The sequence below is a fragment of the Mustela lutreola genome, chromosome 13, assembly GCF_030435805.1.
Source record: "Mustela lutreola isolate mMusLut2 chromosome 13, mMusLut2.pri, whole genome shotgun sequence".
NCBI lineage: Eukaryota > Metazoa > Chordata > Mammalia > Carnivora > Mustelidae > Mustela > Mustela lutreola.
In genome coordinates, this window is record NC_081302.1 from 18,732,141 (window position 1) to 18,804,229 (window position 72,089).

The 72,089-nt window shown below is 36.7% G+C and overlaps 1 long non-coding RNA gene across 1 annotated transcript; it reads right to left on the reverse strand.

The window, feature by feature from the left end:
- Positions 1 to 31,205: 31,205 nt before the first annotated feature.
- On the reverse strand, positions 31,206 to 45,006 carry LOC131814157 (uncharacterized). The gene is made up of 3 exons (XR_009347165.1): positions 44,806 to 45,006; positions 41,940 to 41,977; positions 31,206 to 31,335 (listed from the first exon to the last, which is right to left on the reverse strand). It is a non-coding gene; the product is annotated as an uncharacterized LOC131814157 (long non-coding RNA).
- Positions 45,007 to 72,089: the final 27,083 nt, after the last annotated feature.

Below are 72,089 nucleotides of genomic sequence, written 5' to 3' on the forward strand. Positions count from 1 at the left end.
CTGAATTCATATTACAAATATGCCACTATTATCCATTATAATGGTTTGATGATCATTTGAGGGGAATGATCTAACTAGTGTTGGGCTATTTCAAATCGTGTTGCCATAAACATTTTTGAACATGTGTTTTGATGAACATATGTACGCATTTCTCTTGAGTACTTTCTTAGGAGTGGAACTGCTGTATCAATGGACATGTATATTTTAGTTTCATTAGACCCTGTCTGTTCTCAAATATAATGGAACCAATCTGGACTCCCACCCGTAGGCTGTAAAAGCTCCTGTTTCTTTTTTTATGATCTATTACTTAATTTCCAAACATAAGGTGGTTTCATAGTGATTTGACTGTTACTGATTTCTACTTTTCTCAACCTTTTTATTTAGTAATTTTTTATTAACTTTTAATTCCATTATAGTTAACATACAGTGTTATATTGGCTTCAGGTGTACAATATAGTGATTCAACACTGCTATACATCACCCAGTTCTCATCACTTCATGTGCCCTCCTTAAGCCTCATCCCATATTTTACCTCTCCTCTCACCCATGTCGCCTCTGATAACCATCAATCTGTTCTATTTAAGAATCTGTTTCTTGGGGTGCCTGGGTGGCTCAGTGGGTTAAAGCCTCTGCTTTCGGCTCGGGTCATGATCCCAGGGTCCTGGGATCGAGCCCCACATCGGGCTCTCTGCTCGGCAGGGAGCCTGCTTCCTCCTCTCTCTCTGCCTGCCTCTCTGCCTACTTGTGATCTCTGTCTGTCAAATAAATAAATAAAAATCTTAAAAAAAAAAATAATAAAAAAAAAAAGAATCTGTTTCTTGGGGTGCCTGGGTGGCTCAGTGGGTTAAAGCCTCTGCTTTTGGCTCAGGTCAGGATCCCGGGGTTCTGGGATCGAGCCCCACATCCGGCTCTCTGCTCAGCAGGGAGCCTGCTTCCTCCCCGCTCTCTGCCTGCCGCTGTGCCTACTTGTGATCTCTGTCATATAAATAAATAAAATCTTAAAAAAAAAGAATCCCTTTCTTCGTTTTCTTGTTTTTCTCTCTCTTTTTCCTTTGCTTGTTTTGTTTCTTAAATACCACATAGAGTAAATCATATGGTATTTGTCTTTCTCTAACTGACTTATTTCACTTAGCATTATACTCTCTATCTGCATCCACGTCATTGCAATTGGCAAGATTTCATTCTTTTTGATTGCTGATTAATATTTCTCAGTAATATATTTCTCTCTCTCTCTATATATATATATGAATGTGTATATATATATATATATATATATATATATATGCACACCACTTTCTTTATCCATTCATCTATCAATGGACACTTGGGCTGTTTCCATAAGCTGGCTATTATAAATAATGCGGCAATAAACACAGGGTTGCATGAGTCCTTTTGAACTACTGTTTCTGCATTTTGGGGGTAGTTCTATTTTTAACTCCTTGAGGAACCTCCATACTATTTTTCCTATTGACTACACCAGTAGGAAAGAATATATAATTGGGGGGGAAAAAAAAACCAAAACCAGTCTCTTTAATAAATGGGGTTGGCAAAACTGGACAGCTACGTGCAAAAGAATGAAACTGGACCGCTTTTTAATACCACAGACACACACACACACACACACACACACACACACACACACAGTTCAAAATGGATCAAAGACCTAAATAAGAGGCCTGAAATCATAAAGATTTTTGAAGAGAGCACAGGCAGTGATCTCTCTGACACTGGCCCTAGCAATGTTTGTCTACATATGTCTCCTGAGGCAAGGGAAACAAAAGCAAAAATAAACCTTTGGGACTATATCAAAAGAAAATGCTTCTGCACAATGAAAGAAACAATCAATGAAACAAAAGACAACCTACAGAATGGGAGAAGATAGTTATAAATTATGTATTTGATGAAAGATTAATATCCAAAATATATAACTAATGCAACTCACACCAAAAAAGGAACCCCAAAAAATCCAATGAAAAAATGGGCAGAAGACATGAATAGACATTTCTCCAAACAAGACATACAGATGGTCAACAGACACAAAAGACGGTCAACGTCACTCAGTCAGAGAAATGCAAACCAAAACTACAATGAGATATTATCTCACGACTTATTAGAATGGCTAAAATCAACAGCACTTGTTGTTTCTTTGAAAAAGAATGCATATTCTACAGTTGTTGCTTTGCTGCATATTAGGTAAATTAGGTCAAGTGTGTTAAAGGTATTGTTAAAAAATTTTATAGGGGCATCTGGGTGGCTCAGTGCGTTAAAGCGTCTGCCTTTGGCTCAGGTTGTGATCCCAGGGTCCTGGGATCGAGCCCCACACTGGGCTCTCTACTCGGTGGGGAGTCTGCTTCCTCCTCTCTTGCTGCCTGCCTCTCTGCCTACTTGTGATCTCTGTCAGTCAAAAAAATAAATAAAATCTTTAAAAAAATTCTTTTATAACCTTAAATGAGCTTCTTGTTCTTTTTTTTTTCCATTGTTAAGTATTTAAAATTTCTCACTATAACATTTTAATTCTCTTTATATTATAACTAAAAAATAAGCTCTTATTTTAAATATGGTAGGGAATTGAACTATTTAAACCACCCTGTAATAAGTGCATAAGGAAAAAATAATTCCTTTGGGAAAGTCAACTCTTCATTTTTATTTATGTTTTCCAAATCTGAAATAACTATTATGAATTTTTAAAAAGTGAAACATAGCTATTTTAAAGCAGGTATAAATTACAAGGATTCCTGGTTCCCTATTCAAGAAAACCGAATCATATTTGAAGTAATATCACATACTTTGAAAACACAATTAGGGACTTTGATATTAATGAATGCATATTTATCTGAATTAATGTTCTGTACCTATAATCCTTTATGAGCTGGTTGTCAAAAAAGCTATCTCAACAGAGGGACCTGTCTTCCTATGGTTCTGAGAGGTAGTCCTTAATACTCAACATGCCCTTAAATGTTGCAATAATATGAACTCATGTTTTAACCAGAAGGTTAAACACAGTCTTAACCTTAACCCAGTCTTAAGGGTTCTTCAACTTCTAATTCTCTTTATTCATTTTCCTTTGGTAGTTGTCTAAAGCCAGAACCCTGAAGGTTATTTTGCTCAGAAATGTTTAAGCCAGACTGTCGAAAACCTTTCCTACAGCTTTTGAAAAACCATTTCTCAAATGTATAGGAATTTTTATTTGTCAAAAATCTGCATGAGTCCAAAATTAAACACAACAACAGCAATTCATGTTGAGAAGAATTTATAAAGAAGGAAACCATGGCAACAGAATCATTTATTTTTATCTGCACCAACCCTTATCTCTACCTTCACCCCAAAACTAAGCACACTTAAGCCATTGCTTTTTCCATGCTTCCTTATTCCCACTGTACTTCTGCAATAGTCAAAAATAGCAACAGGAATTGTCATATTTATATTACTAAGTACTGTGCAAGCCATGCTTCTTTTCTATTTACTTGCTCACATTATCCTGCAAATGGCCTTTGAGGAACTTCTGTGGTTGCCAAGGGGAAGCTCAGGCAATGCATCCCTTAGGGTCAATGCCATGTTAACTGGGACAGGCTCTCCAGTGGGAAGTTTGATTCTGATTTAATTCCTCAAGGATTCCACATCTGATCAGAAGTGAGCTGACCATACAGAGCAGGAACAAATGTAACTGCAGCATATTTCAACCTAAGTTAAGCTTCACTTGGCTCCTCTCTGTGCACAGGATCCAGAAAGCTCTGTTTCTGCTGTGCTACTAGATCACTGCCTGATCCTACATCATCATGCCAGAAGAACTCACACAACGAGTGTGCTTTTTGGAAGCAAAGGATTATAAACTTCCGGCAAAGACAGTTTGGTTAAAATGTTCTAAAAGTACTCAACTGTAATTTTTACGTGGATGATAACACTAAAAACCAAAAGTACATTTTCCTATGAATATTTTCAAATAGAATTCACTTTCAAGACCAGTATTTACTTGAAAATCTAATAGCCTCTTCTGATAAATATCAACCAATAGGATAGGGTATTTGAAATGTGTTTTCCCTGATTCCTTTGTCTATTTTGATTTCTGTTAGCTCAGTTAGGGTGAAGAACTTAGGATGTGGAAAATAAAGGTCCATTCCTCACTAGTTTAGATCAGCTCTTCATCCCAAAAGAGCCCTAAGTGAAACGAAGACTTCAGTTTTGAAGATCAAGAGTAACAGAAAAAGGCACAAGAATATATTAAAAGGCACGAAGGGCATTAGCCCAGTAAGTCAATTGAATCGCATGGAAAATTGGTCTTATATTTTCTGAAATAAATGGGAAATCTGACAATTAAAAGGGCTCTCTGGCTTGCTTATCTGTTAGCCACACTCAGAGTTAAGTAAGAGACTGCAGGAAGGCTCCGTCTTAGACCGGTTACATCAAGAGAAGAGCAGAGGCATTAGTTCCCTATTGCCCCATTCTAACTTCTTCCTTATATATATAAGGAAGTTTCTGTGGCCTGTTTCCCAGAATTCCCCCCATTAGGTTGGTCTGTAGGCCAATTTGACTAACCTTGTTTCACTGAAGGTTTTCTGGGATAGGAGCCAATAGACTACCTGGTATATTTGCAGCACAAAGCTTTGGCAAATTTTCACATAGATGCTTACAAGAATGAATATTTAACAATGGCAGTAAGTGTCTGGGTTTCTCTGAAGAAAAGGAAAACAAGAAAAACACTGTGTAGATTATTTCTCTGAAACCAGACAAAGCCAAATGTATATTGGTTTTCAGCTTCAGTACAGAGAAACAAAATTTCTCTCTCTCTGGAAGAATGATGGGGAGAAAAGGAGGAATATCGTGCAGTTTCTTTATTTCCACAGCTGCAGTTACTTTATTTTCTGCGATTGCTTCTTTGTTTCCAACATTTCCCATTTTTGGTAGCGGCTCTGAGGATTTACTCAGCAAATATTTATTTTGTACTCTGGAGTCTGAGTTGTGGCCCATGATAAATGGTTAAATGTAGAAATCAGGCTACAGAAGCACAAAACCACAAGGGGATCCAGGTGTAAATAAGGTCTTGACTAGCCGTCTCTCACCATCCGTGGGAGACACACGAAAAGGAAGGTGCTTATTCGGCAAGAAGAAAAGTAGTAAGAGCACAAAAGCAAAGAAGAAGGACAGAGATTTTCTTTTCCTACATTTTGTGGAATACTGCTAAATGACCATCCTTGAAATAAAACAACTTGGGACACTGTGTTTCAATGAACAGATAAGAAGAAAGAAACTGTCTATCCTTTCTGAGTCTACCGTCAGCTTTGCGATAGTCAAGTTTTAGCAACTGGAATATCTTTGCTTTGAAAGACCTGCTAAGAAGTAGCTAAATCGAACAATTTTTATTCTTTGGATACGACACTGGAAGTTTATTAAACATATAAGTAGGTAAGCAAGTGGCAGGGGAGATTTTGAAATACGCGAATGAATGGCTTATGGGCACCTGGGTTGTGCCTGTTCTTGGGAGAAAGTATTTAAATTCTTTTACACATTGGCAAAACACTGTTAGAAAAAGAGTGCTGATGTTCACACAAGGAAAATTGAACACTTGTACTCCAATATTTTGTTTGCAGCCAACCTCTTTTTAAGGGGCTGTATCCCAGAGTCTGAAGAATGATAGGACAGCAATAATAAACACATGAGGCAAAGAAGGCAAATGGAAAAGCACAGGAGAAAACAACTGGATTAAGCCAGAGCAGGGGTGGGAATGCAAAATGTGTGACTCTTATGAGATGCTGCCCCCTTAGGAGAGGGCCACTGATTTGTCGCCAAGCTTTTGGGCCACCATTCTAAATGGGAAACAAGACATCACATGATTCATATTGTCCATGAGCTAAATCCAGTCCGGTCACTCAGAAAAGACATACTTATTCCTGGTACTCAGATTTGAGAGAAATTCTCCCTCCCTGGGGTCCTCATAAAAAAGCCAGTGAGTCATCTGGTGAAGTTCCTGGAGAGTGTCCTTACAGGGAGCAGGGGCATTTCATGGAGGGGGTGCCTCCTCTCAGGCCCCTGGGGTCTGGCATCCACTCACTACTCAGTAAATGAAGTCACTTAACCTCTCAGTGACTGAGATGCTTCAGCTGGAAAGCAAGGGCATTAGTGACTTCTTGGGCTCCATCCAGCAGCATAAAACTCTGCTTCTTGGATTCTAGTCATTATAGCAGGTCCTTAAAAAGTTCTGCTTGCTACATTTTTCTTCCTGGAATAGCTTTGATTTAAGACTACACCTATGTGTTTGTGTGTCTGTATTCAAACTTTTTATTCATTGGTCTACCGTAGTAGGCAAGGTCTAGGAAGGAAAGAGAATCCACACCAGTCATTTGAAGAGAGGATACTTAATGCAAAGAATTATTAACTGGTTATGAGGTGAGTAGCCAGCCATTAAGAGGCGACAAAAGAGAATTCAAAGACAAACCTCGGGCTGAGAAATTGTACCTACAGAAGGAACACACTTGGAGTGGGGCATTATCTGCAATGCTGAGATTTAGATTTCATTGGAGAGAGTGTAGCTGGACCCGCTGGCTGACAGAGAAGGTCATTATACTGTCTAGGCCAACTCCTGTCACAGCCAGTAGGCAGGGGATGGCATGTAGGAAATTCAAGCAGACTAGCATTCAGAAAACCTTCCACTGGTGTCCAGCACAAGCGGTGGAGGATGTGTGCTCTGTCCCCCATCTCCCTCCCCATCACCTTTGGTGTCTGAGCTCTAGGAGCAAGAAGAGAGGAAGCAACTAAATCAAAAGAAAAGTCTCTTCCTCTGGTACTCTCCCTGGACACCCTCAAATGACAAAGCTTAACATGGAGCCAGCAGGTAAAGGAGAAATCTGCACTGATTCCAACTCCAGTATCACAAAGCAGGGCAATAAAGGGTGAATTTAAAGAATGGAGGCAAGAAATTGATCATTGGCATACCGACCTTTGCCTAAGTCATTAAATCCTTAAATGTATGAAGTGTCTATACACATGTTCATTGTGCATTTTATGCTACAGTGCATAAAGTGATATTACAGTGCTCCAAGTACTGGGATAAAAAATGGTGGCAGTGGAATCTAGGGCATTAGTAATTTCTCCAGCAGTCCCATGGATAGCTGACAAAGGAAGTTTGTCAAGTAAGAATGCTGATTGCTATAATAACTTTCTAATATTCATGGCATACAAGTTTGTGATTTAGAGCATCACGATGTCAGTAAGCCAATAATCATCTGAAAAGGAAGGGCATATCTTGTGTAAATGCTAATTCGTTTATTCAATCAGTCAACAGAAATTTGACAAATATTTATTATATGTTAGATGCTCAGGATACAGAGCAAGATAAGAATTTAAAAAGCTCCAAAGGATTTATAGCAGTAAGTGCTGTGAAGAAGATGCCTAAGTGCTATGAGAGTAAGTTGCAGGGAGACTATACCCACTCAGGAAGATGGCACAGAATTCTCGGAAGAGTGACTGAGGGCGAGTAAGAGGAGCGGTGACTTCTCTAGGGTAAGGTTTGGATGGGGAAGGGAGGAAGCAGGGCCAGGCATATCATGTGCAAAGACCCTACAATGGGAAAGAACATAGATTCAAGGAACTGAAAGATCTGCATGTCTGAAGCCTAGGGATCGTGGGAAGCGATCACTGAGGGAGATGCATTTTCTAGCTAACTGTCTCTGACTTCATCTTCACTGTTGGCCCGTCTGGGTCTCCAGCCTATCAGTACATACTACAGGTTTGGACTTACTAGCCTCCATAATTATGTGAGCCAACTCCTTATAATTAGTGTCTTTTTTTTTTTTTTTTTTTTTTAAGATTTTATTTCTGTAAGAGAGAAAGAGCATGATAGAGGAATGGGCAGAGCGAGAAGCAGACTCCTCACTGAGCAGGGAGCCTGATGTGGGGTTCGATCCCAGGACCCTGGGATCATGACCTGAGCTGAAGGCAGATACTTAACCGACTAAGCCACCCAGGCACCCCAATAAATATCTTTCTATATATATCACAGATCCTATTGGTTTTATTTCTTTGGAGAACTCTGACCAAGGTAGGTAGGAAAACACCACATGAACACTTCTCTTAAGGATTTAATCACTGTGTCAATGGTTCTCAAATGGGGACAATTTAGGGGACATTTAGCAATGTCTGGAGCTATTTTTGGTTGCCAACACTTGGGGAAGGTGATACTGGCATCTAGGGAGTAGAGATCAGGTTAAGCCTTCTAAAATGAATAAACAGTTCCCCCGGAAGAACAAAAATTATCCAAAGAATTATAATCAATCCAACTGTAGCAAATGTTGAAAGATCCTACTCTATCTGAATGGATAGCCACAGAAATATTTTAAGCAGGACTAGGGTGGGGGGCTGGAGTGGGGTGGTTAGGAGGGAAGACCAGTGAGGCCGATCTTTTGCATTTCAAAATGTTGGTCTGGAGAAAGTCCATAGTAGATACACATTGTATCTACTATGTAAGATCAAAGGGGTCTTAAGAAATGCTGCTGTTATTGGTAGCCTTAAACAAACCTTAAGTAAAATTCATCTGTTCATAATCTTTCATAGTATTATTATTATTTTAAAATCATAGCTCTAAAAATTCTGGACCCCATTCCTCAGGAAAAAGGAGAAAGTGAGTGACAGCATTATTCAAATGGCTTAACATAGGGGGAAACAAAACATGGATAATGCTCTTCCTTTACTTGCCTTATTCAAGTAACATGTGTGACAGATTTCTGCAAAATTAACTAGTTGACTTATTTTCCATCAACTCAACTTTCAGACCCCAAAACATTTTCAGGTAAGTATGCAATAGCTACCCACATTTCCACATGGCTAAGTGTTACTGAAGACTAGCTGCACAGGAAATCATAAATAGTCCAGTGGAAAGATAATGAAGATTTAATTCTGAGATTTCTAATTTGCAGCCATAGGACACTTAGCTGAGAGCCCAGGGGAAGAGATCCTGATCACTGGAGGAACTTCTTGGTACTGCAGCGATAGATGTGAAAACTAGGAAAATGTAGATTCAGAAAGCATGCTATGTCACAATACATTGAGATAACGTACCAATGGACAGTTTGTAGCCCCTCCAATTTACTCTACCTTTAACTCAGAAAGGGTGATATTTTAACATTTGGACACCTTTTTGTCTAATCCCTTCTGTCTAGAGATCGTGAAAAGTCTAGATTGCAGATACACTTCTATAAACAGCTTTGTGCTAAGACTTTTAGGAGAGATTTTGATTTCAACTTCCATAAATCCTTAAAATATTATTTATTATTATTATTTTTTTACTTTAATTAGGTCCTACGACTCAGTGTGGGGCTTGAACTCATGACACTGAGGCTAAGAGTCACATTGCTCTTACCAACTGAGCCAGCCAGGTGCCCTCAACTCTCTTTTAAATGAATTATGAATATTGAAAATCTTTGTTGTAAAGGTTTTAACTAGATTTTCTTGAGTATTTGGTAAACTCCTTTTTTTTTTTTTTTTGGCAAACTTACTTTTCCTTCTAAATTCTGATTAAACTAGGTATATTGGTTCACCCAGACCTAACTTCATTAAAGTACTATTTCTCACTGTATTTTCAAATTATCAAACACCTCCTTTGATCCTTAGACAAAGAGAAACTGTCAGGACAAGCAAAAAGATGGATTATGGATGAAAGCTAAAAGCCAGTGAAAATAGCTAAAAATAAGACTGTGCCCCAAATAAATAGGAAAAAACTTCAATTTTAATATGAAAAGAAAAAATAAGAATCTCCATGTTACCTAGGAAATAAAATAACCATAAAAGTATTTCCTAAGTGCTAAATCCTAGAATATTATAATGCAAGAGATTCTATTTGTTTTCCTCTAGATGAAAAAAAAATACACATCACTTTTTGTTGTGTCGAGCCCTTTTGATGTTTTTATTAGTTTACGCCTTCAAGCTTTCCTACCCTATTATTTGCTTAAAACAAAAGCAACCAAACAAACAAGATAGAGGATTAGAAAGGAAGACTTCTGAAAACTGAAATCATTTGTTTGTTACCAATCAGGAGTGTGTATTAAATAATTATTATTTTTAAAGATTTTATTTATTTATTTGTCTGAGAGAGAAAGATCACAAGTAGGCAGAGAGGCAGTAGAGAGAGAGGGGGAAGCAGGCTCCCCACTGAGCAGAGAGCCCAATGTGGGGCTCGATCCCAGGACCCTGAGATCATGAACAGAGCTGAAGGCAGAAGCTTAACCCATTGAGCCACCCAGGTGCCGCTATGAATAGATTCTTAACAGTAGATATCACAAAGGCTAAGGTATATTTAGGATTCAGAACTGTCTATATTAAGTAATTGAATATTCAATCTAGATGGCTCCTACATACATTTTTAAAGCTGAACTGCCAGCATGTTTGGAACAAGAGGGTATTATGCTGAGGGAAATAAGTCAGAGAAAAACAAATACCATATGATTTCACTCACATGTGGAATTTAAGAAACAAAACAGATGAACATGGGGGAAGGGCAGGAAAAATAAAATAAGATAAAAACAGAGAGGGAGACAGACCACGAGAGACTCTTAACTATGGGAAGGAAACTGAGGATTACTAGAGAGGAGGGGGACAGGGGATGAGCATCAAGGAGGGCATGTGACGTGATGAGCCCTGGGTGTTCTGTGCAACCGATGAATCACTAAATTCTACCCCTGAAATGAGTAATACACGATATAGTAACTCAATAGGCAACTGATGAATCATTGAAACTACATCTGAAACTAGATGTACTGTATGCGGGCTAATTGAATTTAAATCAATCAATAAATAAGGAAAAAATGAAAACTACAACAGCCTGCCTTCCTCATCTGTACCTGAACTGGCTCCGATACTAAATACTCTCAATGTAGACACACACTCACCTTTCACTCACACTCCACACTCCTGATCACAGGAATTGCATTTCTTTGAGGATGGAAGCCATCTAGAGAGGGGCTAAAAGGAAGTGTTGATGAACAAGCAGCTGCAGGGGTGCGGTCCACGGTATTTAACGACCGTCCTGCAAAATATCAGAATCACAATTTATAAAAGCACTGACCTCCCTACCTCTTGCCACATCACATTTTCCATCAAAGAAAACAAAGATTCTGAAAGAGGAAACATGTGGCCAGCTGTTCGCATCACAGTCCCTGAAAATCAATCTACTCCACTGGAGGACACGTTAAATGTTAGAGCTTTTGCCTTCAAGCTTTGTGTTTTCTTTCTCTTTCTTTCTTTCTTTCTTTCTTTCTTTTTTTTTTTTTTTTTTTTTGATACCTGTCTTTTCTTTGCCAGATTGTTGGCTGATAAAACTATTTTCAAACATTTGCATGGCTTCTGTTTCTGTATTGCAGAGGGGGGAAGACCTTTTGTGATAGGTAGTAAAAATCAAGCAAAACAGAGTGTCAGGGTTGCGATTTACCAAAGGTCAAAGGTCACAACAAGTGACTGGCTCCAGAGGCTTTGAGGTCAAAGGGCAAATGGAATCCCATAACAGCCACTCTGGCTTTTTACATCACAAAGAGACCGATGCTTTCCTAACTTCTGTGAAGGAATCTACACCAGTGTTCACAGTTTTCCTTGAAAAATTATTCCAAAATGATTCTGCCTGTGATTATTTTCCCCCTTGAAACCAAGTGGCATGAAATAGGCTTTTATATAAATTGAATGTCTCCTTAGCTTTTTATTTGTATTCTATATTGGCAACCTAGAGGAGGAGGAACTAACAGAGATTAATACGTGTTTTTTAAAAGGAAAATAAGCACATTTTTTGAAAGTTCAAAACCCAAACCGAAAGGGTACATTTATCTTCTTGTTATTTTCTTTTTCAATCCCATGTGTACTTACTGAATGTACCTAAAAATTTGTTTTCCTTGAAAGAACAACTAAAGGCAATCATGATCTCTTGTGCTTTCTACTGGGGATATATCTTCAAAGCTAAGTTCTTAATACAGGTTCAGAATAAGGTTTTATAACAGGAACCATTCTGGAATTATCATAATGTGGTTTTTTATTTTTATTTTTTTCTAATTTGAAACAAATATAAAAAATCAGTGATGCCAGGGCCACTGTTTAGGTCAGAATGTCTGGCAGATCTCAGGATGTATTAGTAGCTGCTGTTATATCTAAACCATGTGAACTGGAGGAAAAATGCAGAACTTTACTTTTCAACTCCATTGGTTTCTAACCTCTCATGAGCACTTAATTCCTCATAGAGAAGGAAATAGTCACGCTGTAGAATCCTGTGGCCCATGAAGGGTAATTGGATAACATCTTTTGAAAGATTTACAAGGCTGCCAAGGATTTTGCCAGCTTTAAACCTGATTGATTCAGTGTGAAAAGATCTGAACAATTCTGACCTAAAAGTTTAAAGACAGACCTTTCCTGTGAAAGTATAATTTAGAGCCTGTAATAAAATTGTATTGGAAAACACCACATTGAAGAACACAGCCATAAATTGCAAAACTTAGCATTATGTTAAAGGACATTTTTTTTTTTTCTTCAAGTTCTCTGAAAGAACCCTAATTGTTCACCAGATACTTTAATAATGAGGTGTTTTTTGTTTTTGCTTTTTTTTTTTTTTTTTTTCCCCTGGGAGAAGTCCCTAAAGAAAGACAAAACTAGCCAACTACTTTGCCTCCCTAACCAAGAAGTCAAACTTCTTGGTTATCCATACAAGTGGAGTTTATACAACTTTTTTCTTATTAGGTAAAATAAAGAAAAGCAAAATTCTGTTTAACAAAGAGTAGACTAAACAGACTTGCTCCATATTTTAATTTTTCAAAGTGCTATTTCTCATCATATATTAATTTCCATTTGATAAAATATATACACTCATAATTAGTGCAATATTTTGTGGGTAGGCTCAAATGCCTGTGATGACTCAGACAGATTAATGATTAAATATCTTCCAGCTAATTACTCCAGGTCATTAATTATTTATCTAAGTCCATAATTCTATCATCTATTTTAGCCTCTCTTTTCTATTGCTCATCTTGGAAGAAGCAGGTTTGGGGAAATTAAAGCATAAAAATTTTAAGTAAGCAACATTAAGTAGAATATATACATCTTTTTTCCTTTTCTTTAGAATCAGGGAAAAATTGAGACGATGGTATTTAGACAATAGCCTATTTATCTTTAAACAAGACCTCCTTTGTGACATGTTCACTAAATTTGTGTTTCCTCCTCAAATTTCAGTTTGAAGGATTAGGGAAAAATGCCATGTGCCCACTTACCTGTGATGTGGGAGATATACCATTTGCTTTTTGATTCTTTGAATCCTATGAACCAGTCTTAGATGTGTAAAATGGGAATCTCAATTTACGGGTATTTTTGTCACTATATACATATTTACAAGTGACCAGAAATGACTGCTTTTTATATAAATTTGCGAGAACACTAACTTGTCAACAAATTGAAAGTCTACTTTCCCACATCCTTTCAAAAGACAAAATAAAAGCAGAACTGTAGCACTAAGAAAGAAGTTTCAGTTAAGAAATGTATAAAGGAGGCACCCACTTCCAGGTAAACCAGTTTATACTGAGAAAGGCATTCCGGAAGCGAGGAGGGGACCACGTGCTGGGCTCTCATATTTCTTTCCTGAAGAATTAGGTAGTAAGTTAGTGCAGGCTTTTACCTCTTTCCATTCTAACTATAGTTAAGTGTCTACGAGCTGATTCAAATGGCCACCTGAAAATCCTCCCTGTCTTGTGAATTAGAACAGTTCCACCCTTACTGAAGCCATCAAGAATTGAATAATTCCACTGTCTCAACTTCCAGCTGACTGTTAGCTATTTCTGCAGGACAACATTACCAGGTTGGTCTACAACAGTACTCTAAACTGGCATGGTCCCCAGAAACTCTTCCTCAGAACATTACAGCCAATTAAGCTGAAAATTATTAACTACTGGGAAAATACCCCAGGATGAATGAAGAGGCATATTAGGAACTGGCAAAAAAACAGTTTCTGATATGTTCACATCCCATCAAATATTTTTATACAAATCATCCATTCTACAATAAAGGCTTAGAATAGATAGCCTTTTCCAGGGGCCTGATTTTGAGTTCTGGTGCCACCTAGTGGAACGGAGGAGGAAAAGACGATGCAATAGAGGCTTGACTGAGTCACAGTAGATCAAGACTATCACCTGATTCATTTCCTTCAAATCACTTAGAATATAAAAAATACCTTTCACTTTCCTGATGAGGTACTTTTGAGGGCTCCCTATCAGTTAAAGGATTATCAAACCCCTACTTTCCCTCCAGCCTCTTCCTGGATATCCCTAGAGGCAATGAATTCAACCTGATCTGAGATGGCTTGCTGTATTTTCAACCACCTCTGGTAGAAAGTGTTTTCTCACTTTGGACCCACAGTTTCAGCTCAAGAGCAGTGTGAGTGGGACCTGGAGGTGCAGGTTCAGTGCACAAACCCAGAGAAAGTTGAGTTCACATTTCAGCTCTGCAACCTTCTAGCTGTGACACAGGACACATGACAAGCTCCCTAGGTCTCAGTTTTTTTTCACCTATAAAGTTGGGAATAATGCCCATTATCATATCTGTGTTGTGAGTCAGCTGGTAGGTGTGAAAGTGCTTAAAATAGCATGTCATACAGTACACACTCTATAAGTGTTTGATTTATTATATTTATAGGTTGGGCAAGTCATCAAGATATGAGCCATGGCTACAGTAATGGGAAGAGATGAGAAGAGTATATTGAACAATAAATCTCAATGTGTATACCTGGAATATTTCACCTATAAGATGCTCCACTAGTTCCATGGGGACATAAATTCGAGAGATGCTGCATGATAGATAGCTATCTGGTGTATACGGCTATATAGATATATATTGATGGGTATAGAGATACGTATAAAGATATGTGGTAATTACCATAATCAAGGCTGTCAATTCCTGACATATTAACAACTCGCCTTACTTTGTCTAACTTGGCATTTCCTAAACCTATTTGACCCAAGAATCCTTTTTAATGTGACATCTTAACATCTTAATGCACATTTAGGGTTTGAAACTGAATTAGGGTAAATCGGAGGGGAAGACAAAGCATGAGAGACTGTGGGTTCTGAGAAACAGAGAGGAGGGCGTGGGGGTTGGGTGAGCCCAGTGGTGGGTATTAAGGAGGGCAAGTATTGCATGGAGCACTGGGTGCGGTGCATAAACAATGAATCTTGGAACACTGAAAAAATAAAATAAAAATAATAAAAGTGGGATCTTCAACTCAAAACCTTTAAAGACTAAGCAAATACTGTAACGCAGGGAAGTAGTTCAGGTGAAGTGCAGTATGGAACGGTGTGAGTTATGCAAAACCAGAGGACACACATGTCGCCGAAATACATTTCAATTCGGCTTGTGAAAAACACTGTGTAGACCAAAGAAAACATATCTGCAAGCTGAATCTGGGCCATGCTCAGCAAATCTGAGTCCTGTGGAGTGAGAAAAGAGGGCTAACTGTGTTACTTGGAGAAGAATGAATTTTTAGAGATAATAAGGAGAACTTAACAAAAAAAGATTGGGAAGGAGAGGTAAAAGATATAAAACCAGGAAAGGGTACTGTCCTGGAAACAAAAAGAGGCAAAAAAAAAAAGAAGGGTCTCTGGACCAGAGAAAGGGTGTCTTCATTTCCACTGCTGCTATTATAAAATACTATAGTCTTTGTGCTTAATACAAAATTATTATTTTACAATTCTTTTGATGAATTTTGAAGAAGTTTGATGAGTCTCACTGGCTACAGCCAAGGTATTGGCAGGCTCTGGGGGAGAATTAGCTGCCTATCCTTTCTAGCTTCTAGAAGCTGCCTACAGTCCTTGGCTTGGGCCCCCTCCTCCAGCAAAGGCATGTCATGTAGTCCTTCTCACATCACATCAGTCTGATCTCCTCTCCTGCTTCCTTCTTCCACTTAAAAACAAACAAACAAACAAACAAACAAAAAAACAAACTTGTGATTACAGGGGATTCACCTGGACATCTCAGGATACTTTATTTTAAGGTCAGCCAATTAGCAACACTAATTCCATCTGCAACAGTAATTCCCCTCTGTCCTGTACCATCCCAAATTCAAAGGTTCCAGAAATTAGAAACGGGCATCTTGGGGGAGCCATTATTTTCTCGATGGCAGACTGTAAATAGGAAGACTGCAGAGAGGCACTGTGTCTCTGAGAGCAAGGACTAGAGCTTCTTTATGCCCCCAAACTATCCATCCTCTTACTTGATAATAATGGGAGAGAAAGTTCAGAAAGGGGAAGGAAATTGAAACCTATTTGGCAAGAAATTATGCTCATAATTCACAGTGTGTGGTTCTATGGTGTCTGTACAAGTTAGAATACAGATGCTCCTTCAGGAAGAAGGATTAGAAAAAGAAGCCTATTCAAAGAGTAGGGGACCTTTGCCAAGCAGACAAAGTCCCCAAAAGCTATCCATCCCCCAGCAGGGGGAAGATGGTGTCGCAAGCTGATGCCCTGAGAGACTGTGCAGAGGGCTCCTACATCAGCCATCAGCTGCGTTCCTTTGCCTGGGGCACAGCCTCCTAAGGGTGGTGTGGCCGCAGGCAAGAGAGAGCCTGTATTCTGTGCTCTCTGGGAAACGTTCCTCAGCCACTGTCATGCTCAGAGACTTACTTCTTTCATGGCCTTTCTCAAACTTTATAGGATTTTCTCAGAGCATTTTGAACAGAACTCCAGAATAGCCCATAGCACATGTTATCTTGGCTTCTTACATAAATACCCTTCTTCTTGACAGTGAATTCCCTAAATACAAAGGACACTTAAGGCACTTTTTTCCAACTCCAGCCGAGTGTCTGTTTATATTGTTACATTTGCTACTGGTGGGGGTACATGAGAGGATTTTACATGGCATAAAGATAAATTTTAAAACACTGCTAGTTAAGGATTCGAGAATATATTTGTGTGTGTATATATGTAGATTCTTGGTATTCAAAGTATGCTTCTTAGCCTCACCTGAGAGCTCATGAGAAAGGTGGGAATGGGCCGCACCCAGACTTACTGCCCTGGAATCTTCATTTTGGTTTTATCCCTGAGTGACTTGCACACATATCAAAGTTTGAGAAATACTGATGAAGAATCAAACCCATGATCTGACAGGTAACACTGTGTAGAATGGGGCACATTTGAAAAAAGCAAGGCCCTTTATGCTGCATTTAAAGAAAAATAACACACAGGTGTCGCCTAAATATGGTGAACACTGAAAGAACTAAAAAAAAAAAAAAAAAAAAAAGGAGAAAAAGAGAGAGTGAGGGAGACTGAAATATAGAAAAGAGTGAACATGAAATATGACTAAAAAATGTGTGCTGAATTAGTTGCGTATTTAATTTTTTGTGCCTTTGGCATTATGTTGTTACACTTACGTAATAGGTTGCTACTTTTTTCCTCTCCACCTGTACCCTGAATCTTCTTTCCTTTTTCCTTCCTAAGTCAGTAACCTCAAAGCTTTGCCTTATTCATTAGATAAATACATATATGTATGGGTGTGTATATATATATATATTTTTTTGTCTTCTATACATACACGTATATGAATTATACATACACACACATATACACATATATAATAAGTATTAGTAAAATATCTTGTTTTATTCATTTCTTTACTCAGTGAGCAGATATTTACTGAGCATTTGTCTGTGCCAAAGTCTAGGTTTTGGTAAACAAGAAAAAAAATATACACACACAAACACACATTATATATAATAGCTAACTATTAGTATAATATCTCTACTAGAGATATTATAGTAACCTCAAAGATATTATATTATCCCACCATACCTATGATATCTGAAATTCCTGTAGGTATCTAAAATAATTCCCCTATTACTGACAACTAACAAACCCAAGAACAAAGAACAAACCCAACTATCCTCAGGTTTGACTTAATCATGCAAAGCACTGGGCACACACGTTACAATACTTTAGTTGTAAAGCTACGTAATCCTATAACAAAGTACTAGCTGCACATAAAGCAAAACCAACTGAGTAATGCAAACCCCACCCACATTCCACAAGTCCTAGGAGTGGAAGATGCCACATCTCCATTCTTTGGTAGGTCCCACCATTAGCAGACAGGGGTCCTTTCAGGCAGTTAGAGGCCAGGGGTCATATACAAGGGGTCAAAAAGTCTTTTGCTCTGACTGACTAAATGCTAGCTGCTGCTCTGGGGCTGTTACCTGGGGGCAATGCAGTCTTACTCTTGGAATCCTGGGCATTAATTGTTCAACCATATTATGCTTAATCTAACCACCATGAAACCAGGAATCTCAGAGGTTAAATGCTGAGCCCACAGAGGTTATTATTCTTTTTGGACTTTCAAAACAGTTATACTTCAGGAAGATGCTTCTCAAGATTCTATTGTCTACTGAGTAAATCTTTTTTGATGTAACACTAGGGATATTGTTAGTCTCTGTTTTGCTGCTTTAACACTTCCAAATACCTAAATGAAGTGATGTATGAATGGTGTAGAGTGTGGTTTTAAGATCAAGAGACATGGGGCATTTGTACCTAGAGAGTATCTTTCAACCTTTAAGAAAATCTTATTATTTAAAGATGTAAGGCAATTGGCAGTCAATACTTTATTCACTAGAGAATTGATTCCATAATCCAATGAAGATCTAGTATGAATTACCACTGAGGCAGTTTTATTATCGAAGACATTCAAGTGCTCACTTCTGTGCGTTATTTTGATGTAAAGTCTACAGTTTAATGTTTCTGATTCTTAAGTGCTTTATTTCTATCTTCTCATTTAATCCTCACAATTTCCATTTTACAGGAGAGAAAACTGAGGTACAGTTGATTTGCCTCCAACCAGTGTGAGGATAAAGTTCAAATTCTTAATCCTTTCATTCCTTCCTTGTCTTTAATTTAAACATTTTTTTAGTTCACGGTGTCTGTGAAGCATGAGTCTATAATATTAGGGGGAAAAAACTGGCTAGCTTATAGAAAAAATAAATTGAAACAGAAAGCAATTAATTTCTCTTAACATGAATGAAAGATGACCTAAATACTGTGGAGACGTGACTTCAAGTATGGAACTTTGTAGGAAAAAAAATCCTCTTTTTTGAATAATCAATTTAGCACTAATCTTCCTGTTCTTAATCTTTATGTTTACACTTTTTTACATTTGTTCTTAGAACTTGCTATTTTCTACCCAACCATGGGTATGTCATTATACATTTGTACATTCTCTCTCTTTTGCAGTGTGTATACTCACATGCACACATGCCATTATTTATTCATAAAATTGCTTTGTATCTCTTTACCTGTCTGTAAATCTCTCAGTTCTCCAGGGTTTGGAAGGGAGGTATGATCAGTAGAATGAACCCGCACCTACAACCAAAGAGATCTTTAGTTCAAACCCTTGTTCATGACTAACTGGCTGTTTGTGCCTGACTATCTTCTAAATGTAACATCAGAACCGTAGCAGAACCCAATAGACCAAGTTACTAGGAGGATTAAAGGCAACAAACAACAAACAAACAAAAAACAACAAACAAAGCTCCTCCCCTATGGAGGAGCTTTAGGACTTGAGTCTCCAAGCTTGTTTCTTGATGTGCTGGTAAAACACAGAGCCTAGTATAGGCTGTGCTGGTTAGATTTCAGCTCTCCCTGTCTCAATCCATGAGCTAGGACTCAAACCCCATGCAGGCTAGTCTGCATGTTCTGTACAGCCACAAAGTGGCCTCTTGCAAAGACAGCTTTCCCTTCAATGTGTGGTGGCTTTGTGATTGAGAAGTAGAGAAAGAAACAGGAAAGGGACCCCTGAGTAGCTCCGTTGGTTAAAGGTCTGCCTTCAGCTCAGGTCATGATCCCTGGGTCCTAGAATCGAGCCCTGCATTGGGAGCTGGGGAGAGAGGGTTCCTGTTCGGTGGGAGTCTGTTTCTTCCTCTGCCCCTTCTCCTACCCCCATCCTGTGCTTTTGTGTACATGCTCTCTCTCTCTCTCTCTCTCAAATAAATAAATAAAACCTTAAAAAAAAAGATTTAGTAAAATTAAGTTACTGAAAATCACTGAAGTAATATAGACTGGAAATGACAGCATCACTGTATATTACTACATTCAATAGAAAAATTTTCAAATCAATACTTTTTCTCTATGTTTATGGTTATTATGGATGCAATAATTTTTACAAGGCCATGGGACTTACACATGGATTATTTAGATTTCTTTCTTTTGCAGCTTTCAGAAAATTAACCTTTTTTTTTGCCATTATACTACTGTTTGAAGAAATATGAAAAGAGACTTTCAAATGTTTCAAATAACTACTCTGCAGACCTAATTTTTCTATATTTAGCATGTATGGGTACATTTATAATTAAAAGAACTTTTGTTTTAAAATCCTTTTTAATATTTTTAAAATAGCTTATTTTATAATACTTTTTGGGGATGATTTTAGCCATTGGGTAAAGCCAGCAATTAAAAGAAGGATCTGACACTTCAAAAAATAAAATACTTTTGGCATGTGAAAAGTCACACCTCAAACTTTAGCTGTTAAGATTAGCAGGGATAGTTATAGCTCAAAGGGTCATTACATACTTATAAAGGAAGTGTCACTAAATATAGTCAGCATTAAGAGGTGTTGAAGGGAAGAGTTGAAAATAAAAGCTCAAGATAACTTTTTGATTTAAAATTCTATTTTTTTGTGTGTGTTAATGTCATTTTGAGGAAACTTCACACTTTATTGCAACATAATAAAGAAATGAGCAAAGGTATTTAGCCCAAAGTAGTGGCCAGTCATTAAAGAGCCCATGAGACAGTTTGAGTGTTTCATCTTGTTCACCTTGTTGAGCTATTCAAGAGACTTGACCAACACCAGTCTGGTTGCAATACGTTCTTTTCTCACAGTTTCAACTGAACTACATAAAAATTGTTTCGTCCTGATAAGTAATCCAGATTTTCTTCACTATAACAGGGTTAATATTCTTATAAATATTATACCAGGACATTTTCATTTCTTCCTGAAAACATGTCCCCTTCAGGCCAACAATATAGGGAAGAGACAGGTGGGAAGCTGGTAGAGGAGGACCCCAGGCTCACCCTGTCACACGGATACAACACGACAGTGTAGATACCCCAGAAAGTGGCGCAAAGACGGGCAGAACAAACTCCAAAGCTAAATGTAGAGAAAAGGCCACATGGAAGAGAGGAGGAAGGGCAGAGACCCTCAGGACTATCTGAAGGAGGGGGGAGGATCCTGCACTTGAAAACAGACTATGACACCTAGAAGCCCACCTGGGAAAGGCAAATCCCCATGATACTTGGCTTTGAAAACTAGAGGGCTTTGAAAATAGCAGGACTTAAAACCTGGAATTTTAAAAATCAGTGGTCTCAGCTCTGGGAGAGATGAGAGGACAAGAGAAAACTGAGCGCTGCCCCCCCCCCCCTTTAAAGAGACAGCACAACAAAGAGCCTCTTGGAGACACAGCAGAGAAGCAGCAGTTTGAAAAATGCCCGGGGCAGGGGCATGTGGGAGAGAGTTATTTGCTCAGGGAAGAGTATGTCCTGAAGGGATAGATATCCTTGGGAGACTCCTTTAAGAACAAGGGAGGAGGCAGGGACCATCTCCTTCCCCAGCTCCCAATATAAACTCATGACCACCTGCCCAAACCAGTATAGCAAATACTCACTATCTAACTTGCTAACAACCCTGCTTGCCCTACCTGCACTTCAGAGTACCCAACCCCTCCAGTCAGGCCTGCCCCAATCCAGTTGGGCAAATCCCCAGCAATCCCCCAGAGGGCTGACACAAAGCTTACAAAAAACACTGTGCCCCAACCTGCATTCATTGTGGATCCAGTCCTTCCTATATGCTCTTGGCCAGAGCCCATCCAAAGTTGCCGAAAGCCTGACAGTGTGCAAGCAGCCCCAAGAGGGGCCAGCACCACTCCAAAGGGATTTCTGCCCCAGAGAGAGGGAAAGGTAACCACACACACCAGTCAGACTGTGGCCCCAGCAGTGGGGCCACCAAAGAAATGTCAGAAGTCCACATAGGGAAAGAGCCCTATAGTTTGGTGTTACTGTATCTCGCAAATGCCTGGTCTGACTCAACTCAGGCCCAAGATGGCTCCAGACTGGCCAACTGACACCACAGGGACCAAACACTGCCCATAACAGGCAAAGAGAGTTTGGTGACTGCATCAGAACACGTTCAATACCCCTAGGAGACAACTCTGAAGTGCCAGGTTCTGCTGAACAGAGGACATCACACTGCAAGGAACTATAGAACCTTCATAAAGTGACTGCTTTCAAGAGCAGGACATGTAGATGACTTTCCTAAAACACAGAAACAGATACAAAGGGACAAAATGAGGAGATGGAGGAATATATCCCCAATGAAAGTACAGGAAAAATCACAGCAACAGACCTAAGCAAAATTGAGATTAAATAATATGCCCAATAGAGAATTTAAAATTAATAATTATAAAGATACTCACTGGACTTAAGAAGAGTGGAGGGTATCAGTGTGACCCTAATGAAGAGACAAAAAGAACCACCAAAAATGAAAAAAAAAAAAGAAATTAAAAATAAACTAGATGGAATAAATAACAGGCTAGAGGAAGCAGAAGAACAAATCAGCAACCTGGAGGACAGAGTCATGAAAAGTAATCAAGCTGAACAGGTAAGAGGAAAAAAAATATGCAAAGGGAAAACAGACTTAGGCAACGCCGTGACTCCACCAAGCATAATAACATTCACATTATAGGATGCCAGAAAGAGAAGAGAGAGAAAAGGGAGGAGAAAATTTATTTGAAGAAATGATAGCTGAAAATCTCCAGAATCTGGGAAAGGAAACAGAAACCTAGACTCAGGAGACACAGAGAGCCTCCCCAAAAATTAATCCAAGGAGGTCCACACCAAGACACATAATAATTGAAATGTCAGAAAGTAGTGGCAGAGAATTTTAAAGGCAGCAAGACAAAAGAAAACAGTTATATACAAGGGAAATCCCATAATGCTATCAGTAGATTTTTTCAGCCCAAACTTTGCAGGCCAAAAAGGAGTAACATGATATAGTCAAAGTGCTGGGGGAAAAAAATCTGCAGTCAAGAATACTCTGTCCAGAAAGGTTCTCATTCAGAAAAAAGGAGAGGAAAAGTTTCCCAGACAAACAAAAGTTAAAGAAATTCATGATCAGTAAATCAGTCCTATGAGAAATGTTAAAAGGGACTCTTTTAATGGAAAGGATAGACCATAAGTAAAAGCAAGGAGAATACGAAGCACAAAAGCAGTAAAAATAAGTATATATGTAAAAATCAGTCAAGGGACTCACAAAATAAAAGGGTATAAAGTATGATACTATATACCTAAAACATGGGGGAGAGAGGTATAAAGAATGTGTTCTAACTTAATGACCATCAACTTAATATAGACTGCTTTATGCAGAAGATGTTATATATAAACCTAATGGTAACCACAAATCAAAACGTAATAGATATGTAAAAAATAAGGGGGAAGAAATCCAAGTATATCAGTAAAGCAAGCCAGCTAATCATGAGAGAGGAGAGCAAAGAAGAAAGTAATAGGGAAGAACACAAAAACAACCACAAACAAGTAACAAAATGGCAATGCATGCACATGTATCAATAATTACTTGAATATAAATGGACTAAATGCTCCAATCAAAAGATACCGCAAAATGGGATATATAAAAGAACAAGACTCATCTATATGCTGGGTCTACAAGAGACCCATCCATACGCTGCCTACAAGAGACTCATTTTAGACCTAAAGACACATGCAGAAAGAATTTGAAGGGATGGAGAAGTATTTATCATACAAACAGATGTGACAAGAAAGCTGGGGTAGCAATAGTTACATCAGACAAAATAGACTTTAAAACAAAGACTGTAACAAGAGACCAAGGACACCATATAATCATAAAGGGAACAATTCAACAAGAAGATATAACAACTGTAAATGTTTACCTACCCAACATGGGAGCACCTAAATACACAAAGCAGTTAATAACAAGCATAAAGGAAGTAATCAACAGTAATACAATAGAGTAGAGGACTTTAACACCTCATTTACATCAGTGGACAGGTCATTCAAACAGAAAATCAACATGGAAATAGTGGCTTTGAATGACACATTGGACCAGATGGATTTCACAGATATATTCAGAACATTCCATCCAAAAACAGCAGATTACACATTCTTTCCAAGTGCACATGCGACATGCTCCAGAATAGATCACACATTAGGTCACAAAACAAGCCTCAATAAATTCAAAAAGACTGAAGTCATACCATGCATATTTTCTGCCTACAACACTATAAAACTAGAAATTAGCCACAAGAAAAAAATCTGGAAAGGGCACAAATTCATGGGGATTAAATGATATGCTACTAAACAATAAATGAATCAAGCAAGAAATCAAAGAGGAAATTTAAAAAAATGGAGAAAAATGAAAATGAAAACACAATGGTCCAAAATCTTTGGGATCTGCAGCAAAAGCTGTTCTAAGAGAAAGTATATAGCTAAATACAGGTCTACTTCAAGAAGCAACAAAAATCTCAAACAACCTAACCTTATACCTAAAGGACCTAAAAAGAAGAACAAACAAAACTCAAAACTAACAAATGAGAGAAAATGATAAAGTAGAGTGGAAATGAATGAAATAGAAACTAAACAAAGCCCAAGAAAACAGATTAATGAAACCAGATCATTCTTTGAAAAGATCAACAAAATTGATAAAACTTTAGGCAGACTCATCCAAAAAAAGAGAGAGAAAGAGAGAGAGGTAGAGGGAGAGAGGACTCAAAATCAGAAAGGAAAATAACCTACACCACAGCAATACAAAGAATTTTAAGAGAATATAATGAAAAAGTGTATGTCAACAAATTGGATAATAGAAGGAATAGATAAATTCTTAGAAACCCATAATCTCCCAAAACTGAATCAGAAAGAAATAGAAAATTTGAGTAGACAGATTACTAGCAATTGAACCAGCAATCAAAATAACTCCCAATAAACAAATGTCCAGGACCAAATGGCTTTATAGATGAATTCTATCAAATATTTAAAGAAAAGCTAACACCTATTCTTTTAAAACCACTCAAAAAAAAAAAAAAAAAAAAAAAAGAAGAGGAAGGAAAACTTCCAAATTCATTCCATGAGGCCAGCATTACCCTGATACCAAAACCAGATAAAGAAACCACAAAAAAGAAAGGAAGGAAGAAAAGAAAAAAGAACCATAGGCCAATATCTCTGATGAAGATAGATGCCAAAAACCTCAACAAAATCCTTGCAAACTGAATCCAGCAGTACTTGAAAAAAATCATTCGCCACAATCAATTGTGATTGATATTCACAAATCAATCAACATGATACATCACATCAATAAGAGAAAGGATAAAAAGCATTTCAAAGTACAACGTCTATTCATGATAGGAAAACAAACAAACAAACACCAACAGATTTAGAGGGAGCATACCTCAACAGAATAAAGACCATAAATGAAAAATCCACAGCTAATATCATCCTAAATAGGAAATACTGAGAACTTTTCTTCTACAGTCAGGAACAAGATAGTGATATCCACCCTCACTGCTGATATTCAACATAGATTAGAAGTCCAAGCCACAGCAATCAGACAACAAACAGAAACAAAAGGCATCCAAATCAGCAAGGAAGAAGAAAAACTTCCACCGTTTGCAGATGACATGATACCCTATATAGAAAACCTGAAAGACTCCACCAAAATACTGCTAGAAATGAATTCAGTAAAGTCACAGGATACAAAATCAAGGTACAGAAATCTGTTGCATTTGTATATACCAATAATGGAGCAGCAGAAAGAGAAATTAAAGAATCAACCCCAATTACAATTACAACAAAAATGATAAAATATTTAGGAATAAATGTAACTAAGAAGGTGAAACACCTATATTCTGAAAACTAAAATACTGACGAAAGAAACTAAAGATGACACAAACAAATGGAAAGATACTCTAAGCTCATGGTTTAGAAGAACAAATATTGTTAACATGTCCATACTACCAAAGCAATCTGCAGACTTAATGCAATATCTATCAAAATATCAAAAGCATCTTTCATAGAATTAGAACAATCCTAAAATCTGTACAAAACCACAAAGGACCCCAGATAGCCAAAGCACTCTTGAAAAGGAAAAAACCCTGGGGGGAGCACAATTCGAGGTTTCAAGTTGGACGACACAGCTGCAGTGATCCAATCACTGCACTTTTTGTGCCAATACTGGCACAAAAAGAGACACATGGATCAATAAAACCTAGAGAACCCAGAAACAAACCTACGATTATATGGTAAATTAATCTTCGACAAAAAGGCAAGGATGCGCAATAGGAAAAAGACAGTCTCTTCAACAAAGGATGTTGGGAAAAGTGGAGAGCTACATGCAAAAGAGTGAAACTGGAGCACTTTCTAACACCACACACAAAAATTAACTCAAAATGGATTAAGGACCTAGATGGGTGGCCTGAAACCATAAAAGTTCTTAAAGAGAGCACATGCAGTAATTTCACTGACACTGGTCACAACAACATTTTTTCTAGCTATGTCTCCAGAAGCAAGGGAAACAAAAGCATAAATAAACTACAGAGACTACATCAAAACAAAAAGGTTCTGCACAGCAGAGGAAACTTTCAACCAAACTAAAAGACATCCTACTGAATGGGAGATATTTGCAAATGATATATCTGATAAAGGGTTAGTATCCAAAATCTATAAAGAACTTATCAAACTTAATAGCAAAAAAGAACCCCCAAATAATCTAATTTAAAAATGGGCAAAAGACACAAATAGACATTTTCCCAAAGAAGACATAGAGATGGCCAACAGACACATGAAAAGATGTTCAACATCACTCATCAGCAGGGAAATGCAAACCAAAACTACAATGAGATATCATCTCACACCTGTCAGAATGGCTAAAATCAAAAACACAAGAAATAACAAGTGTTGAAGAGGATGTGGAGAAAAAGGAACCTTCATGCACTGCTGATGGGAATGCAAACTGGTGCAGCCACTCTGGAAAACCGTATGGAGGCTCCGTGTCCCCAGCTGGATCCCCAAGGAAGTAGCAAATGAAAAAGCTGTAAAGGAGAAAGAAACTTGCGAATTTGCAGAACAGAAAGCTGAGGGGGTAAATAAAGCACAGTAAGTGAAAGGAGACTGGGTGGAGGAGAGATCCAGGTCATGGTAAGAGTTCTGGAGTTTTTGAACACGTGAAGATGACATCTGACTTGCAATTTAAGGATCACCATAGCTATTATGTGAGCAATGGCTGCTGGGAGAGGACAGTCAAAACAGGACATGAAATAGGAAGTTACTGCAATTCAGAAGACACGGTATGGGTTGAATTGAGGTGATCGCTGTGGAGATGGAAAGACTCAACGTCCTATCACATGTGCTCCAAAAGGTCATATTTAGAAGTAGAATTGGTAAGCCCTCTTGATACGATGAAAGACGAGAAAGGAATCATGGACAACTATAAGGTTTTTGGCTTGAGAAACTGGGTAGTTTGTGATGCCATTTACTTTACTGAGATGAGGAAATTTGAGGAGGAAGCAGTTTATGCAATGAGGCCAGGTTTAAGAGCCACATGGCCAACCTCGAGTGGACGTGTTCCATTTCTCTAAATGTAATGTGATTACTTGGAGAAAATTTGCCACTTCCCTCATCTTTCTAAAGTATGATTCACCTTCTAGCCCATACCTAAAACTCTATTCAAAAACTGGAATATTTATACTAAATCAATGTCTACAGCCCCTTATTTGCAATTCTGAGTTCCATCAGCTCGGAAAACTACTAAAGGATTTGTGTAACTCACTAGGTAGCAAAATTTACCTGCTCTTGTTTCACTTGGTGGTCAAATCCAGCCTAAATTTACACGAGGCCATTTATAGTCTTTATTCCTATTACACCGAATCCATCTTAGTGCAAAACCATTAACAAGTTTTGATTACAGGGTTCCATGCTAGATCCTATCGAGGTTACATAGGATATGGTACATGTTTGACATCTTTATAAAATTAAAAGAAAATAAAGATTTTTGAAACATTTCTGTCCCAAGATCCTGGAAAAGAGATTGTTTGTATTCTTCAACTTTAAAATGGACATTAATTTATTACGTGTTTTACTACTTAATTAAAAAAAATGTTATATCCCTTCCTGAAAGAAGGGCTTACAAAGTAGACTCTGTCCAAAGGAAGAGAAATTGGGAAAGCAAACTGTTGACATTATAACTTCTTAGACCCAAGCAGAGAGGACAATGTAGGGACTTCAACACAGTGGGTTTGAGGGCAAGAAGGCTGGCATTTTTAAGAAAGGAAAAGACACATAGATAGGTTAAATCAATTAACAGTTGTTTAACTCTAAAGACCAAAAAAAAAAAAAAAAAAATCGTGTCAAAAATCCTAACTGCTCAGGAATTAGCAATATGCAACTGCTCAAAACCTTAGCTTCACAGATTCTGAGCTGCATATTTTCTACTGGTTAACTTTTTTGAAATGGGGATATATCTTAGAATTGATGGAATCTTAAAATGGACTCTGACGAGGTATAAGTGATGATGTGTTACTGCTTGAGCATATTTGACCTTGGCTGTTGTTTCTGCCTACATGATGGGAAAGCTAAAACCTTCCATATCTCAATCATAAACTACCTATAGACCTTGATAGGATAGTGTTATAGTCGACTTGGGATGCTATAACAAAAATACTACAGGCTGGGTGGCTTATACATAGCAGAAATTTATTTTTCACTGTTCTGGGAGCTGGGAAATCCAAAAACAAGCCAGAGGTAGATTTAGCGTCTGGCTCACAGAATGGCTATCTTGTAGCATGATGGAAAGGGCAAGGGGGATCTCCGATGTGTGTTTTAATAGGGGTACCAGTGCCCTCATGAACTTATAGTTTCCCAAAGGTCCCAACCCCAAATACCACCATCACAGTGGGGATTAGTTTTCAACATACGAATTTTGAGGATATGTGAATATTTAGTCTATAGAGTAGAAGGTCTTGATTGCTACCTGAAATTCTCCATTTTCAGCCTCAGTAAAGATCAAGAAACATCAGCATTGAAACTTACAGAATGTCAGAAGCTTGAAATAAGACAGCTAAGACAATATCGAGGCATATTTTAGGAGCACTATCAGTGTTCCCAATGGCATTAGAGGGCAATATTTATGGGAAAATACAAGTATCAAAGACTTCGTTGGAAGTTATCCCAAGAGGTAAGATCTTGTGAAGATCTGTAATTCCTTTACTATTTTTGTTTTCCTTTATTATATACATATATATTTTTCCAACAAATATATATTTTCCAACAAATAATTCTAAATCATAAGAAAGCACTGTGCCATTTTAATTGGCTGATTTTTAAAAGCTATCTCTACATGAACTAATGGTGCATTTTATATAATTTCTTAGAGTTGATTGAAATACTGTTCCCCTTTGCAGAAAGAGGCTACCAGGACTTGGGGGGTGAAGAGAGTGACTGTAAAAGTGAAGATTCCAATCTCAGATTGTTCTTCTTTTTTTCTGAGTCCAGGTTCATGTTTTACTTTCCCTCTAGCCTTTTTCTGGTACTTTGCTGCTAATGCTTAAGTGGAGTGTCTATGTCATTAATTTACAGCATTTCCAGCACATAAACCTTTGAGTACAGCTCAAAGACTGGACTTTGGCCACAACCAACTTAAGTGGATGTTTTCCAAGGATAGCATATGCATAGAAATGTTAGGCTTTGATTTATTTTAACTTCTTGCCTAATGTAAAATAAACTTTGAATTTACATTCTTTGAGTCTTACCCGGCCTACAAGGTTTTCTTCTTATCACTTCACATTAAAAGAGGAATATGAGACCATATGTAAAGGTTTTTGATGTGCAAAACTGTATACTTATAAGTTGCAACAACTGCGCCTTGCAAAAGGAATTTTTTCATATTTTCACCTTTTAGCCACAGAACGTTAAGTATCACAACCCACTTTAAATTTATTTCTTTTGAATGTCACAGTAACTAGGACAATAGTTTTCAGATTCTTTTAATTTTACTTGTATAATCTGAATAAAACTGTACTCCATTAATGTCAGTTCAAATGTGCTAATATGATTAAAAGAAACATCTTAATTCAAAAAGTATTAGAAAATATCTTTGTTGATGTCTTCTGTAAATATTTTTTTGATATGGCTATAAGGTATATCCTGTAAGTAAACTATCTCCTAAATGAATGAGCTCAAGGCCAGATTGCTTGGGTGTTAATTACATCTCTGCCACTTTTTAGGTGATTAGCCTTAGACAAGCTACTTATTTTCAAAGTTCCAGAGTTTTCTCACTTATAAAGTAGAGGCTATTAAAGTTGTGTAACTATCTTACACAGCTGTCGTGAGGATCAAGTTGAAATCAGACATATAAGCCACTTAGAACAGTACCTGTTACAGAATTAATATGTCACTGTTAACTTTGAAAATCTCTTCTATATAATTCTCTCCCTAAAGTCATAGTGGTAGTTATTTCACACATTTCTGTCCCTGATATCTCTTGAAATTCTAGCCTACTATCTTACCATACTTTCTTCCAGATTGCTTCCTTTCTTATTTTTCCCCCCAAATAAAGCTCTGTTCCTTCTGACAGAAACTAATTTAGATTTTTGTAGGCAAAATTCACCCATTATCTCAGCCCAATAAAAGTCTGGAATCTAGTAAAAGTCTTGAGCAGGTAAGTAAAGTATCTTTCTAAGAAACACATGTGATTGTGTAACATGACTGAGGTTGGGATGGGAGAGACTGTTATTTCCTATATTTAATTTTCTGCTCATTTCAGTATGTTCCTATGGGAATTTTCTCCATTCTGTTCATAAAGTTACATATATATATATGTATATACCATGAAATCATTTAGTTTCTCATCCAACAACTGAAAATATATGCTGACAGTTATTTTTAACAATTAATGGAATGTAATTTAACAGGTCAAGTCTGGACTGGAGGCAGGGTGTTTTATAGATTTCTCATGGAGTCTGCCAAAGTACTTTTCTTTCTTCTTGAGTGTAGTGGAATAATACATTTAGAAATGACCGACAGGTACATTCTGAAGGTTCATGTTCCAAAAACTGTTTAATACTTTAAGAGCACGACAAAAGTAAGTGCGTACTGTACATTTTAGTAATATTTATGCTTAATAAACAATGATATGCTGGTAAATGTTTAATAGCTGTGCCTGGCACCAACCCCCCCCAACCCAAAAAAGCCATGACTTCATTTGCTGCATTAGCCAGTTTCCATGCTGTAAATACTTCCACCATGGCTGACTTCAAGGTACCAACATGAGATCGCTTGAGAAGAACTGGGAAGAGATATTCAGTAGGACACTGTTATAGGGTATTCCATAATAAATATGTAACAAATGAAAACAATCTTAAGAGCAGAGATAGTAGCACAATGCATTAAAGCAATTAGAAAGTAATGAGTTTGGAGTATTTGGTGCCTTTGTTTTTAATGTAATTTATTTAATCTTAAGTTTATATAATTAAATTTTTGATAATGGCCATGTTTAGTAAATGATTTCCAAAATTTCTGAAAATTTAAGAATGGACTCTGATGATCCTCTATGAGCTGGCTCTAGCATGTTACTTCTGTGTATCTGTTATTTGTTATTGCCCATTATGACACAGGTCAAAAATAGTGGTGCTTCAAGTCATGTGTTTTCCTTTCCTTCCTGTCTTCTTTCCTTCCTTTGGTTCTTGCAGATTTGCTGAATATGTCAAAGACATAAATAGACAGATATCAGTTTGGACAAATCATAAAGTTATTTATGGTACTGATATAAAGACAAATAAGGTTACATTTCATTAGGATTCTATAATATACACTATCTCATTATATATCATGACATATGTACCTATCTATCCATGTATCTAGATAGAGTAGAAGGTCTATTTTTTGTTTCTATGAAAACCATATAAGATGCTGTGAAAAAACATGGAAAAAAAGGGTCTCTAGGTATGGGGAAGAACTGGGAAAGACTGAGATAAGGAATATCAGATGACAGTTTCTATATTCTGATTATGTTGTTAGTATCTTTACATTCTTGGATCACTTTAAAGAAATAAAACTGGAAATTTTAGATAATGAATTTCTGGATGTGGAGAATAGTAATCTAGTAACTCATAATCAAAGTAAAGGAGTATATGTAAAGAAAGACAAATTTGTATGCATTTATGTGTAGAAAAGAACATTCAATGGGAAAAAGTCTCTTCAACAAATGGTATTGAGAAAACTGGACAGCAACATGCAAAAGAATGAAACTTGGAACATTCTCATACACAAAAATAAACTCAGAATGGATTAAAAACCTGAGACGTGAAACCATAAAAGACCTTGAAGAAAGCACAGGCAGTAATTTCTATGACATCAGACAAAGCAACTTTTTCCTAGACAGGTCTCCTGAGGCAAGGGAAACAAAAGCAAAAATAAACTATTTGGGGAAAAAAATAAAACTATTGGGACTATATCAAAATAGAAACCTTCTGCACAGTAAAGGAAATAATCAACAAAACTAAAAACAAAAACAAAAACAAAAACTGAATGGAAGAAAATATTTGCAAATGATATCTGGCAAAAGCTTCATATCCAGAATCTATAAGGAACTTACCAAACCCAACACCCCAAGACCCCCAAATAACCCAATTTAAAAACAGGCAGATGACATGACCAGACATTTGTCTAAAGAAAGAGACAATTTTCCAAAGACATGAAAAGATGTTCAATATCACTCATCATCAGGGAAATGCAAATCAAAACTACATTGAGATATTACCTCAGACCTCTCAGAATGGCTAAAATAAAAAATAAAAGAAACAAGTGTTGGCGAGGTTGTGGAAAAAAAGGAATCCTTGTGCACTATTGGTGGGAATGCAAACGGGTGTAGCCACTCTGGAAAACAGGAGGGAGTTTCCTCAAAAAGTTAAAAATAGAATTATCCTACGATTCAGATTATTTACCCAAAGGATAAAAAAATATTAATTCAAAGCGATACATGCACCCTGAAGTTTGTAGCAGCATTATTTACAATAACCAAATTATGGAAACAGCCCAGTGTCCACTGATTGCTGAACACATAAAGAAGAAGTGGTATATAGACACACCATATAATTTCACTCATATGTGTAATTCAAGAAACGTATCAGATAAGCAAAGGAAGACAAAAGAGAGAAGGGCAAACCAAGAAACAGGCTCTTAAATAGAGATAACAAACCTGGTTACTAGAGAGGAGGCGGTGGGGGGAATGGCCATTAAGGAGGGTATCTGTGATGAGGACCAGATGATGTATGGAAGTGTTGAATCACTATATTGTACACATGAGACTAAAATTACATTGTGTTAACTAACTGGACTTAAATAAAAACTTTTAAAAAAGTACATAAAAAGAAATTTATTAAAGTTACACATTAAAACTTAGTTTTGTTAGACTTATAAATCAATTTTTTATTTTATTAATGTGATACTAAAGGGATTTAACACTACTTTAAGGAGATCTTTAATATTTAATAGTTGGTACTATTTAAAGCTTAAAGATTAGTAAATATTTTAAATTAAATTCTCATTTAATATATTCAAATATACTTTAAAAGTAATTTGATTTTCTGACTGAACAACTTTCTAGTACTCAAGTAATAATTTTACTTATTAAACTTACTGAAATGGCTATTTGTAAGTTCTACTCAAGTCCAATATTTTTCATTAGCATTTCACTTAATACTTTTCAACTTTAAATCACAAATTGAAATCAATTATGCAGTGACACATATTAAATTGAAATCACAAGGCTGTTCTAATAGGACAAATTTCTGTGAACGTGACACATCATAGAAACTAAATGCCCAGATATCCTAATACAAAAATATTAACACCATATGTTTGATTCTCTTAGGCTTTTCTGTACTTATACTTTTCCTAGGTTTAATGCATCTTATTCATTAAATAAACAACAGTATTATCCCAAGCAATTTGGAGGATATCTTTTCAGTTGATTATGATTGCAAAACGACCAGGGACATTTGACAGAATATTCTCTGGGCTCCTTTTCATGATGCTGTTGAGATTTCCCGAGTCCTATTCAGAGGGATAGACTCAGAAGTCTATTTTCCAGGTTTAATCATGGAAATCTGAAATTTCCACTGATGATGCAATAATATTTTATTAGTCTCTACATTTCTTTGACTTTTAATATATAAATGGCCTCCTTTGCAAATTATAAAGATCTTCAAATTTGGGTGACTACTGCATTTATTTCATAATCTTTTTATCTCTTTGGGGCCATATAACTTTTGCATATATAATTATATCTGATTGAATTTTGAATATTTCCCATGGTTTTATCTATTTGGCCAAATCTTCAAAGATCTTTATACTGTCAAAAAATCACTCGAGGCTTCCCATTTGTTTAAACAAGATCAGAGTGGTGGTTCTACGACTTCACTGCCAGAAGAATGGAGTTCATGCATGCTGAATGAAATTAATCAGTGCAATTTGTTCAATCTTTTTTCTGATTATGTAAGTAAGTAAACAAAGTGTCTTCTCTATAAATAGTACTATGCCTATGAAGTGAGAATATGAAGAGCCCTTGTAAGTTTCTTAACTTCTGTTAAGTATAAATACTACCAGATTGGGAAGTAACTTCTCTTAAACTCTCAGCTCCCTGGATCCCTTTAGGAAAACTAGTATCATTGATTTATCCTAATAGTGTATGGAACAGAAGCACGATGGGTACACAGATCAGAGGTCTTAGAGCAGCAGGCTGTAGTAAAAGCACACTATGACAACAAGATGGGCTATGGACCAGGGGCAGGAGGGGATATGAGAAGTGATGGGAGGAGGTACAAGTCAGGGAACAGTACAGAATGTAGCATTATTTCAACACCACATCCCTATCTTTCAGTACTCTGATGGAAATGGATTTGAAAATAATATTTTTTGCTTTTGAGTACTTGTACCCTGCATATTACCAGAAAATTCTTTACACAAATGATAAATCTTTTCAAAAAATCGTTTCAAAAACTCTACCAAATTCAGTCCATTATTTCTTTTATTTTTTATCTTTGCTTTATCTAGATCTCAAGCAGTTATACTTTTGTCTGTGGCTATCCTCGCCAGATAGGCAAGTTGCCCTATATATTGTTCAACCTCTTGAAAATATTTTCCATTAAAATGGTGCTATTCTCTTGGGGACAGTTATATACCTCAGTTCACACTTATACACAAAAATTAAAGTAGAAAATTGAACATTTTAATTCATATGCTTTTGACCTTTGCTTTCAGTAAATCAATGTTTGGGTCTGAATTATCACGGTTCCAATTATGCTTTGGTAAATGGTTTTGTTGGAACGGGCTTCCAGAATTCTCAAGTCAGGAACAATTGGCTTTGAGGGATATGCAACTTTTTTAGACAAGTATCTTCACTTTAGAGTTGCTTTTCTGACATTTAACATTTGTGTTAACAACATCCACTCATCTGATGGATAGGGCATAGCTGCAGGTATTAGCTTATGAAACAGGACATTGATGTAGACTAGAATATATGCTTCCTGTACAAAGAAAATAAAATGCTAAGTGAACATGAGTCCATTACTCTTTTTAGAAAACTAGAAAATTCATGCCACACAAAGATCTCATTGATGGACCTGAAAGAGATGTAGCTCTTAAGACAAAGGCACAGACAAAAGATAAATGGGTGAAGTTGTGTGTGCATGCATGCAAATTATGTTTTATGTTGAAAGTAACTAAAAGTCAGGTGAAACTCCTACATTATAATTAGATAATATTTTGAAAATCAAATCAGTTTCCATTAACTGGCAAACAAATTATTGCCTGGGTAATTTCTCCCTTTCTTCCTTTCCTGACACATTTTCCTCAGCCAGTATCGGTCTAAACTGCTACTGTCTGTTTATTTAACAGTTCAATCAGTGGTTGTACTAATACTTATTCATTACAAAGGCCACTGTTTTCAGGGAGCTCTCCTGATCTATATATTCAATGTTTTACATGAGCTTCCTAAGGATCACACAATTATTTGAGAAAATTTGATAACTGGAAAAAATCTGCATTGTCAAAGTGAAGAATTGAGCACAACATAAAAATAATTATAACAATTAGGGATAGGAAAGGAAAGAGAGTAGAACACTTTTTACCCTTATTCAGATTCCAGGAAAGAGAAACAGTCCTTTATAGAATCATTTGGAAAATTACTTTTGTGCTTTAGTTTATTCAGATGGTATAAACTTTGGCCTCATTGCTGGTTCATATTATGTACATATAAATTATGATCAAAATGATCAAACCCAATAGATACATATTTTTGTAAAATGACGTTTTTTTGATAGAAAGTCTTGTATTCTAGTTTTCATCTTTTTTTTTTTTTTTGAAGATTTTATTTATTTATTTGACAGAGAGAGATCATAAGCAGGCAGAGAGAGAGGAGGAAGCAGGCTCCCTGCTGAGCACAGAGCCCAATGTGGGGTTTGATCCTAGGACCCTGAGATCATGACCTGAGCTGAAGGCAGAGGCTTTAACCCACTGAGCCACCCAGGTGCCCCAGTTTTCATCTTTTTAAAAAATTCATCTTTCCTTTTTGGTTATCACTGAATCCAGTTGTCTGCTGTAGTTTGAATTCATGTGATGAAAGCTTAACTGTGTGGTTTTACTCAAATGTTAAATTCATAATGGAGCTGGGTTTGTTGTGTGGTCTCTGAATCACTTCCCACAACTTGAGGAAGTGTCAGAATTATGGCTTCTATTAACATTTCTTGGTGAGGGATTTGTGCGCCAATCAGATTTGCTCCAGCCTCAATCAGTAGAAGTATTTTTGGTTGTTCTTGACTCTAAAACCAAAAAGACACATTGGTCTCACCTTGCTGAATCAGTTCAAACCTCCCATGATTTTAATGTGTCCAGTTTGATGGCCCTGTGCAGTTGATGTGATTATTACTAAAGTGGTCATGAGCTTGGAAAACAAAATAGACCCACCAAAAGATACTTCATTAGGATGAAGTTCATATCCTCAACTTCCAAAGCAAATTTTTTCTGTTTCCCAAGAAGCACAAGATAATGTATTTACAACAACTCATTTACTGCAGTAGGATGCTTTCTAGTAGATTCAACCCTGAAGACAGGTCAGTGACATCGATAATAAATGCATTAGAGCAAACCATAAATACCCTTTTGTGTTAAAAACTAGAACCTTATTTGAATATTATATAAGAGGAGTCTAAAATCTCATGAAAAGTGTGTACAACAGCTAAATAAACCTGACACAACAGGAGTAAGGAATAACGTTATTCCTTAAAAAAAAAAAAAAAAAAAAAAAGAATTGTCCACCTGACTTGTTTTACTTAAAAAAAAAAAAAAAAAACTCTCCTTTTGTATCCTTTGAAGTAGAGAGATACAGCTCAACAAGCCTACTTACCACAATTATAGTGGGTTTTTATTGTTGTTGTTTTTGTTTTAGCCTATTTTCCCCCAGTGAGAGCTATTTCAGTAGGTTTTACTGTTCAATCAGTTCAATGCATAGCTCTTCCTTTACTGAGAAAGAAACATTTTGATTGAAGACCTCTTTCAACGTTGAAAGGGTCAGTTAAATTTTACCCCAGCCAATGGCTTTATTGTCTGTGTTGCCTTGAACTGTGTTTCAAATAATAGGGCCTCTGCTCTACTTTTAAATCTAGTACTTTCCAGTGTGTGTTTCTTCTGTTTCTTCTAAGAGGAAGGGTGCTGAAGGCAATTTTAAGTAATCTCAGATCTTCTATTGGAGTAAGAAAAATAAATGCATAAATACAAAACAAACCTGAGGCATATCATTTTTATTTTTAACCTTACGAGACACATACTTTTCACTTCTCGAAGAAAAAAAGTAATCAATTTTTAGGAAAAAGCTTGATACCTCATTTGTAGTTCTATACAGAATTCAGTTGAGTCAGAGTACCATGCTTTATAATCAATGAAGGGGATATCTAAGATATGCATTTTAGCTAAATCTGAGTTCTCTGCTTCCAAAGTATGTTTCATTGACTATATTAATGCTACCAACAGCAGCATAAAGATTCTTCTCCCTTGACCCCAGTTAATTTCTCCTGAATGCAATAATCTGAAATTCCACAATTACAGGCTTTAATCACACCTTTAATGTTTTCAATGTCACTGTAACTTTCCAAATTTTTGTTGAAAAAAAATTCCTCAGGGAAAGGTAATATTTATCAGTTATTTTCATTTACGTCAGAATTAAATTTGGATCCATTTCTGAGACTGATGCTGATCGACAGAGGAAGGCCTTGCCTACTGGGGAGTGGGCAAGATACAGTATGTGACTCAGCATGCAATAGACCAAAATTCCATTAGTAATGTTAACCAACTGCAGCCAGGAAACTCAAGGCTTATATAAGATTGAATGTTTACAGAGAGGAAAGATTTCCTCTAGCCCAGGTTGCAGACTAGGCTTTGGAATTAGAGTCAGATAGCCTGATGTTTCTTAGTCAAAACTATGTTGGCAGCACTAAGATAGGAACTTCAAATGATTAATACCTGGTATTTTTTCCAGCCACATACATCCCCTAGTCCGTTAGCAACAAATCTCCTATATCCACTGGAAAACCCAACGATGACTATGCCCTGTTTCATGGAGCTGATCCTAGCTGGAAAGGTTTAAGGAGGTCTGCCTAGGATAGAAACACAACAACTCCGTGGTATATATATATATGTGTGTGTGTGTGTGTGTGTGTATGTATATGTATATATATATAGATGCCTATATGTGTGTGTGTGTACACACTCTGTGGTATATATATATGTGTGTGTGTGTGTATGTATATGTGTATATATATAGATGCCTATATGTGTGTGTGTGTGTGTGTGTGTGTACACACTCTGTGGTATGTGTGTGTGTGTGTGTGTGTGTGTGTGTAATGGAATATTATGCAGCCATCAAAAAATGAGATCTTGCCTTTTCCAACAATGTGGTTGGAACTAGATGGTATTATGCTAAGCGAAATAAGTCAATTAGAGAACGATAATTATCATATTATCTCACTGATATATGTGGAACTTGAGAAACAAGGCAGAGGATCATGGGGGAAAAAGAGAAAAAAATGAAATGGCATGAAACCAGAGAGGGAGATACACCATAAGAGACTCTTAATCTCAGGAAACACACTGAGGTTTTCTGGAGTGGAAGGGAGTGGGAGGGATGGGTGGCGGGTGATGGACACTGGGGAGGGTATGTGCTATGGTGAGCACTGTGATGAATCACAGACTGGTACCCCTGAAACAAATAACATTAATTAAAACAAAAAACAAAAACCACAGAAATGGAAAAAAAAAAAAAAAGAAACACAACAACTTGTAGCAACAGTCATAACATTTCTGATTGCTGTTGGTACTTGGATCTTTTTTGTATTTTTGTCTCTTTTCTGTCCAGATTATTTCATATATTGCCATTCCTTTAAATACTTTATTGTGCTCATGATTTCCAAGTTAATATCTCAGCTAAGATACCCTCCTCTGATCTCCAAATTTACATGGACAAACGTGTCCATTTGGTACTCTAATAGGTATCTCCACATGAACATAAGTAGAAGTGGACTACCCAAACTTGGTTTTCCCTCCCTTTTTGTTTGGTTCCCCATCTAAGTAAATACATGAACTTTCACCAGCTTCTCAAGCCTGGAACCTAAAAGTCAGCTGTGGTTCATTAATTTTGACCACTCCCATCTCTGCCATCCAACTCTTCATCAGATGCTAGTCAATGGACTAAGCTCTACTTTTCATGGTTTCACTGTGATTGCCGCAGTTGAGGATGCCATAATCTCACATTAGAGATGCCTCGATAGCCTTCCAACTGGCTTTCTCACTTCCACTCTGGTTTCCCTTAAAATCTAATGTTCGCATGGTGAGAAATAACAAGTGTTGGCAAGGATGTGGTGAAAAGGAATCCTCTTGCACTGCTAGTGGAATGTAAATTGGTATAGCCACTGTGGGAAACAGTATGGTGGTTCCTCAAAAAAATTCGGGACGCCTGGGTGGCTCAGTTGGTTAGGCAGCTGCCTTCGGTTCAGGTCATGATCCCAGCGTCCTGGGATCGAGTCCCACATCAGGGTCCTTGCTCAGCAGGGAGCCTGCTTCTCCCTCTGCCTCTGCCTGCCATTCTGTCTGCCTGTGCCTGCTCTCTCCCTCTCTCTCTCTCTGATAAATAAATAAAATCTTAAAAAAAAATTACTTAAAAAAAATAGAAATACCATATGATCTGTAATTCCACTACTGGGTATTTAGCCAAAGGAAAAAAGTACACTAATTTGAAAAGATAAATGCACTCCTATGTTCACTGCAGCATTATTTGCCGAGATATGGAAGCAACCTGTCTACTGACAGACTAATGGATAAGGAAGATGTGGTATGTATATGTATACTTACACACACACAACGAACATTACGCAGCCACAAAAAAAAAAAAAAAAGGATGAGATCTTACCCTTTGCAACAACATGGATGGACCTAGAAGGTATAATGCTGTGAAATAAGGCATACAAAGAAAGAAAAATACTATATGATTTCACTTATATGTAGAATCCAGAAAACAAAACAAATGAATAAACAAACAAAGAACAGAAACAGATCCATAAATACAGAGAAAAAACTGATGATTGCCAAAGGGGAGGGAGGTTGGGGGGGTGGGCAAAATGGGTGAAAGGAAATTTTTTTGTTTTTTTGTTTTTAACCTTAACTCTACCCCCAATGTGGAGCTTGAACCATGACCCTGAGATCAAGAGTCGCATACTCCACCAACTGAGTCAGCCAGGTGCCCCCCAGGTTTCTAGTTATGGAATGAATAAGAGAGATAAAAGGTACAGCATAGGGAATACAGCCGATTGTATTGTAATAGTGTATGTTGACAGACGACAGCCACATTTGTGGTGAACACAGCATAACGTACAAACTTGTCCAATCTCGATGTTGTACACCTGAAACTAATGTAATGTTTTGTGTGAACTATACTTTGAAAAAAGTATGTTCTTCATATGGCAACCAGAGAGGTGTTTTTATTTGTTTTGTTTCCCTCTTAAAGTTAAATGATCTCTGCTGTACATGAAATCAGTGTTAACACTCTCCCACTGCACCTAAAATCAGATCTTCACCTTCGTTTCTAAGATTTTGCATTATCTTGCTTCTGCCTCTTTCTCCAACTTCATCTTCTGCCAAATCTCTCTTACTTACTACTCTAGCCTGTTTCCAGTTCCTTGGACATTCCTTAGACATTCCAAGTTTTCTCTCACCTCAGGAACTTGGGACATGCTTACTCTGTGTGGAATATATATCTTCCCATTTTTAAAATGGCTACTCTTTCTTTTTCTCACCTTTAGTTCTCAGAATAAATATCATCTACTCAGAGAGGTCCTGGATGACCACCCCACTCCTTGTCCATCCATTATCTGCCCAAGCATCAAGCTTGTTTCCTTCACCTTTCCACTAGTCAATTTTTCCCCTTTGGTTTCTGTACATTATCTTCATTTTGTTCTCCAGTTCTGAATCCATGGGTGTTCATCTGATCAATTCACTTAAACTGGTTTGTGAACAAAGCCTACTCTTATGCCATTGGCATATCTTTGGAAATAGGTATGAGGCAGAGAGAAAGGGAGGAAAGCTTAGGAAAACAAACAACAAATACATTTGAATAAAGTAAGGGACACGAGTGCATATAATGAATTACAGGGATTTCAAAATGCCTCAGGATGTTTCTTGTTGCTCATGTATTATATAATCTAAAGCCTGAATTTTCTGACTTCTAGGACCCAACTGCATGTTTGTTTGTTTGTTTTTATGCTCTGAAATTTGTCATGATACTAGAACTGAATAAAACAGCCTTTTCGGTTCCATGCATACATTTTTATATATTTATAAACTTACTCAGATATTTCAGCTCATTTGTTCAACTGGCAGTAACTCTGCTGAAAAAAAAAAAAAAACAAAAGATCTGGAGTAGCTTGTGTTATAATTATAATAATGAAGAAGTCAACTGATGATAGCATACTATTAAATATGCCACAGCCAGATTTACCATCTCAAAATGCTGGTATCACCCAGAAGGTAACCTTTGACCCTCATCCATAACAGCAGCAACAACATAATTTTTCATTAAAGCATTCCATCCACCTTTTTATAAGTGAAATTTCATTAAGGCTCTAGAATCCACCAGTGACGTAACTGCTCGCTTGGAAAGTTGCTCTCTCGGATGTACAGAGAAGTTTAACTGAACTTTTAGAAATGTTTAGAAAAAGTTAAATCAAAACCATTTAGAATAGTTAATATAATGCTTTCTCTTTTCCCTTCTTTATAAGGAGAGTAGTTCAGTAATATAAAAATTCATCATCACTTTACACTGGTCTCTTTGCTTATTCAAATGTGAAACTGCAAAGGAATCAGCCAGAAAGTGTTCACGTCTAGCAAACCTTGGATCCAAATACAATGAGCCAGTGGTACTAAAAACTCATGGAAGCTTAACTGCATAGCAACCTCACGCCAGCAAAAACCAAAAATACGAAAACAAAAACAAGGCAGAAAAAGCCCAAAGAATAAAATTCTAAGCATTTGAACTCTGCAGTATCAAATTCATTTTAATAGTAAAGGATGAATGCTTTATTTTAATCTATTCAAGTAGAAACCAACTTTTTCAACCACTAACAAGCAATTAATGGCTAGTGTTTTGTGTCTGGTCAATTAAATATTGGTAAGGTGAGTAAAGTTTATTTAGCCAGCTATCAAATGCATATAAAACACACAGAAGAGTTTCCAAGGTTGCAAGCTGCCGAAGAATGGTGTTTTTGAGATCAATTCTTTTTTTTTTTTTTTAGATCAATTCTTAAAGTAATTTATCAGCTTAAATATATTGATATTTTAATTTTCAATTCACATGCTTGGTAGAACTAGCGCTCACTTGCCGAAGTGTATGGAATTCATAAGAGATGGTACTGACTTAGAGAGGCATGAAGAAGAAATTTTATACTTTATCAAAACAAAATGTTATGAACAAAACCTCACTGAATAAACCCAGTTTCTTGCCACTAAGGAATGTACACTCTTTTCAGGAAGTTGTGAATGAGTGACTCAAATCTACCCTTTTTTAAAAAGGGAACACCGCAGACTGCCATCAATACAGTCACCTCTATTTTGATGCATTTTTTTCTTTCTGCTCTATGTTCTTCCACATTGTACAGAGGACATTTCAGGTGGTATTGCAGCAAACGAATTCATTTGAGAATAATCACAAAGAAATTTCTCCTTTCTTTCATTTTTTCCCCAAATGTCAGCATGAGTCCTAGACTGAACCAAATATAGTCTAGTCCTTATTCAGGAGAAACACTCATCAAATTTTACAGAATTACTTGAAATAGAGCTCATCACTCTACACTGAATACAATAGCATTTTGATAAAACTAAACTACCGGAACAAAAGGGTGTTTGGAACTAGTGAACATCAAAGAGAACAAATTACTTTCAAAATCTGACCGTTTTGAATTGTTGGTATAACATACTGCGATTGTATTATTGTTGCCTAAAAATGTTATGGAGGTATTTCATTCATTTAATGACAAAAATTGAGAAATTTCATAAATAATAAAGCCAGTTTGCTGAGATTTTTAAAGGCATAAAGTTATGATAATTACCTGAGTTACAGTATTTTCTTATGTAAAATAGGTGTCAATGTCATTATTACTTCACTCTCCAGGATACTTTAGGAGTTCGTAGTAACATAATTTAGTGTAGAGTGCACAGCAAAACAAGTATTCCGTTACTACACAACTAATCTTCGTAACAGCTGCGCGTTTCCCATCCTCAGCTGCTCCACTTACAACAATCATCCGTTTAACAGCCTGACACCTGTCTTTTATTACATTTGCGAGCAATTGTTAATTTCCTTAAATTTTCCATCCCTTTTAGTGCCTTTGCCTTGCTTTATTTCTCTGATGCACATTAACATGGTCTATTATATTAATTCTCTCATTTAATCTTGAAAACCTCAAATTATTAGGAAGTTAATTGTGCAGGGATCAGAGGTTTTTCTCACTTACAGCATAACTCTGTTAAATGACACAGTTTGTTCCAGCTTCTTGCTGACACTGCAAGGGATTGTCTAGAATGAAGAGTTCAATTACTTTCACAGTGCTAATCATATATCATTATGTAGAGGCATGGATCCTTAATTCCCAAGCCAGGGCCCGAAGCAGCACAGCAGCTATAAAGGACACATTCCAAATTCCTCTGTCCACTGCAGCATGCAGGTAACAGCCAAAGAATAAAATAATTGTGTCTACTTGGCTATGCTTTTTATTAATCTGAATATTTGATGCCCACAATGAATCATGTCCCATTAATTTTTATTAACCCACACAAGATTTGGGTCACAATTGATTTGAAAGGCATTGTGCAAGGCCAAATACCTATTTACACTTTTTTTTTTTTTTTCCGAGAACTTTTCCTCCACAATTTAGGAACTGGAACTTTTCAAGGTGCAAATACAAGTTTGTAAATAACACTGAGCCAAGTCTTACAGGCAAGTAATTCTGCAGCTTTAACAAAGCCTGGTTCCTTCTCCCCATACAATCTTAGACACGTAGGTTAATGTGTAACCCACACCATTCTCTGGTTCAGTTTCCCCAAGGTCAACAAAGAAGTGGAATTGGAGAGAAGAGTATTTGTTTGTTTCATAGGCAGGAAAATGGCTCATGAAATCTCAGGGTGTAACCTCATTAAGATAAATGTAAAAATAACTCACCAATCACAGGTTATGGAAACAGGAAATCAATGCTTGTGTTTTATAACAAAGGCTTTCTTAACATGCCTGGCATTAGAAAAAGCTTCTGTTACCATTTTCTTTAGTCTCCTTTCCTCTCCTCTCTGTTGGCCTGGCCGGAAACTCTGGCTCCGTCTGCTCATGTTTCCTGCTTCCAGTGCATTCTATTACCTGCTCAGCTGTGGCCAGAAGAGGCTGATAAGTTTCCTCCCTTTACTCAGATGAGTAAGTTCCAAATCTGCAGAGAGTTATAATCAAGACTGCCCTTTGGAAGAGAAACACGAAGAAGCACAGTGCTTACTGCTCAACTTTTTTCTCACTAAAGCTGTTCAGGGTCTTACTACCTGTGTTGTACTTCCTGTTTTCAGGTTACATGTCAATGAAAGAGTACTAGAAATGTTCTATAGTTGCAAACACAACTATTTATTTACAGAAAATAACTCCAAAAAGAGTTTTCCAATGTAATCACTTCAATCAAGTAGCAAGGTTGGCAAACAGTAAATTTCAAATGGTTTCATTGTTTTTACTTGCTTAAATTTTCTCCAAAATTGAAAGGAAAAAAAAATTTTCCTTTTTGTTCTCTCTTCTTCCCTCCCTACCTCTCTCTCTTTTTTTTTTCCCTTCCTTTCTTCCTTCTTTTGGTCAAAGGGTCAGTTTTGTGTCTTTTTGTATTTCATGTACCCAACTCCCAACCCTAGACTTTCATCAATATTCAGCTAATAATTTTTTCTGTGACTTTTATAAATCACCTGTAAATTTAATATTGATATCATATTATCTATATTTAACATGTATTCTATTTTCCAGAAGTTGAACCTATAACATTTAAGACCTCTGTTTTTCAGTCCCTTCCATAGCATAATGCTGGAACTATACAGGCAGTCTGCTTCATATCTTTGTAAACTAGCAGTTTTTGAAAAATCATTTCTATAGATATAGCACACAGTTTTGGGGATGAAGTAGTGATCTTCTGCCTTTATTTGTTACGTAATTGACTTAAACTACTGTGAGACACAGTTTACAAAAATATCACCGTACTACTTTGTCAACATTTAATAGCATGACAGTTTCTTCAGGGTTTTTTTTTTTTTTTTTGAAGATTATATTTATTTATTCATGACAGAGAGAGAGGGAGAAGCAGGCAGAGCAGGGAGTCTGATGTGGGATGTGATCCCAGCACCAAAGGCAGACACTTAACCGAGTGATCCACGCAGGTGCCCACCAGGTTTGGATTACTAGACCACATGACCCAATCAGTTTGAATGCAATGAGACTGGGAATAGCCTGGGACTGGAGAGTTGCTAACTGTAATTAATCATTAATCAACTTACATGTGCTTGGAATAGTTCAAAGTTGTTATTATTTACCCTGGTTACACTTTAAAATGGCATTGAGATCTTTAAAAAAAAAAAATTACCCTATCAGACCAATGGAATCTTAGGTTGGCCTGGAAACCTGTATTTTAAAAGGCTTCCCAAGTGGTTCTCATGCAAGTGAAGGTGGGAATCCTTGAACTTGAGTCTCAGTAACATCAGCGACAGAAAATCAGCCTGGAACTACTCTAAGAACTTCAACTATTGATCCCTACATACTCCTGATCCTCTCACTATTCTTTTTATTTGCTTTCACACTTGCATATTAATGAAAGTATGAAAAATCTGGGTTGGATGTGTACTCTAGCCAAATCAATATTTGCTCCTATATATTTGTTGGGGTCTGGCTTCTCTCTTGATATTTCAGTAGGTGTTTCAAAATTAGCCTACTTATATATTTTATCTCATCTGAAAAATTCCCATTCTGAAATTTACCATGAAAAAACTATCTACATATTTATATGCTTTATGGTCACTAAATTATATGGTTTTACCGTTTGAAATAATGATTACTTTTGTTTTCTGAAAAATCACCTCCTTCAAACTCAGACATCCCTTTAATTCTAATATAAGAGGATTTGTATATCCTCTTGTATTAGGATTTTATTTTATTTATTTATTTTTTTAAAGATTTTATTTATTTATTTGACAGACAGAGATCACAAGTAGGCAGAGAGGCAGGCAGAGAGAGAGAGAGAGGAGGAAGCAGGCTCTCCGCGGAGCAGACAGCCCGATGCGGGGCTCGATCCCAGGACCCTGGGATCATGACCTGAGCCAAAGGCAGAGGCTTTAACCTACTGAGCCACCCAGGTGCCCCATGTATTAGGATTTTATAATAGACATCATGTTCAAGTTTATAATTTTAGAGACTAATTATTAATGGCCACTAATGTATATTATTGGACACTGTTCCAGTTTAACTTATATTTTTCTGATTTTAAAATAATATCAATTCCTACATAAAAATGTTAATTTTTGTCACTATTTTTCATGTAAATATAGTCACGCATCAGAACAGTTCATGTATCTTGACTGTTTAAAAAGTGGTCATATAAATACACTTATTCTTATTTTTTTTCTAATTCTCAAGAATCATTTCCCTTGTGTAACAGTTTCCCATCCTTTTTGTTTTCTAGATTATGTTTGTTTTGTTTTTTCATCCACTATACTTTATGAGTGGCCAGTGTCTGGCACATGTAGCACATACTGATTAATTCTTATTGCATAACATTTTGCCTAGAAATTCCATGGCTTAAAACAATAATCATTTGTAACTGTTCATGCCTCTTTAAAGGCTGGTGGAAGCTCAGCTGGTGCACACTGAGTTCAGTTTTGTGGTTTTGCCTTTCACTCTGTGCCGGTCCATGGGATGCCAGGGGTAGCTCTGTTCCAGGCTGTGGAGACCACGACGGTGGAGACCAGGATGGTCTTTTTCTTTTATCCTGTTCCTGGGACTAGAGTACCACCTGAGGTATGTTCTTCTCATAAGAATGGCAAAAATTTTAGAGAGCAAGTGGAAACACAGGAGGATATTATGTTCTTGGCTCAGAAATTACATACTTCTACCTACATGCCACTGGTCAAAATGGGTTCCAAGCGGACCCCAAGTCAAGCAATGGAGAAGTCCACTCTGTCTTCCTTCAGGCCACACAAAGGTATGGATGCAAAAAGAAGACTGGAGTTGGGATCGGTAAGTCAATATATGAAGCAGTACTCCTCATTCTTGTGCTCATAGTTGGTATCACCTACCTGTTAAATCACTCTTTCCTACTGAGCTAAGGTTGACCTGAGAATTCTTCTCAAGTCACTGTTTTATGAAGGCATGCCAAACTGATTCACTAATAAGTAAAATCCTTTTTCTCTTACTTATCCGGTGTTCATGTTCTTCACATTTAATTATTTTTCCTCCTTTATATTATTTGAAAATTAAGACTTGGTCTAGAGGATATGACTGCAACTTAAAGAAAAAATTATGTAAGCAATAATTAATATTCACCTTCTGTTTGGACAGGATTGCAGGGAGAGAGGACACTTTTAGAGATGACACTTTTCTGTCCTCTTAAGGTTACATGTAACCTTTGACCTACATTCCTAATGAAATATGAACAGAAATGATCCATGTCTTTTCCAGAATGAATCCTTTCATTTTGGGACTTTTCAGCTCTTTCACCCTTGCCAGTGGTCATGGAAGCAAATACTGATATGGAGGTGTGATGTTCAGCCATTGTACAGGAGACAGATTCCCTGAAGCATAGGCCAGGCTCACTGCCAACTTATTTTGAGGAATAAAACTTTCTTAAGCCTCTGAGATTTGGAGCTTTTCTGTTACTCCAGAACTCGACCTATCATGAACATACAGTGTTTTCCCAAAACTGAAGCTGAAGTTAAGTAATGAATGCAATTTTGGACAAATTCCACCTACCCCTGGTTTATTCTTTGCTTTTAACTCTATATTTCCAATATTTCCACTGAACAATTTTTCAGATTGTTCATTGGGATCACCATCCTTGGAGGATTTTCTGTCCTCGGCAATGAGCAAATGAAGAAAATTCCTTGACATCACTCATTAGCTTTCTTCTTCAGGCACCTTAAGAATTCAGCAAATGTCTTAAAGGAGAAACCCTCAAGTCTTCAATTTTGTCATATTTACCCTATGTGACCACTAAAGTCTCTGCTGATTTCTCTGAACCTCACTCCTTTGCCAGGTATAAGAATGGATTCTCATTCCCCTACTTTCCCCATTAGAAGGAAAAAACCAAAAACCAAAAAACAACAACAAAAAAACCCCAAAACCCCAAAACGAAAATACAGCTGTGGATCAATAAAGCACCACTCCTTCCTACAGTGTCAACTGGAAAAAAATTACATTCACTGGAACCACTTCATCTGGACCGTCTTTTCCTTTCAGCATCACAGTACTATGGAACAGTCTGCTTTACTTTTCAGAAGTTTTTGGCTTAGCTATTTTGTTTCTTTCCTGTCTTAGAATTATCCCATGTGTCTTTGGAGAAAACAGACTATCTGAGGCTGCTCACCTCTACAATCTTGTTTATCCAGTGCTGTGCAACTACTGAACACTCCAGTGGTTTTGTTCTTCCAAAACAGCTCTCTGTCTATGCTAAGCCAGATTCTTCCTCTCTTCCTGGTGCTCCTGGAAAAAAAAAAAAGAATTGCCCCCAAAATGGCTGCCAATCATCAGCTCACCTTTTTGTGGTCCTCCCATATTCAACTTATTAGCTGTTAGTTTTTATTGCTTCTACAGTAATATAATGCTTAAATGAAGGATTTTTGTATTTTGGCTGCCATTTTAAATTGTTCTTTGTGGAAGCTTTAATATGGCATGAATTAATCCTTCTCTTAGTTTAGATTTTCTAGATTTGATTTCTGTCTAAACAGTAGGTTTTCAGAGCATGGATATTAGCATAAATATGGTACGTTACTTATAAAATTACTTTCAGAAATAAAAATAACACTAAGAAATTCTCTGTACAATTCTGAATTCTGAAAATGTGTAAATGTTTTAATAATTTTTTCTCATTATTTATGATAAAATTCTATGTTGCCTTATAGAGCATTGTGTGTGTGTATTACAGCATGTTGATGCTATCTATGTATGTACTCTTTTAAGCACAAATAAATCTTGCTATATTGTAATACGAAGTGAGTTCATTAGGACCATAGATGCAAAAGAACAATTATTTTGTGGTTTCCTTAATGTTGTTTTGTAAACTTTCTCATTTAGTCATTTTAAACTTGCTCAATTTCTGCCAATGGCAACCTGTTCTTAAGCTTTGATACTTTGTCTTCATTACCCTCAGTTTTCTGCCTAGTAACAAAGTTTATTAGTTAAGCTAATAGCCATGAATTGTGGTTCATTAATTGAAACTTCAGATTCACTGGTTTTAATAAAAAAGCCCCACAGTCACTTCTTAAATCACTTTCAGATGTAGTTAATTTCTTCTAATCTTTTTCTTTTTTGTTGCTTTGTTTTTTCTCTCTGTATGAAATTAATTAATAAAGATTGATTCATTAAAAATGATGGTTGATTCACGCCTCAGAGAAGGCACCAAAAAACAAAACAAAACAAAACAAAAACAAACAAAAAAAATGATGGTTGAGTTTGTACCATTAGTAAACCAAAAATCATCAAATCTTGATATTTTCATGTGATACCACTTTTCAGTGCTTTTCTTATAACCAGGATTACAATTTTTGAAAAAGATTTTATAATCCTTTTTTCCTCAGTTTTTCAGATTAAATAGTAAAAGATATAAGGGACACCAAATTATTTAATTTTATTAAGACTTTAATGTGGCAACATTTCCTATTTTAATTTATTTCCTTAGTGTTACCACAGTGTTCTGTTTCCAGACAGAATTTAGTACTGAATATAAATCTCTTTTTACAAAATAATAATTAAAAATTCCAAATATGCAAGTGTTCTGTATATAACACAAATAATTTAATATGCATGTATATATACACAAACACATATATACAAACATATATATCAATTTATATGTACACTATACACACGCATGCACCCATTTAAAATACAAATTATTGCAATCCCTAATGGTAAAAATATAATTTCCAATTGCTCAATACCTTGTCACCTCTTTGAAAAAGAGTGCTCTTCATTATGTGATCAGTTTTCAAAGTTGAGTGAAAGTTTACTTGATAGTTACAGTGCTTGAACTCTTGTATAGTAAATTAGATTCTACAAAGCTCCCATGTATTTATTGGAGTTTAACAAAACTGCATGATTCTGTACTACTTGGGTACCAGCAGGAAGCAACCCCTGAGAGAGGAAATCACAGCTGGGAGCAATTAAGACTGATTAGTTTGTGGCTGAGAAAATCAAAATGGAAAGAAACTTCTCTTTGGGGGAATTAGGAGCTGCATTCCCAAGCATTTGAGAGTTGAGTACAATTCTCAGAGGAATTTAGGGCTGAGGAAAAATGTGAATTTCAAATATTTGGAGGTTTTCTCAGCTTATTTAATGTCTGTATAACCATGATGTGTTGACTCTATTGGATACTTGAAAGAAAAAGAAGTTCAAGTAAATTGACCAACTTTTCTTCGGATGGATTTCCCAACTTTTTCATAGGCTGCAAGGTTTCCCTAATATTTTCATTTGACCTTATAGATAGAATATAGATGCTTAATGTAACTTCTTACTATTTATTTATAGTGATTGAGATAGCTGTGAGAGATTGGCTAAGCATATAAAAATCAGTTCTTTTGAAAAAGTGCACATTATTGTGTATGGGATTGGTCTGAATTATCCTTTAGAAACTATAAAATAGTCCAGTTGAAATTTTAAGCAAGTAATATGCAGAAACTTTATACATAATTCCTGAAACTGCCATCCTGGTTAAAGAACTGGTTTCTAAAAAGCTAGATAAGTATGTGCTTAGTAAAGCAAAAGAAATTCCAAAAAATGGCAATAGATTGCATAGTTTATGTCAGATTCTTTTGCTTTATATTTGAATTATAAATACACATTAGAAAAATTTCTTGTGAATAGGGTGAAATGGGTCACTAACAAATTATAAATATAAATAAGTAGAAAGTTGTTTTTCTAGACTCTAAGTAATATATTAGAGATTCATTTATTCTCACTTCTATGTCAGTTGGTGCTGACTTTACTGTTTGATGTGGATAGGTTTGTTAGTACATTGAACCTTCTGTAGCAGAGCAATGATGACTTAATATAAGAATGTTATAAGCAATGATGATTCTGCTTTTCTTTCTCTTAACAAGAAGAATGGATTATTTTTATATGTAATAAATTATTCAACATGATGTTCTTCTGTGTCCAGGTTTTCACAGTCATCCTGTTTTATTTTCCTCTCACCTTTCTGTCTCTTTTTCCTTCTTCCTTCTTTCACTGCTGGGTGTGCTGAAAATAGCCCACATGTGAAACAAAGTAAGGGCCAATTTTTGAAAGATGCTCCAAATCATTTCTTTGAAAGACTGATGGTTCAAAGAGCATAAAAAATGTAAGAGAGGGAAATCATAATTATTAACTATAAAAAATGTGGTTTGGTGGGACAATAGATTACTGAATCAAAGGTTGTCTTGGGTTTTATTTCTGGACGTACATCTCTGTGTAATCTCAGTTCTAATTCATTTTGCTACTTTAACCACTTTACGGAGAGTGACAATACCAATTCTGCATGCTAGATGATTAGATAGCCTTATTATTACACAAGTAGTAAAAGCTTTATTAGAAATATATTAAGGATGGGGGCACTGGGGTGGCTCAGTTGGTTAAGTGTCTGCCTTTGGCTCAGGTCACAAACCCAGGTTCCTGGGATAGCGCCCCATGTCGGATTCCCTACTCAGTGGACAGCCTGCTTCTCTCCCTGCCCCTCCACCCCTGCTCATGCTCTGTCTACTCTCTCCCTATCAAACAAACAAAATCTTAAAAAAGATAAATATATCAAGGATAACACACTTCACTTTTAGTTTGAGACAATTATTAATTATAGGATGGTTCAAAATTCAACAATCACTGACCAGAGATTATGTGAAAGGGAACCTGGGGCTAGTCATCGCCTAGCTGATTTTCTATTTCTTAAACCAGTAATTCTCAACTTGCTATCTTTTTTCTTCTTCTTTTTCAACTTGTTATCTTTTAAGTCCCATGGATTCTTCTATAAAAGAACATATGTTTCAACAAAAGAAACCAAAAATCTCACTTTTTTTCAGTGACAGAAATGTTATTTGCATGCATTATAATGCTATTCACAATAAGATTTAAAATCAGATTGCTGCATTAATGTTGGGGGTATATATTTTTGCTACTAGAGATTTTATATCTGCTAACATTATGTCTCTTGGACAGTGTAAATCACATCACAGTCATCAGTAGGTCAACAGAACTGCTATGTAGGCTGATAAGACACAGTTAAAAATGGACAGCAAATTGAGGGTAAAGTGGTGTGGAATCCTACATAGAAACATAGAAACTATTAGAAAGAAGGCCCAGGAACTAGAGGTAAACAGAATCCTCAGCTTCTAAGTTTATCTTGTATTATCTACAGCAGATCTAGTCAGCAATATATTCCTACTTGCAACTGGAGTATTGGAGTTAAGTTAAAAAGAGTCTTTGGGATATTTAGGAAAGCACCTGTCACCAGTGGTCTTCAAACTGGGACACAAATAATCTGGGAATATGTGAAAACTTTCCAAAGGTTAAGAGAGCTCAGGTGTTTTTAATCGACATTTTTCAGATCCTATACTTTCATATGAACTTCTTCCTAAAATTAGTCTGTGATGCTTTCATAATAACCCTTCTTGCATTTTATCAAAATTAACCATCCCTTCACATCCCAAATCTAAATGGAACTTTAGACCTCTTTGGATCCCGCTATGGAAGCTCTCCTAATGGACAAAGCACAAAAAACCCTTATGGATTTCCATCTTTCCCTCCTCATCTGCCTTCTCTTACTCATATAGCACAGCATCAGAAAGTAGGGTATTTGGGTCAGTATGGGAGCACAGTGGGATCTTCTGAACTTAGGTGGTTCGTAGAATTCCACTCTGGGACTAATGGCCACATTTATCCAAAGGTTTTTGTGTTTTGTTTGTTTGTTTGTTTGTTTGTTTTGGATTGGTTTGGTTTACCCCCTGTTCTATAATGAAAGATGTACTACTTCTAAAGGAGATGCTCATAAAAGCATACCTAAGTAAATATTAGTAAAAAAAATGATGAGCAAGAAAAATGTTTTTGCTATGTATATAAAAATAAGCCATTCCCTTTCCATTATCCTCAATATTCATCCTTGGAGAGTTTAAAAAAAATTACCTTCAAGGAGCCAAAGCAAAATAGATTATTGACACTGACTTTTAAACTCTGAGATATTTGCAAGAGCTACCAAAATTTTTATTATGAAGACTAAAAGTCTAAGGCTATAATTTTGTTGTGATTTCTCTGAGATAAAAAAGCCATGTTATGAAATAATTATTCCAATTATAGCTAACCCTTACTTTGTCTCACCTTATACAAATTTAGTATTCTTTGCCACCTACAGACAGTCTAAAATTATATACTAGCTCAAGGATGTATTAATTTTGATGGTATATGTCTTTATATTTCATTGATTATTTTTTTAAAAGTTTGATCATGATATACACAGTTAATTTAGTTTCTGGTTTTGTTACTTGCTATCTAACTACTACAAAGTTAAATGCGGGACTTTAATACCTACACATGATTTTTTTTAGTGTATTTTTTAAAATTGTAAGCAGACTCCATGCTCAATATGGAGCTTGAACTCATGGCGAGCGAACTCGTGAAAGGTGAAGAGTTGTGTGCTTAACTGACTGAGCCAGCCAGGCGCCCCTGCACATGAACATTTTTTTTTAAATTTTTTAAAAGATTTTATTTATCCATTTGACAGACAGAGATCACAAGTAGGCAGAGAGGCAGGCAGAGAGAGAGGAGGGGAAGCAGGCTCCCTGCTGAACAGAGAGCCCGACGCGGGGCTCGATCCCAGGACCCTGGGATCACGACCTTGGCTGAAGGCAGAGGCTTAACCCACTGAGCCACCCAGGTGCCCCTGCACATGAACATTTTTTAAAGAATACTCTGACTTATCTTCTCCATCTTATAAATAATTTCTTAACTTTAGCTATTTATAGCCTATTCATGTATATTTTATCTTATTACAAAATAAAGAGAAACTATATTATCTACTCATTTTCTAAAATTATAAATGTGAGTAGAATGTATTTTGATCTTTATTACTTTAATATTTTTTTTAAGTTTATTTATCTATTTACTTGAGAGAGAGAGAGAGAGAGAGAGAGAGCGCGCAAGTGAGCATGAGTGAGGGGAGAGGGAAGGACAGAGGGAGAGGGAGAAACAGACACCCCGCTAAGCAGGGAGCCTGATCAAGGACCCAAGCAGAAGTCAGATGCTTAACCGACTGAGCCACCCAGAAGCCCCTCTTTCAGTTTAATCCTGATGAGACAAACCTTCAGGAGACAGACCTTCAGCAGTTGATATTATAAAGTGATTTATTTCTTAGAGAAGGCGAGTCAGATTTGGGCAGTTGGGTTATATTGTGAACATTTTCCATAGGTAATCACAATAGGCCAGGTTCAAGGTTTATGTGGAAATATACTTAACTGATAGAATGAAAATTATAAAAAATATATTAGAAAAAGTGTATTGAAATGAACAATTTTTAAAAATTTTTTCCATCCCTTTCTGAGTATGCCAAGTATATTAAGGGTCCCTAAGACCACCACTTGATTTGATGATGTAGTGGGAAGCTCACGGGACTCCACTAAAGGTTAAAAAAAAAAAAAGAAATATTTGTAGTCATAAGTTATAGTTCCTTGTTAAATTTGAGTAAAGCTTCTCTGGTATGCTTCAACATTGAAAAATTAAATTCTAATGTATAAACAACAAATCATTTTGAAGATCATGTGGTTTAAAATTTTCTGCTTCCAATGCAATCTGACAACAAAATATTTTAATTGTTAGCTGATATGTTACTAAAATAATTTTTGATGATATATCACATATAAAACTTATGTTCATCTGTCATTCATTTGTTCAAACATTTATTCAATGAATATTAATAGCCTATATCCTCCAATTCTGCTTGTGCTTTGGATAGAAATATTAAATGAGACACCACTCCTACGCCAGGGAGTTTAAAGTCTATAGGAGAAGCTATTACAATATAGTAAATAATGTGGCAGTAACATGTATGATAAGTCTGGGTTCACTGAATCAGAACAGCTTTCTGGAGGAGTTGGTAAAGAACAGTAGAAGAGGGGCACCAAGTTCATGTTTGGACCTAACTTTTATAAAAGGTATTGATTTTACCCGCAACCTCAACTTCTAAAGGTTAAAATTTCACACAAAATGCCCCTCCACTGTGGAATGGATAGGCAAACTGGCTCAACCACACAAAGGAATATTGCTAAAAACCCAAAAGGAACGGACCACTGGTATCCCCAGCAACATGAATGAATCTCACATGTGGTATGCTAAGTACAAGAGGACAGATTTGAAAATGTGCTTCCATCTATAGGACAGTCTGGAAAGGCAAATTATGGGAGCAGGGCACAGATTAGTAGCTGCTAGGGGCTTGGGGCAGGAGGGGTTGACTGCAAAAGGCAAGGAGGAATTTCTGGAGGTGATAACATTCTTCTATACCCTGGTGATGGTTAAGTCTCAGAACTGACCATTAGAGAGGATGGTGATTGCTGACTGTAATTTAAACCTTCATTAAGAAAAGAACCGTTCACATGAATTTAGCTACGGTCCCACAGGTGCAGATGTACGTGGGCATGCACATCTGCCTACTCACAAAGCTATGGTGACTAATTCTTGCTCCCTTTCCCTGCGGAAGCGTTCCCAGCAGAGAGTTTCAACAGGAGTGCTACTGGGTTTTAGGCAGGATAATTCACTGGCTGGCACTGCAGTGTGCTACACAGGAGGGCTAGCAACTCTGGCCCTCACCTGCTAAATGCCATGAGCATCCACATGCCTTTCCCTAAGTCCCCTACGGCATATTTCTAGCTGAAAGCCACATGGACATGAGTTCCCTGAACTCTCACCATATGAAAAGGAGTGAGTTTAATTCACCACTGAAGAAGAAAGAACTGAAGTGCTTTGGCTTATCTTTTCTCATTTTCTGGGGGTGGACTGCCTACCCGTAGAGAAACTACATTCTAGTTGGCTCTATACCATGAATCGTGGAGTTACCTTTGCTTTTGGCCACATCTTGGGCTTGGGAGGTGTGAAAGGCAAATTCGCATGAGTGTTAGCAAGCAACTGTCGACACACCTACCTTGTGTTCTCTTAGCTAGCTTTTAGAAGTAAGAGAGCTGGCACTTTAGTCTCCGTCAGTCTGACTCCTGTGTCTGTCTCATCGGATCTTGAGAAGGAAAGAGAGGAATGTTTTATATAGATCACTGCCCCAAATTTATATAATTGCTAATTAGTAGAGGTATCCATTGGTTACTATAAATCTGTAACTGTAACAGTTCCTGTTTTAACACACACTTGAGCATAGTAACCCAGACCATGAAACTCAAAGTAATACTATAGCACTGTGGACTTTCTGGAATTCATTCCTAACTGTGTACGAAAAACCAGCATCATTTGCTTCTCATAGCACACCAGTGGTTCCTCAGTTCGTTCCCCACCTTTGAATGTAATAGGTCAAGGTTCATAGCAGCACTGTCTACCTGGTAACCCAGTGTCGGGCTCTCTAATTGTGTCACCGACTGAGCCACACTAACTCCTGAGCTGCAATTTATACTCTGCACATCGTACAAATGAAACCATCAGTGTTAGGTGGGGACAAGATTTTCCTTTGAAGCATGGAAACACCTTTTTTTTTTTTTAAAGCAAGAAAGTATTTTGTGGGATAATGGAAGTGTCATAACATGAAGCATTATCAGATCTTTTTGTCAGTGACTTCAAAGCTAGACGCACTACCACCTACATTCTGAGGTTGAACATTCTTGTTTTAAAATAGTATTGATGGCATTCGGAGATGACAGAGGTGTACTAGCCTCTGAACAAAACAATTAGTAGGCAATTTATTCCTCCTACCTTATCAGAGAGCCCATCCAGCACTCTCCGGTTAGCTTCTTTGCTCCTTCTCTGCTATAACCCCACAGAGTATTTCTAACTAGTTGCCTAATCTACTAAACTACGGCTACACTCTCAGTATGTTGTATTTTAATTCTCACTTTGTTCTAAGTGGTTAACTATGTTTTAACTAAATCACCTCTTAAACATTTATCTTTCTTTTTAAAAAAGATATCTATCTATCTATCTATCTATCTATTGATTTATTTATTTCAGAGAGACAGAGAGAGCACAAGCTGCCGGGAGAAGAGGAGAGAATCTGAGGCCGACTCCGCTGCACTGAGTGCAGAGCCTGACGTGGGGGCTCAATCCCATCGCTGCGAGATCATAACCTCAACTGAAATCATCCAAGCACCCCAATATTTGTCTTTTAAAAAGGACTTTCAATGTTTTTTGCAGTCATATTGAGTGGGCTTTAAGCACTAAGGCAGGGTTTGTAGGAATGATTGTTCCTACAAATGTGGGGTTCTCAGATCCCCTCAGAAACTACTGCACAAACAACTTTGTGAACACCAGCCTCTGGAACAGTTTCTGAATTTACTGTCTTAGAATGTAATATTTATCAAATGTGAGAATATTTTGGGTAATATTATCTGATCAGGACTGCTACATATTATTTTATTGTGGAGGGGCATTTAATTCCAAAAATTTTTATTAATTACTTTGCCTGAGGTCATACTTCTGGTGAGCATCGGATTTGGGTTTGAACTCGCACACTAGCTCAGGCCTCCGTCATTGGGGTTAATGTTGGATGAGCCTAATAAAGGTTCGGTTTCAAAGATAATTTTGTGTCTGCGTATAACAAAAACAACAAACATATGAACTAAATTTCTGCAAAATGGCTTTAACTATGAGGTGATTACTTTCTAAGTGGTGTTATTTTGCTTACATGTAGAGGCTTTTTTTTTTTTTCAAAGATAATTATTCCTCCATAATTTCCTCCGACAAACAATGTTAGGGTTGGGCATAGACAGAAGCAAGTTTTACAGAAATACAATGTGTAGGTTTATCACATGACAGTGTAACATTTTTGCATTTTAATTTGTAAATGAAAAAAAATCTCCTATTAACAATGGCCTCATATCTTGGAAAGGAAGCTTTATAAAATAATTAAAAACCTGTTTTTAGAATATGTACGCTATTCAAACTGATCAAAACCACAAACAAAATCTGATACCTTTAATAAAAGTATATTTGTAAGATATTTTAACTTTATCATTAAGATTTGTTTGTAAAGAGATCACCATTTACTATATATTCTTACTTTTAACTTATAGTCACTGATGTACATGTAAACTTAGAGAGGCTTTTATAAATATGTCAAAACTAGCCAGACATAATCCAAAACACAAACCAGAGCCAAACACAATATTCACCGTAATCAAAGCCAGTGCACAGGGAGAACTCGTTTGTAGATTGTATGTTTGCTTATTAGGTTTTGAAAAATACAGCAATGTCCTACCAACAGAAATAATTTAGGTACCTGGATATATCGGACTACATTTTTGAAAAAGATATTTATATCAGTACTGTCTTCTGGAGGTGTATTAAGAATGTAATTATTCTTTCAATTAATTCATTCTAACTAACAAACTGCTTAGAAATTAAAGCAGGGAAAATAATCTTTTTGCTGACTCTATAAATAGAAAAACTACCTCAATACTTTGTTTCTTTTGTTGACTTGAATATACGTTTTACATTTTGGTTATAAAACATGACTTTGAGTATTAAACATTCTCCTCAAAGTGGTTGGTTTGCAGGTGACACATGACTCTTTTTCCTGGAGCGGGGCTGATGGCGGTGCCAACGTTCTGGGAGGCAAGAGAGGGTAGCCCACACTCCTCTGTCCCTCACTTTTAAGTTAGGCTGATAATAAAAAGGGAAAACTTTCTAATGCCTTTATAAATAATTAACCTCAGCCAACTTTGGTAATTAAATTAAGGAAACCAATTAACTTCCTGACAATATTATAAAAAACCAATTGAAAAAAATCAAAAGGTGGTAAAATATAAAATCTGCATCTCTCTCAGAATCTTGAAGAATATTTATGTAATTTTTAAAAGTAGGCTATAGAGCCTAACATGGGGTTCGAAATCACAGCCCTGAGATTAAGACCTAAGCTGAGATCAAAAGTTGGGTGCTTAACCGACTGAGCCAAATATTGATGTAATTTAAAAAGTGGATAGATGGGGGTGCCTGGGTGGCTCAGTCAGTTAAGCATCTGCCTTCAGCTCAGGTCATGATCCCAGGGTCACGGGATTCAGCCCCTCTGGTGCTGGGCTCTCTGTTCATCACAGCGCCTGCTTCTCCCCTGCTTGTGTGCTCTCTGTCAAATAAATCTTACAAAAATTAAAAAAAAAAAATAAAAGTGGATATATGGTATCAGCAATGGACATGCACTTAGCTAGAGCTTTGGAGACATGGGTCTAGGTCCCTGCCCTCCCAGGAACCAGGTGAACAGTATCGTGTCAACCACTTTCACTGTTGGAACTTGGTGCTCTTATTTATCAAAGTAAAGGCTGAAATAAGAGAATTGTGAACTGTGTCTTGTTGGTCTCCTGTCCCTCCAATACTCTGATTTTACAAAGACGCCTGTTGTCCCCGGAGAGGATAAGGATGAGTCAGATCTGAAGGCCCTGGAGTATGGAAAAAAAGGACCAGGAGACCTTTCCAGGAGCAACTAGTTCACTGAGCACCTACAACTCTCTTCCCAGCCCTGTGGATCTTTGAAAAGCCAGCAAATGCTTTATCCTTATCCTTTATAGTGATACATACTCAGGTAAGGTATAACATCTCATCAAAGCTCATGCTTTCAGAATTTAATATCTCAACATTAAAAAGATGTCACGGAAAGTGAATCAATTCTCTCCTGTGCTCTTTAGAAAATTCTATCAATCCTAATAATTATTATTTTGTATTACTGTTGGTTATAAAAATGTATGTGATATGGATTTCTTTCAGACACATGCCCATTGGCCTGTAATGGTTATAAAGGAATTCTTATTTTTTTCTATCATTTTATATTTTTGAAGTTTTATTTTCTGGTACATCTCCTGTGGTTGCTGACTGAGATTGGGTTGCCCTGCAGCAGACCCTGAGGTGAGGATTTATGTGAAAGTGATTTATTAGGAAATGTATCCAGCAAAAACACATAGATGAGTGGGAGCCTAGAACAAAGGAGGGAAGAGAAAGGAGGGGAAGGGAGGAATCCAGCAAATTTACGGTATCAAGATAAATTCCATGGCTCTGTGCAACAACAGGGTATACTGGGTATATAACCTGCAGGGTAGGTCACATTTCAGATTTGTCCCTTATGTAGGATGAAGGATCCGAAGTATTTAACCCACCATACCACTAATTAGTAGCTGCTGGGTAGAGGTGGAGGTATGTAAATTTCTAGGCACTTCCATCTGGCCACAAGAGGATGGTCCTCTAACAAAGAGAACAGGTATAGTTTTAGGGAATGAAAATGAGAGAAACCAGCAAAAAGAAGTAAGAGATAGGGACAGGGAGCTGACAAGGTCTGCTATAAGACCAGCTGCACTCCACAAGCAACTGTAAAGATGATGAAATATTATCAAATGAAGTAGTTTCCTATAAAGAGTAGAGGGATAGACCTTGCTAATCTGTTTGACAGAGAAGTGTTGGTATCTGGGTAGGTCCTGCAGGAAACAAATGGCACACTGCCTTCAGTAATTTGAGGTGTTTAGTAAGAGAACTACTTACAGAAGTGAGGGCAGTGAGCAGGGAACCTCTGGGAACGAATGCCGTACTGGTGGTGCGTCTCTTTCCATCCCGAGACTTGAAGGCATGAGGTGAGGGAGCACAGAGGTGGGGGGGGGGAGCTCTGATCCCCCATAGATGGCTGGAAGGCCTGCCCCCAGACAGAACCTCTCCTGTGGTCTCACTGTCCATGCTCCTTTCCTGGGCTCCCGTCGGCCAAATGAAGAGCCAGAGCACCTGGGGTGCTCTTGCTTTGGTTCCATTTGGAACTTACAGAACTGAACACAGTTGAGATGGGGCAGAGGAAACAAAAGGGTCAAATGGAAGATTTGAGCAGTGAAAGATGAGTTGCTCAATTAACTTAAAGCAATTTAAAGTTAAATTGCCTAAACCCACATTACCAGCATTCTTATCACTTTCTATTCCAGCAAGATAATCTAAAAAATTTCTTTAGGATACTTAGGATAAAAATCTATTCATCAAGCTTGAACTTCTCTTTCTACCCCTTACCAGCCTGCCCTACTTTCCTTTCTGGAGTTACTGAAAGAGAAGTAACCTAAGCCTTAGGAGTTCTTTCACACTACCTGGAAATTCAGTCTTTTCTCAGGGCCTTAAGATTTGGTCTTTGACTCTATGTTTATTTTTTAATACTTAGGTTTCTCTGGTCTTTGTCTCAACTTAAAAATTTTCTCTGGTAATGTATATTTCTTCCCCCCCAATTGAATATTTCTTATAATTACATAATACATGTATTTACTATAAATAATGTAAACTACCAGTTAAAAATAGCAAAAATTTACCTTCAGCCTACAAACCAGGGATTAATAGTTATTAATACATTGCCATAAATCTACATATTTTTAGTTCACATACACACATATATGTACATGAAAACATGCACAGACTTATTTGTATAAGTGAGATTATTTACAAAATTATTTGGATTCTTTAAAAATCCACAGAAATTCTTCCATATTTAGATAGATCTAACTGTAATTTAGATCATAGTATACTTTTATCATAGTATAGATTTTTTTTAAAAGGTTTTGTTAATTTATTTGGGAGAGAGAGTCAGAAAGAATGAATGGGGGGGGCAGAAGGAGAAGGAGAGGGACAACCAGACTCACAACTAAGTGGAGAGCTCAGCAAAGAGCTTGACTGCAGGCCCCTAAGATCATGAGCAGAAGTCAGACGCTTAACTGACTGAGCCACTCAGGCATCCCTAGATATTTTTTATATGGATGTGAGGCAATTTATACTATTTAATGAATCCCACAATTTTGAACACATAATTTCAATTTTTTTGACATTCTTTGCTATTATGAATATTGTGATTGTGGTCTACCCATACGTATATGCTTTTTTGTTTATCCCTGACTTTCTGAGTCTAACTTTGTAGATTTAAATCTCTGGCTGGGAATTTTTAAAAAGATTTTATTTACTTATTTAGACAATGCATGTGAGTGCGAATTGAGGGGAGCAGTGGAGGGAAAGTGAGAGAATCTCAAATGGACTCTTCATTCAGCACGGAGCCCACTTGGGGATTGATCTCACAACCCTGAGATCAAGACCCTGAAATCACAACCTCAGCTGAAATCAAGAGTCAGACACTTAACCGACTGAGCCACCTACGTGTCCCTGGAAATTTTTATTAAAAGAATTTTTTTCCATTTTCTACAAATGATGTTCTTTTGAGAATGCCAGTTCTAGGTGATATCTTCAATTGGGCCTAAATTTTATTTTACATACTCAACTACTCATTGCTACAACAGGAATACTTTCACTGTTTATTTGATGCTCTTTTCTGATAGAAATAAACAGAAACCTCTTGAAGCTAGTGTAATAAAAAAGGGGACAGGCATTTTGATGTTGCTGAGGTGTCTCATGCAACTCAAGGACAAAGTTATAGTCAGACCTTAGAACAGACTGAGTTGAGGGGTGCCTGGGTGACTCAAGTCTATTAGGTATCTGCCTTTGGCTCAGGTCATGATCTCAGGGTCCTGGCATTGAGCCCTGCATCAGGCTCCCTGCTCAGTGAGGAGTTTGCTTCTGCCTTTCCCTCTGTCTCTCCCTCCCAACCCCCCCACTCATGCTCATGGTCTCGTGCTCTCTCAAATAAATAAAATCTTAAAAAAAAAAAAAAGACCATACTGAGTTGAATAGAGGGTGAAAAGATAAAGATACCAGGGCAATCTTTTGTGTACATGTGCTTATTCTTTCCTATGTCTATTTGAAAATACGATTAAAGCCAGTCTTCCTCATTCCTTATATAAGTTTCTGATTCCTTGTTTAAGTCATTATTTGTTCCATGGAAAATAACATGTACAAGTTCATGTCCAATTCCTAATTTCCTTAGGAAATGGGATAATTGATTGGATCAGTTTGGGTTTGGATGTGCACTCCTGACTTCTCTCAATCCCTGGGGTATGAGTGGGATCTAGGAACACTGTAGAAACATGGTCATTTGAAGTTCCACTGCTATAACTATGCGGGTTGTGGAAGTACAATAGACAGTTCCAAGGTAAAGATGGATGGGCAGCCATGCCAAAAATCAAAAGCAGTAATTGCAGACTTCAATAACCAACCTTAAATATTGAATAGAACCACCAGGGAGAAGCTCAACAAGAAAACAGAGGACTTGAACATTACTATGAACCAACTAGATCTAAGAAATGTGTACAGAATGTTTCATCCAATTATGGTAGAAGCCACATTCTTCTTGAGTACACATGGAACAATGAATGTCCAGGATAGGACATATGGTAGGCCATATAATAAATGTTAATACAGTTAAAAGGATCAAAATCATACAAAGTATGTTCTTTGGCCACAATGAAATGAAATTACATTTAAACTGAAGAGACCTGGAAGATTCATAATGTGGAAATTAAACAACCCATTCCTAAATAACCTTCGGGTCAAAGAAGAAATCACAAGAGAAATTAGAAAAAACTTTGAAATAAGTAGAAATGAAGATACACATAAAAATGTGTGGCAGGTGGCTAAAGCAGTGCGTATAGGGAAATTTATAGCTGTAGATGTCTACATTAAAAATTCATGATCTATATGGAAGCGTATTACCTGTACCTAATACATAATCCAGAATTCTGGATAAGACATAGAGACTTGCAGAAATGTGAAAAAAAAAAAGTGTTGCATATGATAAATTAAAGCTGAGCAAATATAGGTCACTCAAGGCAAAGTTTCTAACAACTGCATTCCTGGTGAGTTAAGATGGTTAAGATGCACATTACTGAAAAACAAAACTTCTATTCTGACATTTAAATCACAACAGGAGATAGAACCTGGGTAAGCATTTGGCTATTTTTAGTCACCAAATTTTATGACAGTACATAATATTAATCTTTTAGTCAGTCTTATAGTCAGTGGGTGACAGTCCATTACATAGAAATCAACCTTGAGTTTAAAATGTTTCCAATTTCATTATGATAAATGCTAATTTGTATTCTCTGCTTGACACAATGTCACTTTGGTTTTGTAGTTTTCCAACTGTATTATAAGAAAAAGGCCTTCATGTTTCATTTGGCTGGAAAAGGAATATATTTAAAAAAAAAAGTTCTACTATGTGTCTGGAATTGCGTAAGCACTTCTGTTCACATTTGTCCTGTCTTTATTTCATTATTTTCCCCGAGACAGGCATTATCATCATCACTTCAGAGATTAAGAAATTGAGGCTCTGATAGATTAAATGATTCCCCCAAAGTCACGACCTGTAAATGAAGAAGTTAGATATAAATAGGTCTGACACAAGCCTGAGCTTCTACTTTTCCCATTATTCCAGATTATCTGCAAGCTGCCATCTCCGCTGCTACATTTTGCTGGGAGAATTCGGTCTAGAGTTCTTTTAGCCGGTACTTTTCCTGCAAATTAGGTCAATGACAGCACATAAGAAAACCATTGACTTGCTCTTTTTATTACTTCAATTGCTATAGGAATTTTGTATCCTACTCTCACCTTACCAAATTGATCATTTAAGGATCAATTTGATTAAATTTGTGGAATAAAAGTGACGGTTCCTCATCTATTATTTTGTCTATTTATATGTGCCTGCTTGAACCTCAACAAGATTTGAGATACTTAACTCACATTTGTGAACTTTAAAGTACATCAGGTGATTTTACATTCATTGTGTTATCCTGAATTTGATTTGCCTTGATTATTCTAGTCTGAATTTATTCTCAACATGTAACCAACCATCCATACTTCTAACCTTATTAGCATCTTGTTTTTTCTTTTCCATTTTTAGATCATGTAATTTCTTTATTGTCACTACATGGGTCAAAGTCTAGCTCTGCAATTTTTTTTAACAAATTTTTAATTTTTAATTTTTTATAAACATATACTTTTATCCCCAGGGGTACAGGTCTGTGAATCGTCAAGGTTTACACACTTCACAGCATTCACCATAGCACATACCCTCCCCAATGTCCATCTAGCTCTGCAATTTGACTTCTAAATATGTCTATATAAAAAACAAACAAAACACATCTGTTTTGTATGTTTTCAGACAGCTGATGTTCCTCTGAGGACTGCCATATGTGATTACATGCTAGTGATTGACTGGTGAAACCAATACACTATTTCTATCCATTTTATAAATTTCAGGAATTTTACTGGTTTATGGTGAATGCCTTATTTGAGTGCATGGCCAAATTGTTTTGGTTACATGAGCTACTATTAAAAAACCCTATAAATTAAAAAAGATTCAAATGAGCCAGATATTAACACTGATTTAAGAGCAATCGTATCATTTTTCAGTCTTCAATATCAAATGGCATGTAGGAAACTGTCAGACCTTGTGACCTTTTCTTTCTCCTCTCTTCTCTGTCTCCTTTGGTTCAAGATAAATCTCAATTACATAAACCCTATTTCCTGTTGCTAATCACCTACTCCAGTCAATACTCTTTAAATAGTCATTAATGCTGGGATGAGATCTCTGTCATGTCTGAAACTAAGAGAAAATCTGGAGCAGCCCATTAACAGAACAGGAAATTCCCTAATATCCTCAGGATATGTATAGAAACCCATTACGATTAAATACATGAGGAACTAACATCCTGGGGATATTTATTAAACAAACTTGCCTAAATACATCTGAGAAATACATTATCTTTCCCAAAAAGTCTAATTACCAAGATCCATTTATCTAATTAAGTGACCCTCAAATACCTTAATTTTTCCTTTGAAACTTCTCTGTAATAATGAATTCACTAATAATGAAACCAGCGTGTTACAATGGATACCAAGATAATCAACTCATTTGTGCATCTTTGTATTTCTTACACTTAGATAAAAGCATTCTGAGAAAAAAGCCATAATTCTACCCTCCAACACTAAATAAAGTAACCTTTTCTAAATATTTTTTCAGGGAAAATGAAAAACATCATTTACTTCATTATTATTTGTGGCAGTGACAATAAATGAAGAAAATAAATATTAAACATGAATTATATTTGTAAAGAAAAAAAAATCAAATTTTCCTTAATGTAGCAAAAACAACACACCATTCTTCCAGAAAATCAAACAATAATTATCTCATAAAAGGAAGAGGGCAAGCATTAAAAAAACCTACCTGTAAAATAAAGGATTGTTCTAATACAACCTGCTCTGTATTGGAATTCAGCAACATGGAGGCCCATTAGTTATCAAGGAGCATTAGTTATCAAACTACTAACAAAACTACCTTTTGATGCCAGGGTATTCTCCCTTTAATATCTCATTAATATCTTTTCTATACAAAACCCCTCTTTCTCCCTAATCTAGCCTGATCTATAGACATAATTTTCTTCCAAACATTCTACTCTCTTTGACATCCCTGGCATATGACTTGTGTCTGTGCTTAGAATACTCTACCCTGGGTGCCTGGGTGGCTCAGTGGGTTAAAGCCTCTGCCTTCAGCTCAGGTCATGATCCCAGGGTCCTGGGATCAAGGCCTGCATCGGGCTCTCTGCTCAGTGGGGAGCCTACTTCCTTTCCTCTCTCTTTGCCTGCCTCTCTGCCTACTTGTGATCTCTGTCAAATAAATAAATAAAAAATCTTAAGGAAAAAAAAAAAAAAAAGAATATCCAACTTCTTGGCTTGTCTAAATCATAAAAGAGAGTTCCAGAGAACAGGAAGACCACAAAGATTTTGAAATTTGGAAGAAGTGGGTTTGAATTCAATCTCTGCCTCTTACTAATAGTGCAACAATGAGAAACATTGAAAACAAGACAGTAGGTCCCAGATGGAGCTCCTTATGCTAAGCCCCATGAGACTGAGACTAAATAAGTTTCAGCTCTCCCCAAAATGGAATCTTAACCAGGAATCACCTGTTCAACACTAAGAGACCCCTGCCATCTCTTAAAGGAAATATCTAAGACACCCTGCCATCCCTTAAAGGAAAGTAACCTTGCAATAGCCAAACCACTTTTTTTGCTGAGTATAATTTCCTTATTCCTGCTCCTGTCTGCCTATAAAAGTCTTTCATTTTATAGACCTTCTTGGAGCTACTTTCTGTTAGACTGGATGCTGCCCAATTAATGAATCACTGGATAAGGCGAATAATAAAATTTACTGTTGACTTTTGTTTTTAAAAGAAGGAAGCTTTGAATTTCAGTTTTGTCATTTATAAACTAGTAATATATCATTTATCTCATGGAACTGATCTGAAGGTTTAATGATATAACTGACATTTAAAAAAAAAAAAAAAAAGTCCATGACATGGAAAGTTCTCCATAAATCTTACCGCTTCCATTGGATTTTGTAGCAATCACAGCCATAGTGTTCTCTCTTTCAGATATCCTACACCAAGTCTTCTATCAATCTGGTGCTTTTTATAGTTAGTTACCTTTTAAAGTTCACTGAAAGCCAGTTACTGAACACTTACTAAGAGTCACACTTCGTCTTAAATGCTAGTAAAGACAGAAAAAATATCCATTGTAACCTATGCTGAATTAGAGTCTAGTAACCTGGGCTCTGTGTTGTTGAAAACAACGACGACGACTACATCTTACCCCAAATCAATTAATTAAAGCAGTTGAAAAGGGCAGCTCCGAGGAGGCAGCTTTAATGGCAGATAAGAATTGTATCCCCAAGATTTTGTCCTCTTACATTACTGTCAGTGAGTAGTAAAGAGCAGGTTACAGAGACTACCTTATTCTGAAGCCTATTCTTTTTAGCTCTAAAAGAAGCCACAATTAAATTGAGAGAAGGAGACTGGAAGGGCAAGAGGCTAGTAGGTCAAAGTCTTTAGTTTTAAAACTTCTCAAAATATTGCAAATGGGACTAGAACAAGAAATTTACCATAAACAAAGACCCCGCCCCAATGACCCTAGAAAAACCTGTGACTAGTTCAGCTCCTCAGGGACCCAAACCTCAAGTAGCAGGAAACAGGTTGCAAAAGTGTAGCCCCTAGAAAGAGCAGAGTTCCCTTTCCTTCCCACTACTGATGTTACCCCCAAGAATAAGAACAAAAGAATCCTGGAAGTAATATTAGGGGCGAGGAATCAGGGGCTGCCAGATAGGCTTTCCCAAGTCAGAACTACACTCCCGTCAGAGTAGGTATCTTCCCAGGTTCTGTCTAGTAGGAGTAGATAATTCTAATGGACCAGAAATTACTGTGCATCTCCTCTCTTCCTCCCTGCCTCCCCTCCCCTTTCCTCCTCTCCTTTCCTTTTCCTTTCCTTTTTCTCTTTGTTTTTCTGTGCATTTTCTAGTCTTACTCTATGGGAGAGAAGTCCTTATTTATTTATTTTATTTTAAAACTACTTGCTCCTATGACATCACTGGTATTGAGTTTGTGAGAATGTGTGTGTATTAGTGATGGGGCACACATTACCTTCCTTTTACGCCACAGTTACTTGATCAGGAGAATGCTGAAGACTATTTCTTAGAGATCCTGGACTTTGATGTAAATGTAGTAACTGGCTGAAATTCTGTAGTTGTTTCTCTTGGGCAAGAAGTGAATGTGTGTGTCCGTCTTAAGTAAGATGCACATGAGGTATTTTGGTGGTCAAGGAACAAGTTGTGGCAAAAACTGGTAATTGTTCCCTGATATGCATTCTCCCCACTCCAGTTTTTTAATTTATTCTTTTATTTTTATTAATATTATTTTTGCAATGAAAACTAGATTTTTATGCTTCCCAGCTTCCTTTAAAGCTTGTAGAAGTGATGTGTGCTTTTAGGTCATACACTTATAAGGGAAAGACTCACTCACTTTTCCGAGTTTTTATTTTCCAGTTGGCTAGAATATGAACGGTGATGGCAAACCATCTTAGGCCATGTGGACAAGGGAAAAACGCTTATTCTGATGAAGCCAAAGAAGAAAACTGGGTTCCCAACAGTCTTGGACTTACACATCAACACGGAACGACTTGACCCTTGAACTGCTGTTAGAGAGGGAGTGAGGAGGGTTGGGGAAGGAGAGAGAGGACTGATGGATCTTTCAAAACTTTTGTCCCATTTGGTATATAAAATCACAGGCTGGGTTAGTTCACATAGGTCAATAATTCTCAATGGGAGATGATGTAGGCCCCCTGAGAACATTTGGCAAGATCTGGCGACATTTTTCATTGTCTAGGGGGTGGATGCTACTGCCATCAGGTGGGCAAACACCCTGAAATGCAGGGAGAGCCCCCACAGCTAAGAATGAGCTGATCCAAAATGTCAACAGTGCTGAGTGTGCGAGAACCTGACTTGGGAAAGGGGTGATACAGTCAAGCAGAGGTCCAAAGACTGAAATAAACAATTCCTTTGCCTAGAGCATAGAGCAATGGCAGAAAGGAAACTGTAAGATCAGGCAAATCCAAATTGTCAAGGTTCTTGTAAGCCACATGAAGAAGTTTAGACATTACACTAGGGGCAATTAGAAATCAGAACTGAAATAAGAACTTCTTTCACATTTTAATAAAGTAAGTTTGGCTGCCTTGTGGAGAGTGACCTGGAATGAGCTGGCCTGGAGGCCAGTTAGCTCACAAAGAGACAGTGTCCCTGGCAAGTGTAATGCAATGGCAAAGGAGAAAGCAGCAGACAGATTCAGGAGACTTTCAGAGAGAGGAGCAAAGTATCTGACATGTTGAAGAGAGAGAGGGCTCAGGGCTTTCTGGCTTGGACCAGATGCACCGAGGTTGCACTCATTGACAAAAGGGTCACTTTTTTTTTTTTTTTTTTGCCTTGTGTATTATTTGCAGTGGGGAGGAAATGCCAATTATGAGCTAAAGGACTTAATTAAATCACTGAAATTATCCCAAGATTTCCTTCAGGTATCTGGAATTGGAGAGAGAGGCATTGTTTTTCTCATTTAGTGGAACAAGCAAATGGAAGTCATTTCTGAAGAACAGTCAGGAACTAGAGCCCTGGTGAATAAGCCCTGGTATGCCTTTTTAGGGAAGGTGATAATTTTCTTCTGTAGTAAGTACACTCTGTCGTGTTGAGGGATAATATCAGACTAGAATATTTGATTACTTGCTCTGCCATCCCATCTTTGAAATTAAAATAGAACTAAGAAGTACTACCAGTGTTTGAAGCTGCTTGCACCTGACTATATGTTTATAATAAATAAATATATATATGTATTTACACAAAATTTCTATATTAGATAGAGTCCAGCTGACTCAAGAAGTCCAACATATCAAACCTAGATCCAGGATACATATTACAAATTTATAAATACTAAATTCATTAGGTCTACATAAAAAATCTTTTCTTTAAGAATGGAAATTTATATGTTTAGTCTATAATACATTTTCAAGCCTTATTAGGCTCTCTCAGAATAGTCATTAATTCTTAAGACTACTAGTTTATTATTTCTGAAAGAAAAACTGTATAAAACAGGATTTTTAAAACTCATTAAAAATTTATATTGTACTAAATCAAAATTTAAAGCCACTTAAAAATTATTTAAATGATTTCGTTCTAAACATAAGAGAAATCATAACCTAAATATTGTGATTTTGAAGACTAACTACTTAAACTATAATATTTCAATGTGAATTTAATATTATACAATTAATTAATAAAAAGTTTATTCCAGAATATGTAACAGTATTTTTCTATTATTTATTTGACATGCTTCTATACTACTAGTTTCCTAAGAAGCAGGTAAAAAAAAAGTAAAACCAAAAAACTCTATAATGGAATATTGCTGAAAATATACATATATATTTTAGCGTTTTAAGAGCTTGAAGTATTTTTTCCTTTGCCTAATATTTTGAATTTTCACAAACATAGTGCTTCTAGAAAAATGAAAAGCTAGGCTCTACACATATGCATATTTTATCAGCATTTAATATCCGCTATTGAGTACTTGAACACATTTTTGTTGCAAATATATTTTTTTAATGTAGATTCTTACTCGAAATGGTTTATCCAATAGCACACTGGAATTCAGAGAAGTTCTTTTCTTCGGTAGAGATGAAAACACAGAAACTTATTTGCTCCCTCTGCTGGAGAGATGGTTGTTAATTTAAAGAGACAATATGATTCTGAACTCTGGAAAGCAATGCGTATGTTTTATTTCTTACCCTCAAGAAGTGGCTCAGTAA